The 72089-nt window shown below is 32.9% G+C and overlaps 3 protein-coding genes and 1 long non-coding RNA gene across 4 annotated transcripts; 2 read left to right on the top strand and 2 right to left on the bottom strand.

The window, feature by feature from the left end:
- The first annotated feature begins 1644 nt into the window (after window positions 1-1644).
- LOC120074497 (acidic repeat-containing protein) lies at window positions 1645-5194 on the top strand. Its single transcript, XM_039027645.1, has 3 exons — window positions 1645-1840; window positions 1927-2862; window positions 3879-5194. Exons 1-3 carry the CDS (start codon window positions 1832-1834, stop codon window positions 4770-4772), a joined length of 1839 nt encoding a protein of 612 aa, XP_038883573.1. The 5' UTR covers window positions 1645-1831; the 3' UTR covers window positions 4773-5194.
- Window positions 5195-5323: 129 nt separating this feature from the next.
- LOC120074498 (E3 ubiquitin-protein ligase RNF181-like) lies at window positions 5324-6291 on the bottom strand. Its single transcript, XM_039027646.1, has one exon. The coding sequence runs from the start codon at window positions 6198-6200 to the stop codon at window positions 5517-5519; it is 684 nt and encodes a 227-aa protein (XP_038883574.1). The 5' UTR covers window positions 6201-6291; the 3' UTR covers window positions 5324-5516.
- Window positions 6292-32624: 26333 nt separating this feature from the next.
- On the top strand, window positions 32625-37975 carry LOC120073178. The gene is made up of 8 exons (XM_039025845.1): window positions 32625-33078; window positions 33973-35219; window positions 35311-35602; window positions 35756-35959; window positions 36110-36283; window positions 36860-37057; window positions 37161-37274; window positions 37419-37975. The coding sequence occupies exons 2-8, from the start codon at window positions 34165-34167 to the stop codon at window positions 37749-37751; spliced, it is 2370 nt and encodes a 789-aa protein (XP_038881773.1). The 5' UTR covers window positions 32625-33078; window positions 33973-34164; the 3' UTR covers window positions 37752-37975.
- Window positions 37976-41204: 3229 nt separating this feature from the next.
- Window positions 41205-49667, bottom strand: LOC120074756. Its single transcript, XR_005481058.1, has 3 exons — window positions 49549-49667; window positions 41915-42054; window positions 41205-41498 (listed from the first exon to the last, which is right to left on the bottom strand). It is a non-coding gene; the product is annotated as an uncharacterized LOC120074756 (long non-coding RNA).
- Between the last annotated feature and the right edge of the window lie 22422 nt (window positions 49668-72089).

Here is a 72089-nt window from a genome sequence, read left to right as displayed (position 1 = left end):
AACTCTTTTACACAAGGACACCCCTACTCCTCATGTCCAATATGAACGAATTAGAATCACTCCGTTTGTAACACTTTACAACTCCTTGTAACAATTACAGAGCAGACCGCATCCAATAGTGTTACTAGAATAAGGTACCCAACCTTATCCATATACTTTAGATCATTTTGACTATTAACTCGAACCTGATCCACCTTTATGTCTCCACATAAAGTTCAAGTACTCATCCGATAGTCATGGGACTTTTAAGTTTATTGGATTTCTATTCAAGCAATAGATCTATTCAATAACACCTTTATTGAATTTTCAGAATAAGTTCCATCATTTACATACCACGAGTTTTAGGACATAAAACCCAACAAACTCACACTTCGACTAAAACTCCAGTGGTAACTTATATATCCGATATATAAGACCAAGTTTCTGAGTTTTATAGAGAAATATAATAAATTAAGGCATCTCATACCCATCTTTTACCATTGTTTTGTGATCCAATCAACAAAACCGAGTCCCTCTCATGCCAAATGAGAGAGCGGGATCCCTTGTTCAAGCCCCAGAATCAGAACTTAAGGGAACAACCTCTCTACTATCTCTAAAAGCGGGTAGGAATGAATTCCCTCTTGCACCCTATGTCCCCAGCTATCTATCTAGTCTTACCCCTGAAATGGGAGTCTTATTGAGACGGCGTTGTTGAGCCAACCCTTACCTATGCAAATCTAAGGGTAATCCCGAATAAATAGGAGTTCATAGTTACCTCAGGATTAAGGTCAATTTACCTAAGTCATCGCTTTGAAATTGTCAGTCTTAAACAATAAACAACGTTATAAAGTAAGAATGACTCATTTCGTGGTCGGTCTTGTACAAACTCTTTTGCACAAGGACACCTCACTCCTCATGTCCAACATGAACGAATTAGGATCACTTCGTTTGTAGCACTTTATAACTTCTTGTAACAATTATAGAGCAGGCCGCATCCAATAGTGTTACCAGAATAAGAAACCCAACCTTATCCATATACTATAGATCATTTTGACTATTTACTCGAACCTGATTCATCTTTATGTCTCCACATAAAATCAAGTACTCATCCGATAGTCAAGAGACTTTTGGGTTTATTGGATTTCTATTCAAGCAATAGATATATTCAATAACATCTTTATTAAATTTTCAAAATAAGTTTCATCGTTTACGTACCACGAGTTTTAGAACATAAAATCCAACAATAATATTTTATTTAATTGAAAGTTGTATTGGGTATGTTTAAGAAATTATTAAAAATATATATTTAATTGAAATAAAAAATTGTTAGAAAAAAGATGATGGCGGAGAAATTTTTTTCTCGCGGGAATCTGATCCTCACAAAATCCCCACGGGAATCCCACCCCGTTCCAGAAAATTTGTGGGATGGGGAATGGAATAGGGGTGGGGAGGGCTTTCCCCTCTCTGTCTTGTCCCGTAGACATCTCTCGTTGGAATGAAATATTTGTTGAAAATAATATTACAAAACAAATAATACTTGAAAAAAAAAAAGGATAAATTGGGAGTTTGTTTTTTTTTTTTTTTTTTTTTTTAAATAATTTTTTTTTTTTATATAACGACTTTGAAAACCTTTAAAAAAGGCCACGTTTAATTGACCCATTCTAATCCGCCATTAAAATCTGAATTTCAAGCTTTTTTTCCCTCTCCCTCTCTCTCTCTCCATACAGATTCACAATTTTCCAACCAATCTCCGGTTTCAATCCTTCCTCTCAATCGTGCAAGAATTTCTCTGAAGAAGAAGAAGAAGAAGAAGAAGAAGAAGAAGAAGAAGGTTTCCTTTGGCTCGAGGAAAATGGACGTGGTATTCATCTGTAAATGCATCTTTAATTTTCAATTGCTTCCTCGAATTTCATGTTTTATCGATGAAGAATTATCTTTGTGTTGCAGGGGTCTGCGAATGTGGATCTTCCTACGACGGACAAAGAAATCATACCGGAGAAGATTGAGGATGAAGAGATCAAAGAGCCTTTGATTCATTGCGAGCTTTGCGATGCGGAAATTATTCATAAACTTGCTCAGGTTCTCCTTCCTGGATTATCCACCGCATGTGTCGATAATACGAGTGGCGATATTTTTCGAACCCCTGGTTCAGTGGCTGCCGATATGAGGAAAGAAATGGTGGATTATCTTACCATGAGGAGCGAAACTTGTGTGGCTGAATCTGTAATTTTAGAGAATGCGCCGGATGCTGAGGTATCTGATCATCCTTATGATATCATCTCTGATTTCGTTGATGATTTTGCTGCTACGAAGAGAAATTTGTTTAGTAGAGTTTCAGGATGGGTTCTAAGTGAGAAAAGAGAGGATAAGATAGATGATTTTGTTCAAGAAATGGACATTAATGGCTTTTGGCCACTTGATAGGAGAGAAGCAATTGCTCAGGTTTTGCTTAAGAATGTAGATTTTAAGAGTGAATTTCATTGTGATAAGAAATTTCACTCTGCAGAAGAACTAGCTGAGCATGTCGAAAACTGTGGGTTTAGGTCCTTAACTTGCACAAATGAAGGCTGCACTGCAAGATTTTGTGCAAGCCACGCAGAACAGCATGATTCCATCTGCCCCTTCAAGATAATTTCATGTGAACAGAAGTGTTCTGCCTTTATTATGAGACGTGAAATGGACCGCCATTGCATAACTGTTTGTCCAATGAAGCTTGTGAACTGCCCCTTCCATAATTTGGGTTGTCAATCCCCTGTTCCTTACTGTATGATAGCGCAGCATTGTTCAGAGAGTTTTGATTCTCATTTACTGCACATTCTTCACTCTATACACAAGGAAGCCAATGAAGAGACTCTTATACATAGACGGCAACAGCTTGAAGAGGTTAGGTGTTGCATAGTTACTTGAATTCATTTATAATTTTCAAATGGGAATTTACTTTGTTGAATCAATGATAGAGTTATCAGACATTAAAATCCTTTTGCTGTGTCTGACCAAACTGAGAAAAACATTCATATATCAAAGTGTGATCTGATATGAAATGTGTTCATTTTGATTTATGCTTCGACTGTGATAAAGCATATTGATTTTCCATAGGCATTAGTCTTATAACGATTTTGTATGCTTTGATGGTATGAGTTTTCGATTCCCATTGAACATGAATATCAGAACTACACTTCATCTTGAACATAGACGGGATCTGGAGTTAAATTTGCTCTTTGGGTAGATGTGAATTTTAACGTTAATGACCTTGATTGACTCTCACGATATTTGGATGATAATAAACTGTATGTTAGTTATTGTTGTTTTTGGTTGCTACTTTTGTAATTAATAGTTTCAACTTGCGTGTGTGTATATATATGTCTTTGAGTTATTGATTTATTCTTGTAACCATAAGATGCTGCCCTCATTGGAAAACCTTGGGTGGAGATGTTATATGCTATAATTTCTCTCTTAATCTATAAATGATTGGAGGTTCATTCACTTTATTTTATGTTGCTTTCAATCTTTTTAATACCTGTTTTTTTAAATACTCATACAGTCGAAGCATAAATCATATGCTTATCACACACATCCTGACACAATAAAATCCAAGGGCCTGGATGAATAGGAAGGAGGTATAAAGGGCGTTCTCTTTCTTTTGTGGAAAATCATACTAGTTGAGAACTTGGATTCAACCTTTGGTAGATACTTCGAATCAATTGAACTTTGCTAATTGAGTCATCGCTAATCAATTGAACATCAGATTATAATGTATTGATGCTACCAGTACATTATAATCTCGAGTCTCTCTTCCACTGTGTTTCATATAAAACAATAATCGTACTCCGAACCTGCATTTTCATCAATTACTTGTGTCTTTGTACTCATTCTAATTACAATTCTAATGGTTCTTCCAGGCATCATCACTTGACCACCTTAGAGGGCTTCAAAACTTGAGATTGTTAACCTCAAAAATCAAAGAAATGGAATCGAGGCTAGGACCGTTAGTAGTCATCTGCAAGGTTGAGGACACGGAAGAAGCAAAGGATAGCTCTGACGGAAGTGACGAAGAGAAGGAGGCGTCTAATGCAACTGAAGATGCCAAGGATGGCTCTAATGCAACCAAAGAAAAGGACATGTCTAATGGAAATGAAGAAACAAAGGATGCCTCTATTGCAACTGAAGAAAGGAAGGATGCGTCTACTGCAATTGAAGAAAGGGAAGTCATGTCTAGTGCAATTGAAGAAATGAAGGACGCTTCTAACGAAAAAGAAGAAGATAGTGATGTTTCTAATGAAAAAGAAGAGATGAAGGACACTTCTAACAAGAAAGAAGAAGACCGCGATGATTCTAATGAAAAAGAAGAAGCGAAAGATGCTTCTTCTAATGAAAAAGAAACAAAAGAAGAAAAAGAAGAAACGAAAGATGCTTCTAATGAAAAAGAAGAAACGAAAAATGCTTCTAATGAAAAAGAAGAAACGAGAGATGCGTCGAATTCAACTGAAGAAACGAAGGATGCTTCTAATGCAAAGGAAGAAATGAAGAATGGTTCTGATTCAGAGGAAGAAATGAAGAATGGTTCTGATTCAGAGGAAGAAATGAAGAATGATTCTGATATAAAGGAAGAAAAGAAGGATGATTCTGATGTAAAGGAAGAAAAGAAGGATGATTCTGATTCAGAGGAAGAAAAAAAGGATGGTTCTGATGCAGCAGAGGAAGAAGTGAAGAAAGAAATTGAAGAAAGGAAGGAGGAAGAAAGGAAGGATGCTTCAAATGTAGTAAGAAATGATCCAGATGAAGCTGAAAGATAAAAAATAAAAAGAAAAAAAAGTTGACACACCATTTGAGAAATCTCTTACATTTACAGAAACCCTTAGCTTTGGTGAAGAAAATCCAACTACAGAATGCTTCCTTTCCATCATATCATGGTTAGTTTCCCTTTCTTCAACCAAAGCAAAGGGGTCCCTCATTTTTTTCTACTTTTTATTCATTCTTATACATTATGATTCATTTCCCAAATGCAAAATTGTAAACTACTTTCATTCTACATCATATAAACCATATGATGTTCTTCTGAATCTGCTTTCAATTTTGACTCTTTTGAGTGGGATACAAATTCACCGACATGAATATAGCTCAAATGATTAAGACGTTGAAGACATTCGAGAAAAGGTCAGCATTTGTTATTAATTACAAAACAACTATCAATGAAACTGATTGTTCTTTTTTTTTCCTTTGTAACTTTCCAACAGTAGCACATAACTCATGTTCGTGTTGGCTAACTTTTTCGTTTTAATTGCATATTTCGGTTCCTGAATTTTATGTTTGCTTAGTTTAAGTAGAGAGCAAATACATAATTATTTAGCAAAAAAGGACATGAAAATTAAGTAAAAATGTAGTCATGAATGTTGCAAGATTTGCAATTGTGCAAAGTATTAGTATTACTATTATCATGACTACCCGTAGTAGTAGAATCACAACGAAAATTTCTTGCAAATAAACCCCCAGAAGAATGTGTAATTACAATCCTAGAACCCCACAAAAATTCAAGAATTTCACCTTGAGTCGTCATTGAGTGGCAATGGCTTTCTACAGAGAGGGCAAGAATTATTCTTCCTAAGCCACTTGAAGACGCATGATTCATGATACACATGCCCACACGGAATCCTTATCACCTCCCTCTTTTCACAACTCAATTCTTCCAAACAGATGCAACAATCTCCCAATTCCTCTTGCGATTTCAACTCCCTCACTCTCTCCACCGCCACCTTCTCCACTCCTCTCCTCGGCGGCGGAGCTTCATCGAACACCACCGTCTCCTCCGCCATTGCATCACCGCCATAGATTGAGTGTTCTTCCATCCAGATAACTCGACTGAAATCGACCTCGGCGATGATACGGAAATTACTCTCTCTGTTTTCGTTAATCATCCGATCGATATAGGAAGCGATTTGGCGAGCCATGATTTCGCAAGCGGCGGGACAGATGTTGAGTGAAGAGAGAAATTGCGAGATGTAGAACAATGGATTTTGGAGTTGGTGTAAAGAGAGATAGAACAGTGCATTGTGGAATGGAATCCGTGGAGTTTCATGGAGGATTCGCGGCGGACGTCCGGTGACCGGAGAAACAGAGATCATACGTTCGAAATAGCTTGTTTGAACTTCTAATACTCCATTGCCTGTGCCGGAGCCGGTGCCGTAGAGACGGTATTGAATTGGAGTAGAAGCAGCAGAAGACATGGTTAATTGGATTGTAGTTGGTGATTCAACAGAAATTTTGATTTATAAGTCGGAACAGAGTTCGATTTTGAAAAGATCTTCAGAATCAGACCGTTAGGTAATTACCGATATAGAAAATTTTTCATCTCCTAATTTGATCTATCTTCGAACTGGAGTTCTAATTTCTTCTGATTATGGAAAAATATTTGATATAATTTAGTTTAAAGACTAATTAATAACGGCTATTCTTTGTTTTTTCCTTTTTTATTTCGCTAGAAACATTCTCAACTCCGTCGTGGATCCGCTACATTTCTCCTCTCTCCAGGTATTTATTTATGGTTTATTATTTTCTTTTTTTTTTCTCCTTTGTATTATTATTATTTTCTTTATCTTGAAATTAAAATAATATTAATAATAATTCACTTCCCCCTCTCGTTTGTTTATCAACATGGAATACAATTTAATTTAAGCACTTTTTGTCGAGAAGGAGATTTAGTTAAATTGTCTTTTGTGTGTTCCACTTTCACTTCTAGAAAATTTTTAGTACTACAATAGTATGAAAAAATTTCTATATTAACTCTATTTATTACTTACTACAATTCTAATATTTAAGAATGATGTGAAGATCACGAAATAATTAATAATAAATTAGTAAATCATTTAATGACGTGTCAAATTATGAATGGAAGAAGTTGGTATTACGGTAGTATTAGATTTTTTTTCCTTCTACTTCCCCTCCAAATTCGAATAACTATTGACCAACTAATCGAACCTCTTGATTGTTTGTTCTTGCTCCTCGTTCAATTCTCAAGGATTTTTCGTCGTCGTCTCTTTCTCTCTCATATGTAGACACAATAAACTCACTAGTAATGAGTAAAGGCTGTGAAATTGGAGAACAAAAAAATGGAGGGAACGAGAGGAAGAAGACAATGGATGAATCACTTCTAGAATCAAGGAGTGGGAGTGAGAGTGAGATTCGAGGAGCAAAGCCCATAACACGTACATCTTAAGTTGGTTTGGTAAATTCACTTAGCGATAATGTGATTAGGAGGTAAAAAAACTTGAGTTTTCAGAACTTGGGTCAAATCTCATTTGGGCCTCCAAAAAAGGTCATACTCCTTTAGATATTGACTATAAGTCTCCTAAACTTTTAATTCTATCAAACAAGTTTGTGAACATAAGAAATATGTAAAAAGTCACTCTTGATTTTGAAGTTTAGAAGCCGTTGAACTTTTAATTCTATATGTTCTTTGTTCTCTATTCAAAAGCTTTTTAAAGCTTACGAAATTAGGGTCATGAAATTGAAAGTTTAACCATCTATTAGACAATTCAATTTGATGTATGATAGATTTATTATCTTTAAAATATTGAAATGTCAAATACCTATTAGACACAATTGAAAATTTAGAGTCCCATTAAATTCTTTTTAATGTTAAAGAACCAAACTTGTAATTTAACCATAATATTTTCCACAAGAATATTTTGCATCTTACATTTTTTTTCTCAAAAAAAATCTTCAAATGGAAAATTATTTTAATGATTATACTAACTTTTCTTTGTTTACTCAATATTTTGAAGACTTTTTAATTAATGGTTGAAAAGTGATTTTTTTATAACTTGTCTCTACAAAGTTTATGCAAAAATGTCTTTAAATTAATTCAAGTTTATTATTAAACTATTACTAGCCCACTTTAAATTACTAATTACTTTTTAAATAGTTACTTAGTGAAAATTTAATTTTGATTAAGAAAGGGTTATTCCAAACACAAATATATATATATATATATATATAGGGTAAATTATTTGAAATTTTATTTTGATTAAAAAAAGGTTATTCCAAACACACTATAATATATATGGTAAATTATTTGAGATTTGTGTCAAATTAGTCCATGTCTTTCCATGTTGTATACAATCACTTAATGGTTTTACTGCTTCAAAAAAAATTATTATTATTATTATTTTGAGTACTTGGGCACTTATACTACCATAACCATAACAATGTTTTCCTTTTTTTTCATAATTTAAATAGTGAACCAGTAAAAATTAATTTCATAATTCAAAAAAAAAAAAAAAAAAAAAAAAAAAAAATCAAAAATATATATTTGGAAAAAAAGTTTGTCACATCACAAACCGATGAACTAAACCTATGTTCTTGTTTCACAATATAAATTTTACTGGTNCATAACCATAACAATGTTTTCCTTTTTTTTCATAATTTAAATAGTGAACCAGTAAAAATTAATTTCATAATTCAAAAAAAAAAAAAAAAAAAAAACAACAACAACAACAATAGTGAACCAGTAAAAAAATTAAAAAAAAAAAAAAAAAATCCAATACAACTATGTTCTTGTTTCACAATATAAATTTTACTGGTTTATTAACCGTTTTCTCTGTATGTCTCTTATTTTATTTTATTTTTTAAAAAAAAAAACTATAAAAATGATGAGGAATTAGATTAATCTACCAAAAATTGGAGTAAAAAAGCTTGGAACATGATTTTTTTTTTATTTTTTATTTTTGGCACACTTGGGAGTAGAGGGATTTGAACTAAACTTTTTGGTCTTTAACACACTTGTATACCAATTGAGTTATATGCTCGATTTGGTAACTTATCACATGTTTTTTTTTCCTATATGCCCAATTTTCTAATAGTAGCATGAATTAAGGATCTACCAAGATTTTGATTTAAGATCTGTTTAAATCAATTAGAGAAAAAAATATGTTTTTAAAAGTAATCATTTTTATTTAAATTCTTTTAATAAAATCTAGTTAAAATGCACTTTAAAATAATTTTTGAGTGTTAATACTCTAATTTCTTTTAAAATAACTTATTTCTAAAATTAATCACTTAAAAAAGTTAATCCCACTCTTACAAAGGAAGGGAAAAGTGTTTTCTCGACTATTGTTTATTGGTTTTCCTCAATATTTTATATTCTTTGTTGAATTAGAGATTTTATAAGATTGGTCACAAAATCATATCCAATACAAATAAATAAAATAATTGAATGAAATAAAATTAGGGAAATTGCAAATATGTGACAATTTAAAAATGGAATTTTGCAAGCATGTCTTTCATATTTGAAATTATGGAAAAATCTTGAATTTTGAAAATTTGTTGCTTCTTTATTCTAAAATTGCCCCGATAACAAATCAACGTTTTATTCTCACACCGAAGCTGCTGCAACACAAAATCATACTTTCTTGTTCCAATTTAGACATTTGTAATTTTGGGGATATCAACATTTTCTGTACTTGATTATGATCCATTGGGGAAAAAAATTAATTATAAGATTTAATTAAAAATGCTTACCCACTATAATGCCCCCAACTTTCTATTATGCTTCTAGGACGCTACTATATGCATGTATAGGCTTGACATGACAATATATTTCGCAAAGAAAAATTAAATAAAAGAAATAAAAATTTTATTTCAATAAATAAAGCTCTAAAATGATTAATTCACACGCCCAAGTACCCCTGGGCTCTAACTTAGAATAAATTAAGAAAATTAAAAAAAAAACATTAATCAGTTGAATAAATGAATTAACCAATAGCTTTAAATGTTAGGCTCCTAAACCAAATCATGTTTATTTGAAAAAAAGGATTGAGTGTGGAAGCAATGACAAGTCCCAACGATAGGGTCACAGATTCTTTCTATCATTCCCCATCTAGTCTTTTCCCTTACCTAAAAACATGAAAAGAAAAGAATGAGTATTAATATATTCAATAAAGAATGAGTATTAATATACTCAATAAGTGACCCAGTCCTGAAAGTGTGGCTTGGTGCATGACCAAATTCTTAAAAAAAAAAATTTACCACAATTGACTCCAACCACGCTGGACAGCAATATAAATTCCTCCAAGAACTCCCGAACATCCTTTCCATGCCAAGAACGATGAGACATTAAACTAAAAACTTGTTGAGAAAACAAGAACCGAACCAAAGTGAACCTAAAAAGAGCAACAACTTACCAGAAACTGAGATTCCAACGAAGAAAGGGCTGTCAGACGATGCTATTGACCAGCTCGATAGCTGATTTGGTGGAGCACGTGTACGGCGCGGCTGGATGGCAAGAATCAACAATGACCGAGCAATTGGCGGCGGCTTGATGGAGGAGAGAACGAGCGGAAGCGACTGGCTAGGCAAAGCCCACGAGTGGCGGCTTCCTGTCCACGGCCGGTGAGTGTAGCAAACGGAAGCAATGGTTGGGCTTCTAACAGTGGTGCGACGAGCGTGGTCGACAGCTGGCACACCTATCATGTGAACGGAAAGGGGGCACTCGATCCAGTGAACGGATGAGGGGGGTCTGCCAAGAAGAGGAGAACAAGGAAAATATTTTTCTTTTAATTTTGTTTTTTTCTTTTTGCATGCATACCGAGCTACTTTAACCCTAATTTATAACCAATTTCCTTTTCCAAAACCCTAAATCCCATAATATATATATATATATATATATAATATAATATATATAATATAATTTATATATATCACAATATATATGTATATTTATTTTTCACCCTTCCTTTCAATCACTTCAAACCCAAACAAATACTATTCCAAAAAGAAATTAAATCTCAACCCTTAATCCAATTAAAACCATCTTAACCCAACTACTCAATTCTAAATAAGAATCCACCAATTGACTTAAATCTAATTAAAATCCACCCCTTCCAAAACCAATATTAAATTCACTTCCCATGGATTGAATTAAATCCATATCTTTTACCAAGTTTAATTTAAATTGATTTATCTTCTCACAATAAACAAATTTTAAATCTCAAAAAATCTGAAATACAATTCCTAATAATTCAAGACAATTGAATACAATTTCCTGAAATTTTGGGTTGTCATATTCTACCTTCCTTAAGGAACTTTCGTCTTTGAAAGTTCTAATCTTGAGAGAGCCCTGGATACTGAGCTCTCATCACATCCTCTCATTCCCATGTTTCCTAATCGAGCTGATGATTCTGTCATAAAATCTTCACCAGCGTTATCTCCCTGTTGCGCCAAACTTTCACTTCCCTTGCAAGAATTTGTATAGGCTTCTATTCATAACTTAAGTTCTTGTCCAATTGCTAGGGCTTGAAGTCCACCACATGAGACGGATCTGTTATGTACTTCCTCAACATTGAGACACATCTAACTTAAGTTCTTAAATCATAGATAAATTCAAGATACACATCTAATATGTTAATTACAACCCAAAATAAAAAGAAAAACTAACCTAAAAATACTAAATTCTGAAGGAAAAGGAAGAAGAATTAAGGTTAATTTCGACCTCCATCAATTCAGTCCCCAAAATTAAGTTAACAATAATAGCTCTTTTTAAGAGCTATCAACCATTATTTATTTTATTTTAGCAATAGAATAGGAAAAAACTCATCGCATACTTAACAAAACAACTCGCGTAAAGATCGAAACAATAATTGATAACGCATCGATAGAACACAATCCTTGAGTTCGACCATGGACTCACCTGGATTCTAGTTTGATTTATACTTAGGTCTAACTAGGTAAAACTATGTGTATAAGGTATTACATAGTAATTAATTCATCGCATAACGAAAACACATCAAGTACCAACTTTCTTGATGGTTGAATCGAAAGCAAAAATCCCCCTTAAGGATTCATCACTATGTTGCTTCATAAGCTCTTAAAGATGATTGCTCAAGGGTGACTGCAAAAATAAATAAATCGATCAATTATCCACTAAAGAGAAGAATAAAAAATATATACATAGAGAAGGTATACAAACAAGGGGTATAGCAATGCTAGGACCTACCAAAGCACTTGGAACTCCTTAAAAAAAAAGTCATCATTAGATATCTTTTCCTTCTTTGAGGATCTTTTCTAATGATGATCACTTGTCATACTATGATTCTCTTCTCTGTGAGCTAGTGGGAGCTGAGGCTTCAATTAAGTGGATCTATTTACCACCTAAATTACTCCCTTTGTTCTTGGCTAGCTTAGGTTGCAATGGAGTAGGAATAACACTACTTACTAAATGATGTCTATTGTCCTCAAATTAAGTCACATGCTTCGTTAGCCACCAATTTTTGTATCGTGATGTAACATGGTTGCATGGCTTCAATGTACGAGCTGGCAGGAATACTTGAGATAATGTCTTGCGTCTCGTGCATAGTCTCCGATGATATAACACATTTTTTGGTGTGATGGCAGTTGGTATTCCCCTTATATCATTAGGAATGTCTTGGTAAAAGACGAATTGTCAGCCAAAATGATAAGAACTATGTGATTCTATAGTCTAAATATTCTCACATTAGGATGATACGTAGTATGATTGGAAGAAATAGCAAGACTTTAGAAATGACAAATCTCGGCCATCAATCATGCGCTCATGCCTACTCTTGTTCTGAATATTCACGTGTCATTGAATATTTGCACCTTTATGGATCAATTCTCGCGTCTCATACTCTCCAAAGTAGATTGATCCATAGAGTATGAGTTCCCAACTCACTCAAGATTAAGGTCATGTTACCTATGGTCATCCTCATGAAGTGAAGTATCTGTCATGAACGACATTTATATAACGAGACTAAAAACTTCGTGGTCTGATCTTATACAAACTCCTTTGTATAGGACACCCCCGCTCGCATATCTCCACATGAATGATCAGGATCAGACCATCTATAGTACGTCACAACACTTATAACTATCTACAAAGCGGGTCTCATCCATAGTGTCATCAGGATAAGGTTTCCCTCCTACATCCATATACTACAGACCATTTTGGTTATCACTTAAGGCATGATCCATTTGTATGTCTCCACATACATGTTTAAGTTACAACAACAACCAGGGATCTTAGTTTATTGGGTTGTGGTAAATGCAAATAAAACATCTCATGTTTCATAGACAACAGTGAAGACAATATCTCATATTATTACATCACAAGCGTTTGTTCAAAGTCACAAGCGTTTCATAAACAACAGTGAAATGGCACTCAAGGTTAGAACGGGATACACCATTTCAACTCGTTCAGTGGGAGCTATTAAGCTGTTTTTCGAAAGTAAATTTTTGTTTCTAGAAAATTTATACATTGTTCCAAAAATGAGGAGGAACCTTGTTTCTATTTCCTGTTTAATTGAGCAATCGTATTGTGTTTCTTTTTCTTTTATTGAAGCGTTCATTATGAAAAATGGTATGACTATTTATACACTAAACTAGAAGACAACTTATATGTGTTAAGACCAACTAAATCAAAAGCACTTTTAAATCATGAGATGTTTAAAACTACAAAAACTCAAATAAAAAGGCGAATAATTTTCCAAGTGACAATGATACGTATCTTTGGCATTTGAGATTAGGTTAAATAAATCTCGATAGGATTGGGAGATTGCTAAATAATATACTTCTAAGCAAGTTAGAAGATGAATCATTACCTCCATATGAATCCTGTCTCGAAGAAAAAATGACTAAAAGACCTTTTAATGGAAAACGTTATAGAGCCAAAGAGCTCTTAAAGCTTATACATTCGGATCTTTGTGGTCCAATGAATGTAAAGGCTAGAGGAAGGTACAAATACTTCATTTCTTCGAGGTATGGTTACTTATACCTAATGGAATATAAGTCTGAAGCCTTTGAAAATTTCAAAGAGTATAAGGCTGAAGTTGAAAACCTATTAGGTAAAACAATTAAAACACCTCAATTCGATCGAGGTAGAGAATTCCAAGACTATTTGATAGAACATGGAATTCAATCCCAACTTTTAGTACCTGATACACCTCAGCAGAACAATGTATCAGAGAGGAGAAATAGATACTTATTAGATATGGTTCGTTTTGTGATGAGCTATGCTCAATTTTCTAACTCGTTTTGAGGGTATTCAGTAGAGACTGCAGTTCACATCTTGAACAATGTTCCCTTGAAGAGTGTTTCTGAAACACCTTTCGAGTTATGAAGGGGGCGTAAACCGAGTTTACATTACTTCAGAATCTAAGGTTGTCCTGCACATGTGTTAGTGACAAATCCTAAAAAGTTGGAACCTCGTTCAAAATTATGCCAATTTGTTGGTTATCTTAAGGAAACGAGAGGTGGTTTGTTTTATGACCCTCAAGAAAATAAGGTGTTTGTATCGACAAATACTAAATTTTTAGAGGAAGATCACATGAGAGATCATAAACTACGAAGCAAAACAGTATTAAGTGAAGCTACTGAAGAATTAACAAGGGTTGTTGATGTAGCTGGTCCTTCATCAATAGTTAATGAAGAAGCTAGTACTTCAGGTCAGTCTCGTCCTTCTTAATCGTTTAGAGTACCTCGACGCAATGGGAGGGTTGTGATACAACCTGACCGTTACTTGGGTTTAACTGAAACTCAGATTATCATACCAGATGATAGTGTTGAGGATCCATTGTCCTATAAACAGGCAATGAATGACATAGACAAGAACCAATGGGTCAAAGCCATGGACCTTGAAATAGAGTATATGTACTCCAATTCAGTATGGGAACTTGTAGATCCATCTAAAGGGGTCAAACCCGTAAGGTGTAAATGAATCTATAAAAGAAAGAGACGTGTAGTTGGAAATGTATAGACTTTCAAAGTAGACTTGTAGCAAAGGGTTATACCAAGAGGGAAGTGGTTGATTATGAGGAAACTTTTTCCTCTATTGCTATGCTTAAGTCTATAAGAATTCTCTTGTCCATAACCACATGTTTGACTAGGATATGGAAAATGGATGTCAAGATTGCTTTTCTAAATGGCAATCTTGAAGAGAATTATCTTTATGTCTCAACCTGAGGGGTTCATAGCCCGAGGTTAGAAGCAAAAAATTTGCAAGTTGAATCGATCCATTTATGGGTCAAAACAGGCATACAGAGATCTTGGAACATTAGATTTGATATAGCAGTCAAATCCTCTGGTTTTGATCAAAATATTGATGAACCTTGTATATACAAGAAAATCATTAACAAAGTAGCTTTCTTAGTACTTTATGTGGACAACATCCTTCCTACTTGTTACGAAATCGACAATTAAAGAACACAAAAAGAGAACGTGGAGATAGAGAAGATTGACACACAGATATACATGGTTCACTAACGGTGTGTTAGACAGTATTATTAGGGAGAATGTTTTCGGAAAAATACATCGAATGGTGCCTCTAGGATTAGAGAGTTTATATAGCGCACTACTCTAAACCCTAGGGTCATAATCGTAAATAACTACAAATAAATAAATAAATACGAATTCTGAATAGGTTTTGGGGGCGTTGCCCCGAAACCCCCACCAGGGCGCACCGCCATAAACCCCTGACCAGTCATCGAGACCCCCGTACTTGGTTATTCAAAGCGCCTACAAACAAATTCAAGACATTCCAACACTACTCATTGGGAATGATGTAGGGTACCTTACTAGCATTAAGGAATGGCTAGCAGCCCAATTCTAAATGAAAGATTTGGGAGAGACACGGTATATATTTGGGATCCAAATTATTATGGATCACAAGAACAGAACGTTGGCTCTGTCTCAAGCAACCTATATCGACAAAATGCTGACTCAGTATTCGATGTAGAACTCTAAGAAGGGTTTATTACCTTTCAAGCACGCACTTATCTAAAGGAACAGTGTCCTACCTTAAGAAGTTGAGGATATGCGACGTATTCCCTATGCCTCAGCTGTGGGCAACTTAGTGTATGTTATGCTTTGCACTAGACCAGAAATTTGTTATGTCATAGAAATAGTCAGTAGGTACCAGTCCAATTCAGGGTTAAACAACTGGACTGCGGTTAAGAACATCCTCAAGTATCGTAAGAGAAGGAGGGACTACACGCTTGTATATGAAGCTAAGGATTTGATCCTTATAGGATACACAGACTCTAATTTTCAAACTGATAAGGATTCTAAGAAATCCACGTCAGGATTAGTGTTTACCCTGAACGAGAGAGTTATAGTATGGCGTAATATTAAGCAAGGATGCATTGCAGATTCCACTATGGAAGCTGAGTATATAGCTGCTTGTGAAGCAACAAAGGAAGCAGTTTGGCTAAGGAAGTTCCTAAGTGATTTGAAAGTGGTTGCAAATATGGACTTACACATCACTTTATACTGTGACAACAGTAGGCAGTAACCAACTCTAAAGAACCTCGCAGTCACAAACGAGGAAAGCATATTGAGAGGAAGTATTACCTGATACGGTAGATTGTGCAACAACCATGTGATCGTCACAAAGATTTCCTCAAAGCACAACATTGTTGATCCATTTACGAAGGCTCTCTCGGCTAAAGTGTTCAAAGGTAATTTTGAGAATATAGATCTATGAGACATGTACATTGTATAGTCTAGAGCAAGTGAGAGATGTGTAATGGGTATATGGATGCCCTAGTTTATTGTATTTGTTTACCATAACCCTGCCTTTTGGATTCTGATATCATGTACAACCCACTGATTAAAGTTTTAGTTTCAGTGGGAGTTTGATGGGTTTAATGTCCTAAAACTCGTAAATAGTAAATGCTATTAATTGAATGTCATCAATAAAGAGTTATATATGTTAATTCAATAAATGTTATTGTGTTGTTTTCTATAACCCTAAATCTAATAAACTAACATCTAAGGCTACCTTATGAGTCTTGAACTGTATGTGGAGATATACACAGATCAATGTTCAAGATACAGCCGAAAGGGTCTATAGTTTAGGGATAAGGCTGGGCACCTAATCCTAGTGATACTATGGATACGACTCACTTTGTATTTGATACAAACGTAATGATTCATCGTTTTGTGACATGCGAGTGAGGGTATCATATGAATGAGTTTGCATAAGACCGAACCGCAAAATAGTAACCACTAGATGTATCACCGTTAACTAGTTAGGTTCCTATTTCAATAGGATGACCTAGGTAACTTAGTCTTAATCCTAAATATATTATGAACTCTCGTTCACGAGGGATTGTTCTTTTATTTGTATTGGTAAGGGTGGTCAGTTTTGCAACTCACCATGCCTACCATTTTGGAGACAAGATCGAGTGGGGAGCTAGGAACTTAATAATACAAAATGAAATTCACTCCTTCCCGTCTTTAGGTAAGAAGATGAATGTTCCCTTAAGTGGTGTTTCCGGGACTTGGACAAAGGGCCCTACCCTCTCATTGACCCGAGAAGAGTTTCTATTTATTGGTTGAACCATAAACATGTTGTTCATTAGAGGATCACTGGTACTTAAGGAGTCAGAGGTAACCCAAGGGTAAAATGATAATTTGACCCAGTTGGAGTTACGAACACTCGTGAAGGACTAACTTGTTGTTATTGATCTATATCTATGGACACAGAAGTATATCTGTAGTGAAAAGATTTCAGCTGTGGGTCTTTTGTGGAGCATACCCATAATTAACGAATATTTATTAACTTAGTTAATGAGTTTAGCCCATTAATCTCATATCGTTGGAGCTTCTGATCTACAGATTCACCAAGTTCCCTTGTTAGCTCACTAAAGGATATTAAAGGGGGATGATTTGAATTGTTCAATCAATTTGAGGAAATTCTATATTAATATGATTAATATGTAAGTGATTATGGATGTGATCTATAATTCAAGTTAAGTTGGAAAGAAACATTTGAATAAGATTCAAATAATTAATTCAAGTAAGAGAATTAATTAATTAATAGAGAGGTGTTGCATATATACATATGATGTTTATGATAATTATATATATATATATATATATATATATATATATACATACATACATTAAATATTAGATTTAATATATAAATAGTTATTTAATTAATGTGCTAATTAATTAAATAAACGTTATTTAATTAATTGTGCTAATTAATCAAATAAATTTTATTTAATTAATTGTGTACAAGAAAAAATTGGAAAAAGACAAGGAGTAAGGGTTTACCCTTCTCTATATAAAGTCTTCCTTATGACACTTTTGGGGACACATAAGATACACATAACACAAATAGAATTCCAAGCATTCATTGTGCAATTTTTCTCTAAGCAAGAAATCCTCTCTACTCTCCCAAAAAGTTTTCTTCCTTGCCTTCTTCCAATAGTTGAATATCATCTATCCTTCTATTGGAATCCTTGAGAATAACAAGGTTACTCTTGTGGTCGTGTTCGAGTTTGTTCAAGGAAATGTTCGTGTTCAAGATCGTTGGAGGAGTCATTCGTTGGAATATCGAGAGTATCGTTCTAGGAGCTTGGGAATCTACAAAGGTAAGAATGGTTCCATCCCTTCCCTACAACATGTTATTTACATGTTTGTTCTACGTATATTATGTTTTAGTTTACTGTTTTTCTTTATGTAAAAATCGATTTGTGGGATGCAAGGCATTCAAAACGCTTCCACTGCAGGATTCAATCCCATCACTAATTTCAAAAGCTTTAAATAATCTTATGATCTTTAGTATTTAGATCTTCAATAAAGCAAAAGATGATCTTTGGAGCTTGAAAACTTCAGAGCTTCAGTCTTTAGAGTTCGAGAGTTTGAGAGCTTAAGTCTTCAAAACTTGAGAGCTTCAGAGCTTTGGTCTTCAGAACTTGAGAGCTTCAAAGCATCGGTGTTCAAATCTTCAAAGCTCCAGAGCTTCGGCCTTAATTCTTTCAACCCTGTCAAATGAAGGGTAAGACCTCTATTTATCAAGCTTCCATGGGATTGGGCTCAATTCCTCTTGAGCCCAAAAATTGGGCTTGGGTGGTACCAGATAATTTCTTTAGCCCAAATTTCCACCATGGGTTTGAATTGGGTTAGATTTTGAACTTGAGTGACTTTAAAGACTTGATCTCATCTAATTTATAATTTCAAGCTCAATCGGGTTACTAGCAAAATTAATTGATCGTTGTCTAAGCTTGATCATCATTGAATTTGATAAGTCTATTGTTGTAATCAAATGGCTAGGGAAGGAGACATGTGACATTTTTTAGTTTTTCATTTGTTTACCTCAAAATTTTAGTTTAGAGATAATAATTCTAAATTTGTCCTAAATTCAATCAAATAGGTTTTTGTTGTGATGACATGACAACTTGTGGTTAGCTGAAAACTTATCATTCAAGAGGTACTAATGCAACTTTTAAAGTTCAACAATATTTTTAAAATGAGGTACTAACAATTTTCATTCATATATTAACAGTAAGGGTATCTATAATTTTTTTTTTTTTTTTTTTTTTTTTTTGTGAGTATTTATGAAACTTGTTTGAAAATTGAGGAGTATTATTGACACAAAGAATTCATATAATTTAAAGAACTAATTTAAAACTTAGGAATTAAATTGAAATCAAACATATAATTTAAAGATTAAAAATGTAACATTTTGAAATATATAAATTAAATTAAAACTAAATTTAAAATCTATGTATGAAGAATGTATTAGGTTTATGTATTTGAGCATTAATTAATAAAATTTAAAAATAATTTGACTGGCTTAATCATCACCTATCACGATCAGACAAAGTTTAAACCATTACCGACAAGTTTGAAAATTTTGAATTAGAAAATGTAAACAAAACAAAACGATCTCATTATGATTCTCCACGGATTCCACCAGACCACCGCCACTTTTTTAATCTATTTTCTTAGGGTTTTTTTAATGTATATTTATATTTTAAATAAACCAACTTTCTATCTAACATTTATGGAAACAAAACACATATACTTTTTTTCTAATTTGAAAATTGGACGCATGTCCTTAGGCTTTACTTCTTTGCAAACATATCAATTTTTGCTTGAAAATTTGATTATTATCTGATTGTGATTGTTATATGATTGCTATCTGATTTTTATGTAATTGTTATGTGATTGTTACACCTGCAATTACAAAAATGTTGAAGTTATGACTTTGGTTTCTTAAAATATATTTGTCATACAATGTAATTTTTCTATTATAATTTTATCTTTTAAAATATGAATTTTGTTTCAATTTGGTTTTCAGGTTTCAAGTTTTAAATTTTTAACCTCAAATTTTCATTAAATATTCGTTTTCACACACTAATTTAAAAGGATTAAGAAAATTGTTTTTTTTTTTTTATAAGCTAAATAAGAAACGTTCAATCTCTCCTAATCCACATCTTTGTTGAAAGAATTTCTAATAATTAATTAAGTTGTACTACTTTTCTCATTGTTAAAATTAATTTTAAAATTTTACTTCATGATTATTTAAATTAATTAATATACATTAACGACAAAGATTGGAGTGAGTACACTACTGAAAAATCGAAGTTTGAAGGATAAATCTTGAAATTTAGGAATCAAATTGAAACATAAATTAAAATTTTAAGACTAAAAATGTAATATTTTGAAACATATGAGCTAAATTGAAATCATACTAGAAAATTTAAGAATAAAATGAAATTAAACAAAAAATCTAGGAAACTTTATATTAATCGATTAATTTTATTATTAATTACTCAATTTTTAAATATTTATAATTAAAATTATTATTGATTCTTAATTAATTAATTTTTTTAATGATATTTATTATTTAATTAATTAATCTATTAAAATTATATAAGATTTTCATACATAATTTCATAAATTAAATACAAACATAATTTTTATTCATAAAATTCTGATAACATTTCTCATGTACAATTAAACACAATCATATTTGATTCACAAACATCCTATTTTCAGATATCTTATTCTCAAATATCTTATTTTCAAACATCTTTTATTTCTAAACATTTATATAATCTTAAACCAAATAGTCCCTGACCCCCACCAAAAAAAAAAAAAAACAACTATGGTTCTTTTTATTTAAAATATACTAGTTTTCTATTATAATTCTTAAGTAAAACTATACCGTAATTATTTTTAGGATAATTATTTTAAATGATAAAACTACTAAAAATATTTTTAAATATAGTAAAATATCATTAATAATAGACCGCGATATATATCTGTTAATAGGAGATAGACCACGATATATATTTTTGGTCTCTAGATTTTGGGTTTAATTTCTATTTGGATCCTAGGTTTCAAAATGTTAAGCTATTAGTTCTTAAATTTTGAGTTTGATTTCAATTTAGTTCTTAAGTTTCAAAATATTTCAATTTTACCCTTTGACCTTTGAGTTTTATTTCAAATTAGCCCTTAAATTTCTAAATTCTTACTTCCAACTTTTAATTTTTCACTAGATACACATTTTTTACATTAATATTTATTAATTAATTTAAAATAATCCTAAACAAAAATTTTAGATTTAGTTTCAACATTGATGACAAATATTGAAACTTAATTAATTATATTTCTTATAATTCTTTTCACTTAATTAATAGACACTAACACTAAAGACATAAATTGAGTATTTATCGAACATTTCATGTTAAAAGTGTAATTCTTGTAATTTAAGAACCAAATTGAAGCAAAATTTAAATTTCAAAAGTAAAATTATAGAGATTTTTACATTAACAAATAATCTTTGGATCATATATTTCATAAATGTTTTTGAATTTGAATTTTTTCAAATAAGGCTTTTAGTGTTAATTTTGGACAATTTTACCCTTTTTCCATTTCTTTATATTTGTTTTTCATATCTTTTTTCCATATTTATGAAGCTCTTTTGATGTTGGAAAGAAAATATGCATTTAATATGATTTTTCTATTTTCAATTGGAGAGAGAAAATGCATTTAATATGATGTTTTCCAATTTCAATTGGAGAGAGAAAATAACATTTAATATGATTTTATTTTTCATTTCGTTTATCATGTTTATTTTTTATATCATGTGATATATTTCATTGTTTTTTTTTAGTATTATGTGATATATCACTTGTGTCTATAATATATTCCATTATTTATTTGGAAATGTTATAACAAATATATGAAATACACTAGTAAATATATTTGATATATACTTAAATACAATTGGTTTCACGACAATTTGTTGGTTTTTCTTGTGGATTCATGGTTATTTTTAAATATACTTTATGACATTGTATTAGATGCTTGTAAATATTCTAATCAATATATGAAATATAAATGCACTCAAATAGATTATTGTAGTTTTGATATATTCGTATCCATATGACAGTACAATATAAATCACACTATATATCATAAATTTCATTTATATCAAAGTATACATCATAATTCAAAGTAGTTGGAAAATAAACAAAAATATCTATCACAATATATAAATCACATATGAACTTAATGTTCTACCTAGAACATATATGTATAAGCGTGTATATCATAAAATAAGAAATCTAAATAATAAAACATTCTCATTTATATAAACGGTTATATATGTACATTTATTCCTTGGTTTGTGTGCACAAGGACCTTCCACATCTTCATCTTCTCTTCTTCTCATCTTCATCTTCATCTCGTCCAGAACTCGTGCCATCAACCGAATCTGCTCGCCCCGTGCTATTGATTCACCCCAAGTCGTCTGTCTCTCGTCACCAACCGCCTACAACTCATACCACTAGGAAGGAGAAAAAGAGAAGGAGAAGGAAGAAAGGGTTCAATTAGAAGGAGAAAGAATAAGGATTCCAACGGTTTTTTTTTTCATTTTTAAAAAAGAACGTCCATAGGCGCAAAACCTTAAGACTGTGGGGAGAGAATCAAAACCTAGTTTTTTTTTTTTATATATATATATAAAACATGGATGAGGATTTAATGGTAAATAGACACTAATATTAATGAAAATTTGTATTCTATTGATCTATTTCTGAAATAAATTAAGTGTAGAAAACAATAGTGTAATATGTATCTATAATTAAAGCTATATATATAGAAAAGTTCAAAATTATATTATTCTAAAATATAGATACTAAATTGAAATGGAGTTGAAAATCAAAGAAGTATAAATATAATTTTTAAAATTTTATAAATCAAATAGAAATTAGATTTAAAATTTATTATTAAATAAGATATTAAAAAGAAGAAAAAAAAAAGTAAAAGAAAGTGAGGTGGTGCGTCGGGATCGTAGGCCTACATTTTAGCCACAAGAATAAGAATTAGAAAATGGTCCCCACCATAACTTGCTTCTCTGTCAACTTCATCATTGAGTCCCCTCCTTTTCAGTTTTCACTCGACATTTTCTCCGCTATTAAATATTTTTATTTTTCTAAAAAAATAAATTTTAAATTTTTCTGTATATCCTCACAACAAATACAAATACATAAGGAATTAGGTTAAAAATCATTTCAGTCCCAAAATTTTTATTAAATCCACGCATTTTCAAAATTTATTGACCATGTAATTGAATATACGTATGCTCGATATATATATATATATATATTTTACTCAATTTATGATTTAATCTTATTCATTTTAATGTTGTATATTTATCCCAATGTCCTTGAAAATTGGTGCAATTGATATATATTATTTCAACTACCATAAATCAATGTCATGTATATGATGCACCCTAATAACATAAATGAGAAGGTGAGTATAGTAGTTGATAATGATTTGGGACCCATTCCAAAATGTTTTTTCTTTTTAATTTTATTAATATTTTTCATTCATTGGTAAATTAATTTTTAAAATGTTTTGGAAATTTTAGAATTTTAAGAAATAAAAATATCATAACATAAATTTAAATTAATTATCTCGCATTATTAAATTTTATTTATTTTTTAATTTTGACTTTTGAAGTCAAAATTGAGATAATTTTATAAAATAATTGATTTATTTAGATTTGATTTAGTTAAATATTTGGTATGTATGGAATTTGAAGAGGAAACCTACGGTTAAGATTATTAAATACTACATTTACAGTAGAAAGTGCATTTATAAGTATTAATTATTTTTTCTTCAAAAACAAGTATTAACGAATTTAATTTCCTCCAAAAAAAAAATAATTATTATAAATATTATGATAATAAATACCCATTAGAGGCTTATGCTTAATATCCATTGACTATGTGTATGCTCTCATTTCCCAGACTGTTGTCTATGTATCTCAACATTACGCATTATTAGTGTTCATGTAATCCACTTCTACTTGCCAATTTGCCTATAAATAGTTTTTGTGGATTTTGGAACAAACACATGGGGCAAAATCCATGAAAATTAGAAAAAATGAAGATTTTAGAGAAATCCCTTATTACATGTTTTGTTGATTTATTTTATTTTATTTTATTATTATATTATATTATGTTTTATTTAGTATTATAATTTATTGGTATCCGTGTTCTCGTTATGCTCCGTTGTGCTCCTCAAATTTACAATAAGTTATCAGCACAAGCTCTTATCGTTTTTCTCACTAAAGGTAGGTCCTAAAAGTATGTCGGTTTTTCTCCCTTCATTATAATTAATAAATTAAATGTAGTTTTACATATTTGATAGGTATTAAATTTCTAATATAAATATAATATTTTGTAATAATCTTACTATGAAAATATTATAAAATTAGACTTTGTAGCATTTGATATTAATGGTAATAATTATTTGTCATCAGTGCTTGATGCCAAAATACACATGGATGCCATAAGAATGTGATCATCAGAAAACAATTTTTCTTCCTAAAGCTCGTTGTAAATGGATGCACTTGAGACTCCAGAATTTTAAATCAGTATGTTAAAGAAGACATTTTTCTACATTTCAGATATGCTCCTGCAATAGCAATATCGAGAGAAAAATTTTAAACAGTATTCTAAACTAATTTCATGTCTTCTCGTGGCCAAACAAAATAACGAGTTATTGATAAAAAATCATGAATCTCGACCAACTGGAACAACACCATTCCTTGAAGTAAATGTTGTGAATGTTAATAATCATGGTCGAGGTCGTGGTTGCGGTTGAGGTCATGAATGTGGCAGAGGAATAAGTTATTTCCGTGATGGTCATTCTAATCATTCAAATTTCAAAAGAACCATACAAAATGATCACAAAGGAAAAGTTCCACAAGATAAGAGTTCAAAAAGTGTTGAAAATAAATGTTTTCGATGCGGAATGATTGAGCATTGATCATGTACTTATCGTATGTCAAAACACTTAGTTGATCTCTATCAAGCCTCCCTAAAGGAGAAAAGGGGGAAAATGTACGATACAAATTTTGCATACCAGGATAATGAGATGTAAATTTTAATGTGTAGTATATGTTCTAATTGCTCCACCACAATGTACTAAGATGAGTCCTCAAAGGAGGTTAGGAATATATATTGGATATGATTTCCCATCAATTATTAAATATCTCGAACCCCTGACGGGTGATGTATTTACTGCACGATTTCTTGATTGTCATCTTAATGAGACAAATTTTCCAACATTAAGGGGAGGAATTAAGAAGTTGGAAAAAGAAATTACATGAAATGCATCGTTATTGTATCATTTAGATCTCTGTACAGATCAATGTGAACTTGAAGTTTAGAAGATAACTAAATTGTAAATATAGCAAATCAATTATCAGATGCATTTATAAATGCTAAGAAAGTGACCAAGTCATATATACAAGTTACAAATGTTCCAATAAATACAGTAAGTTGTCATTAATGAATCTGGGACACGCCAGAAGCGTGATAAATCATTTGATTCCAAAGATAAAAATCCTCGAAAAAGAAATAGTCAATATATACCAAATATTTCTTCTAAAACATCCATACTCGATGTGAAAAGAATATATCATCTGATCTCAAAAAGATGATGAAGAATGTTAGGTCCAAAAAAACTACAAATTTTGAGAAATAAGTGAACTTGTATAACTTGACTAGTTTATACACTGTACTTTGTAGTATTTTTCAGTAATTTTGTTACATATATATGATATTCCTCCAAAAGGAGGATATTGGAGTAGAGTTAAATATATGGTACGTTTTATTTGATAATTAGTTTATATAGATTTATTTTATTCTAATAAATCTAAGTATGATCTAGTTGGTTGTGAAGATGCAGGTTAGTTATCTAACCCATACATGCTAGATCTTAAGCAAATTACTTAATACATGGAGAAGAATTTTTATATCATGACGATTAATGAAACAGGCCATAACAGCTCCTTCCTCAAATCATGTTAAAATTCTTGTAATTCACGAGGTTAGTTGAGAATGTGTATGGCTAAGATCAATGACTCAACACATTCGTAGAACATGTGGTTTGTCTTCTAATAAAATTCTTCCAACAATATTATACGAAGATAACATAACATGTATATCCCAAGTCTACCAGGTCCGGGACTTAGAAGGGTTTCTGTTTATTGGTTGGACCATAAACAAGTTGTTCATTAGAGGAGCACTGATACTTAAGGAGTCAGAGTTAACCAAGGGTAAAATGGTAATTTGACTTAATTGGAGTTACGAACGCTCATGAAAGACTAACTTATTGGTATTGGTCTATATTTGTGGACACAGAAATATATCTGTAGTGAGAAGAGTGCAACTGTGGGTCTTTAATGGAATGTAACCACAGTTAACAAATATTGATTAATTTTGTTAATGAGTTTAACCAATTAATCTCATATTATTGGAGCTTTTAATCTATAGGTCTACCAGGTCCCCTCATTAGCTCATTAGAGGATACTTAAGAGGGATAATTTGAATTGTTCAAATTAAGTTGAAGAAACTATATATTAATGTGATTAATATATAATTAATAATGGATATGATCTATAATTAAATTGGAAAGTAATATTTGAATAAAATTCAAATTAATTTATTCAAGTGAATTAGATTCTCAAAGAATTAATTAATAGAGAGGTTTCCCACATATATATGAGATGTATATGATAATTAAATATATACATTAAATTAGGTTTAGTGTATAATTGCTATTTAACTATTGTGCAAATTAAAATTAAATAAATGTTATTTAATTTGTCTATTTAATTAAATAAGTATTATTTAATTAAATGAGATAATTAATAAAATAAGTGGTATTTAATTAATTATAGAAAAGAAAAATATTAGGAAAAAGACTTGACCCTTCTCTACATAAAGGTCTCCTTATGGCCATTTGAGAATAGACTGAAACACATAGAATACAATACATAACACTACAGTGTTATTATGCAGAATTTTCTCTAGCCATAAAGAAAATTCTTTCTACTCTCCAAAACCTTTTTTCTCATCTCTCTCTCCCAATAATTGGATACCACTATCCCTCTATTGGAACCTTAGAGAATAACGAGATTATTCTCGTGGTAGTTTTCGAGATTGTTCAAGAAATTATTCGTAATCAAGATCGTTGGAACTAGGAAATGATTGTTCTGGCACTTGAGAGTCTACAAATGCAAGAATCATTCTAATTTTTTTCTAAAAGCATGCTATTTTATATGTATATATTTTGTTTTGTATAATGATTTTGTTTAATGTAAAATCGATTTGCGGGATTTAAGACATTTTAACAAAACGCTTCCGCTGTGGGATTCAGTCCCTTCAATATGTATTCATCCCCATAGGCTTTTAATCTTGGAAAAATACATTGTAACTGATTCTTGTTATTGTTTCAGAATAGATATTCCATGCTTCAACTGAAAAGTACGCGGTCCATTCCTTTTCTGAAATTTATCTTATAGGTCCAGCTAGATTTCATGAGCCGAATTGGTGAAGAGAATGCTTAATGAAATTCCTTTAGATACCAAATTTAAAATCCAAGTAATTAAAACATTGTTATTACGAATCCATAAAGGAAGTAAGTCACCTGTAGGCTGAGTGATTGATTCGTCAATGAATCCTAGCTTGTTATGAATCAACAGTGCAAGAATCATTGAGCGGCTCTAGGCTACATAGTTATCATCCGTAAGACGTTCGGTCATAAGAACAAGATTTGAAGTGTCACTATGGTGAACAATGTAGGGATTACTGTGAGAAGTTGCATATGGTTTTTGGTGAGAATTTGAAGAATCAGTAGATTGAGTAGAAGAAGTTGGAATTACGGGAGGAAAATTAGTCGAAAAATTAGTCCGAGGTGGAGGTGGCAGTGATGGAGGAGGATTGTTAAAGGGAAGGTTGGGATTCATTGTTTTGGGCACGCGAGGGAAGAAGGTTTAAAAATCAATCTGATACTATATTAGAATTGAAGAATTGACATGGGAGAAGATAAACTTCAGTATCTCTTTATTTTTAATACTATATACAACTTTTAATAATGTAAAATACCAATAAAGGACATAATCGAAAAGTTAATTAACAGAAAATGTAACTAACATCTTTTTATCTAATAATCACTACTTGCAGGCAATTGAAGTATGTTTCGACGACAACGAAAGGCGTCCTCTGTCAACAAGTACGAATGGAGCATATTTGAAACATAATCTAGAAAGTAGCCCACAAATAGAACTCCAATAGAGGTGACGCGAATAAAGCTCCACAGATATGATGGCATGACGACAAGCTTTCCAAGACAGATTTGATTGGCCAACTCTCACTTCAAATCTACTCGAGGTTTATTTTGGAGTTTGCATACTATATATTATGTAATACATATACTATGGGAATGTAGTACGTAGTATATATACGGAGTTACTTCTACCTTTTGTTTTCAATTTCCAATTTGTATGACTTCATTTTAAATAATCTAAGGATGTCATCTATGTTAATTTATGCCCCAATTTATCATATGTTAGCATTATTATTATTATATAATATGAGGTATATATTTATCAAAAAAAAAGAAGAAAGAAACTAAATATACATATAAATACATACATACATATATATATATATATATTACAAAGTATGTAGAATATTATATATCTTAATATGGGGTATGTATGACGCAACTAACCTAAAATCTGTACTTGTTTTAAATATATTTGATATAAACATCGTATATGTTTGAAATAATCTTGTATATTTTAAAATAAGTCTCGTATATATAAAAGCAAAATAAAGATAAAAATGAAAAAAGAAAAATTGAAATGAAAATTTGGATGGTCTATGTTGAACAAAATTCAAAATAGTGATTGAGAAAAGGGAACCAAAGAAACTAATTAAGAAAAAAAAACTCCTAAAATGGGAAAAAAATTAAAAAGAATAATTATGCATTAAAGGAAAAAATTTAAAAGAAGATTATGCATTAAACGAATATAGAACACAAATAAAATCTCCTAAACTCAAGAGAATGTAATTACGAAAAACTTGAATTAAATGAATGTAAATAGAAGTTTATAAATATTGTTTTATAAACTAAAAAATAATGAAATATGTAAATAAAGAAGCAAATCAACATTACAAATTTTCTCAAATTAAAATGAAAAAGTTAATTTGGTTCAAAACTATAGCTAAAAGCTCTTATTTGAAACAATTAAATTTTAGAACATTTATAAAATTTATGGGGTAGAAATTTTTTTTTCCTATAAAAATCTCTTTTAAGCTAAATTATAAATTTCGTCCATACCTCCGGCCTCCTATAATTAGACTTTGTTTGAATTTAGCCTTATAAAATTTCAGCGTGGCCCACATTATTCAATCAAACATGACAAATTGTCGTTTCCATTACAATATTGAATATGTGATACTTTTTTTATACAACGATAAACAAATATTTTATCGACTATGTCGATGATTATGTTAAAATATTTAATAGAGATAAAAAACCTAAAAAGAAGTGGTGCTTGAATGAAATTTTAAAATGACTTGTAAGTTTTATTTTAACCACAAAGATCAGATTGAAAATTTTAATCTATGTCGACCATCTTTAATTTCAAGTAAAAAGACTATCATAGATTAATTTGTTAAAATATATATTTCATTCAATTAGGATTGATAAAATTCTGATCCCGTCCCGATCGGGACGAAAAATCCTTAGTTTGATCGAGGATGGGGTCAAATTGGGAAAAATTTTCGGGACTCCATCCCTGACCCCGACTCCGATTAATCCTTGACTCCGATTTGATATATTTATATTTTTTAAATATATATTTATAATATATAAAATAATTTATTTATATATATGTTTATAATGTATAGTGTTGGATTAGAGCCCAATATTAAATATCCAAATTCTAATTCTAAGCCCAAGAAGCCAAGTCCAAACTTAAAAAACTTAAATAAAATCAAATTTTAATTAAAAAAAGAGGTAATCCCTGTGGGGAACTAGTAAGGGAATCTCTGCGGGGAAACAGGGAATTAGGCCTCGCGGGAATGAGTTTGTTCAATATATTTACAAACTATAGGACCCTATGAGATTCAGGGCATTAATTCCAACATTATCCCTGTTGATAAAATAGTTTCTCTTGATCTCTTGTGATCATTGTTTGGCAAGTAAGCATCATAGAATTTTCTTTTTTAGTAAGTCTACTAAAAGGCAAGAGAAATTAGAGTTAATACATTCTGATATTTGTGGTCCTATTGAAGTGGAGTCTCTTGGTGTCAATAAATATTTTGTCATTTTTATTGATGATGCTACTCAAAGAACTTGGGCTTATATGTTGAAGAAAAAAACCAAGTATTCGAGATTTTCAAAAGGTTTCATAACATAGTAAAAAGGGAGACTAAAAGAAAATTGAAGTGTCTTTGATTTGAAAATGATGGTAAGTTATACTTCGAATGAATTCAAGTATTATTGTTCATAACATGGCATCAAACATGAGAAATACATAGCCTGGTACACCACAACACAATAGAGTTGTTGAGAGGATGAACAGTACCACTGTAGAGAAGGTGAGATGTATGCTTAGAATGTCTGACCTTCCTAAGATATTTTGGGGTGAAATAGTGCAATGTATCGTGTATTAGATAATCGATCTCCACCAATGCCTCTTAGTCTAGACATTTCATAGAGAGCATGAAAGGGATATGATCCCACTTATTCGCATTTCAGAGTCTTTGGTATTTTTCTTCGGTATTAGAGTTGACTACATTTTTTTTAAAATTTTGAAAATATTAGTAAAAGTAGATAACAAAATAAGAAATTTAGAGGTTGAATGAGTGTTTATAGATTTAATTTTCAAAAACTAAAAATTCAAAACTAAATGGTTATCAAATGGTGTCTTAATTTTCTATTTTGACGAGGGTTCTTTGAAAAGCTTAATTTGATAGTTTGTTCTAATGAATAATCATTGAAATTCTAAACCAATTGAAACTATATTGTGAAAATGTGCGGCTTTATGAAGCTGGAACGAAGATATGGACCAAAAAGGGAGAGGAGCAAGGGGGAGGGAAGAAGAAGGTGATAGAAATATTGAAGCAACTAGAAGAAGTTCTTGGGAAGAATGCTTATTTTGGAGGTGAATATTTGAGAGTTTTAGACATTGCTTTGATTGGATTCTCCTCTTGGTTTTATGCGTATGAGACCATTGGCAATTTCAGCATTGACTCTGAGTATCCAAAGATAATGAGTTGGGTGAAGAGATGCTTACAAAATAATTGTTTCAAAGTCCCTCCCTGACCCCATCAACATCTATCATCACTTTTGTGCTTTAAGTAAACAAAGCCCTTATATTTAGGAATTTTAAATTGTTAAAATCACTATCATATATATAAATTTATTTTATTTAAAAATAGTCCAAATAATTTTTATATATAAGTCTACCTTACTTTCAGTGTTGTCCCTTTAGAGATCGTTTGATTTAAGGTTTTATAGATATTTGGAAATATGAATAAAGCAAGTTTGAGAAATGAATGTTTAGAAAAAAAAATGTATGAGAATAAAAAATGATTGTATTTTGTTGTGCATGGAAAATGCTATCAGAATTTTATGAACAAAAATTATGTTTTGTATACAATTTATGAAATTAAGCATGACAATCTTATATAATTTTAATAGATTAATTAATTAAACAATAAATATTTTCCAATATATTGATAAATATTAATTAATTAAGAATTAATTNAAAATAATTTATTTATATATATGTTTATAATGTATAGTGTTGGATTAGAGTCCAATATTAAATATCCAATTTCTAACCCTAAGCCCAAGAAACCAAACCCAAATTTAATAAACTAAAAAAAAGGGCCATAAATTGAATATGACAGGAGATTCGTGTAGGGAACTAATAGGGGAATCTCTGTGGGAAACGGGGAATGGGGCCCCGCGAGGCGTGAGGACCCCGTTCCCTGACAGGGAATCCCTGCCTTGGGGTGAATTTCCCCCACAGGGCCAGGGACGGGGGGACGTCCCCCATCCTGACCCGGTCCCGTTGCCAACCCTACATTGAATCTCTATAAGAGAAGTCCCAGTCCACTTAGAATAATCATTTTATTTTTTTTAAAAAAACCTAAAACAAAAAAAAACTAAAAGGTTAATGGACCTGAAAAGCTCAAATTGAATAGACCCATTAATCATTTGGGGCATTATGCTTGTGTTAAATATGATAAATAACGGCACACCAAACAACATTCCACACCTTACGTCAAATCCAAATAAGTTCTATATTCCGATGCAAAATCACGTGGAAAAAACATATGTCAATAGAGCTATTCTCACCCCTTTATAAAAAAATCTATTACGTTAGATTTTTTTTTTATTAAAAAGTTCTTTTAGTTATATATATATATATATTGGTTATGAAAATGACAATTTCGTAAATACGACAAGAAGCTATGGCGAATGCTTGTGATATACCCATAAATTCCTCCCAACTACGCGTAGAACAACCGGCAACTTCCGGTGACTTCCGATCACCGACAAATCCAAAAAAAAAAAAAAAACTCACTCATTAGAACGACAACAATGGCAGTGGTAACCATTTTAAAACCTTCCATTGCTTCTCTCATCATCATCACTCACTCCCACATGCGTCGAAGAAACGCTTCAATCTTCAGATTTCGAGCTTGCTGCACCTCCATGAACAATCCCGAGATGAATGTTTCCTTCTCTCTTCTTCCTTCTTTCATTCTCGGAATCCCCGCTTCTTCCTGCTCCTGATTCTTTGGTCACTTCACTCTCACTTCCTTCCTTGTTGATGCCATTCCTCCTGATTCTCTGTTTCATTTTTCTCGCTTTTCTGTGTTTCCCTTTTTGACTCAGGCCATTGCAAGGGAACTCAGATGCTGTGCTGCTTCGTCTCTCAACTACAGTTGCGATTCGGCTTTTGTTTTGGTGCTTAGATCTCATTACCTTCTTTTGCTTTTCTTCTTTCTTTTGTAGCTTTATTCCTCTTTTCTCTTTTTCTTTGTGTTTATCTTTTACTTCTCTAGATTTGGTTTTTCAACTTCTAGTTTGTTTCTAATGAGCTTCCAGTTCGCTTTGGGAGTGTGGGTGCTTTCTTTCTTTTAACTTTTTTATTAGTTCCGTTTGATGAATCGAGCGTTTCTGTAATGCAATGTGAGATGGTTTTTTTTTCTTTGTTGAAATATTTGGAAATCTCTTTTTCTTTTCAAGTCTGTTTTGTTGTTTAGTTCTTGTCGGTGTGGCGAGAGACCAGGTTTGGGAGTCGTTAGATCGTTGTAATTATGTTTTCTAATGAGCTTAAGGATATAGAATATGAGATTCCTTCCATAATTGCTGTAATATTCTGAATTTCTTGTTCTTTTTGAATTAAATTGAAGTTGATTTCGCTGGAACAGGATGGGGATTGAATGTTTGATTGCTTTAACCCTGGATTGATGTCGGTTGCTACTATTTCTGACTTTGAGATTACGATGGATTTAGTACATTACGATGAGTAATGATTTTGGTTAAGTAATAAACTTTGCCGAGTCAGAGATTAGCCATTGTGTTTTGATTCGATCTTTTCCAGTTCTATATTTTTCCTTTACGCATTTCAAGATTCATAAATCTAAAGGTGACCTTGTAGTTTGGCGTTTCTTTCTGCAGTTTCAAAAGAGGGATTTTTTTTTTGGGGGTAAATTTTAAATTATACTGTTTGATATGTATGCGGAACCATAGTTCAATCTTGATGATTCCATCGTGTTGCTCATGGCTTCACTTTGCATTTCTTTATCCCTGTGGCTGCTTCAGTGTTGTTGCTCATTATTATTTTTGTTATTGCAGGGTTTAAGATGGTTTGATACCGAGAATCACAGTGGTGAAGTTTACACCCTGTTAAATCTGATTTATCTCCTGAAGGGTTGTTGGAACCACATATTGAAGCATCTACAATACGTTTGATCTTTGATAACTTTTCAGCGATCCCTGTTGATAGTCTTCCTTTTTGTCATTGTTGGAAGTTTGAATCCATTAAAAATGAAAGAGATCGACAAGAGGAGAACTCCTGTTAAGAACCAGAGTAAACGAACTCCTAGAGCAGAGAGGAAAGAACGCAGACCACATCAAGAGAATAATAGCAAAACTGGGGATGCTAAAGAAACTGTACCTAAGGCATTGGATATGAAGCCGGACAATTTAGTAAGCGAGTCAAACACAAACACGAAACCCTCTGAGGTTAATCATGTTGCTGATGCCAACAAGTTTGAGGAGACACATCAGGATTCTAAAGCCAATGTGATTGCTGACGGAGGGAATGAGAATGGTATTGTAGATGATAAATGTACTGCATTGGAGAAATATGTAAGTCACAGGAAGGAAGAAATTTCAGATTCAGAAACCATGACAGATTCAGTTTCGTCAAAAAGTGATTCGTTGACAACGAAGGAAGAGAAAGTAGAAAGAGCATCAAATTTTCCTGAAGATATTTTAGAAGATAACAGTTCAGATTGCTCTCTTCAGAATTCTAGTGAACAATTTGATAATGGTATAAATAAATCACCGTCCAAGAAATCATCTTGTACTCCAAAAATAACAACAAATTCAGATAGAGACCCACCCAGAGTAAAAAACAAGAAGTCTTCCAAAAGCAATTCTAGGAGTGCAAAAATTGTGCCTAAACCTTCATCAGAATCTTCTGAAGGAACTGATTACCAGATTGTTGATGAGGTAAAGGATATTGAAGTCTTGGATGAGGCATTAAATGGTATTCACAGCATTAGAAATGGTTCGGATATGAATGGTGACCATGACGATCAAGCTACTTGTGCGCAAAAAATTGAAGAAATGGAACAAAGAATTGATAAACTTGAAGAGGAGTTGAGAGTTGTTGCAGCTCTTGAAATGTCTCTTTATTCAGTAGTACCAGAGCATGGGAGTTCGGCACATAAAGTGCATACACCTGCTCGACGCCTGTCTAGAATTTACATTTATGCTTGCAAACATTGGTCTCAAGACAAGCGAGCCACAGTTGCGAAGAACATTGTATCAGGGCTAGTTTTAATTGCTAAATCATGTGGGAGCGATGTTTCGAGGTATATTTACTATTATATCATCACAGTTAATTGTTATTAAGTGCTGTTGAGTGGTGGAAATTAACAAATAATTTTTCCTTGGCTCTCTTAGGTTAACCTTCTGGCTATCAAATACTATTGTGATGAGGGAGATAACATCTCAAACATTTAGCAGCATCCGTAGCTCAAATCCAATGAAAAATTTTGTTGATTCCAACAACAGTAGTCAGAGAAATGGAGGGAAGCCAACAACTGTTCAATGGAGGAATAGTTATGGCAATAAACTAGTAAATAAACACATGCAGTGTGTAGAGGATTGGCAAGAGACAGGAACTTTTATGGCCGCATTAGAAAAAGTTGAATTCTGGATCTTTTCTCGGATAGTCGAGTCTGTTTGGTGGCAGGTATTGTTACTCCTTTCTAGTTTATTTAGTATAAACATGGTAATATTAGACTTGATAGTTAATATCTTAATTTCTTTTCCCTTAGCGTGATCGAATGTCTATTTTACAAATATCTTTATGCTTATCTCTTTGATCCTCATACTATATTTTCAGTCGTTAACTCCAAATATGCAACCTCGAGTCGCATCCAATAACAAAATCAGGGAACAGTTTATGGGACCTCCCCTGGGTGATCAGCAGCAAGGGAACTTTTCAGTTAGCCTTTGGAGAAGTACTTTCCAGGATGCTTTTCAACGTCTCTGTCCTGTCCGAGCAGGCGGTCATGAGTGTGGTTGTCTTCCTGTTCTTGCAAGAATGGTAAGGTTTATTCAATAAAGAAAAGTAGAACAATATTACTTAGCAGCTGTCCTTTCATGGGGGACTTCAGAATATGATTCCACTTTAAAATTGTATTTCAATTCCAACCACTAAAGTTAGAAGATTAATTCATGTCCAATCTTGGATCAGGTTATGGAACAGTGTGTTTCCAGGCTAGATGTGGCAATGTTTAATGCTATTCTTCGTGAGTCAGCCCATGAGATTCCAACTGATCCTGTCTCAGATCCTATTGTTGATGCCAAGGTTCTTCCTATACCTGCTGGAGATTTGAGCTTCGGATCTGGTGCACAACTAAAAAATTCTGTATGTACCATTCTCCCCACGACATCTTATAATTTAGATATTTAGGATTATATTATGTGATGGATCTGCAAACAATCAAGTTCAGTCTTCAAGCATCAAGTATCCAAATGCTGGGCATTTCAGTATTAAATTTATGATCGAAACGTTTAGGGGGTGTCTGGGCCCTCAACTTGCCTTGGTTGAGTGAGCTATTATACCTTTGGGCCTCCCATTATAGTAGTTGAAATTCTCAATTATTATCACCCACTTATAACTATAGTAAAGCTGTTTGGAAACACTCGTTGTCTCTAGTGTTTATGATTTTGTAACTATCCTTTCTTCTCATTTGTAACCTAGACTAAAATAGTCTGCATCCCAAACATAGATTATTGTAATCCACATATTATAATAACTAACTCAGCTCCCCAAACAACCCCTTAATTACTTATTTCCAACAAAACTAATGAGATACTTTGACAGTTTGGATTTCTGCTCAAGAAGCCTAAGGGATTAATTTTTTGAGAATGGCTAAACAATAATCTTGAAATAAGTGGTGACTAGCAGATGCTAAATTGAGGTTGGCTGCACTTGATGCAGGTTGGAAATTGGTCTAGATGGTTAACCGACATGGTCGGCATTGATGCCGAAGACTCCTCTGTAGATCAACCTGGCAGCGACGATGACATTAAACCTGATGGGGATGGAAGGCCTCAATCATTTCCTCTACTTAATTCATTGAGTGATCTCTTGATGCTTCCAAAAGACATGCTTACAGATCGTTCAATCAGAGAAGAGGTCTTTTTCAACCTCAAACGCCTACCCTTTTTTCAACTGAATGCACTCTATTAGTTTGTATGACATTATTAATTTACTTAACCATTTATTTTGTGATCTGTAGGTCTGCCCTTTGATTAGTCTTCCGCTGATTACAAGAATACTTTGTAATTTCACTCCTGACGAGTTCTGTCCTGATCCCGTTCCGGGAACTGTCTTGGAGTCCCTTAATGCTGAGGTAAGATGAACTTCTCTTGTTCCAAAACTTAACGCCAGGATGTCTCAATTCAACCAAAGAACTCCTAGATAGCTTTGAGCTGTTGGGTTTTGATGTCTTCTTATCATTATTATGAACTCATCTTCATGCTTTTTGGCCGAACAGAGTATTGTCGAACAGAGAGTTTCGGGTTACTCAGGGAGGAACTTTCCGTACATGGCTGCTCCAGTTTTCTATATTTCTCCTTCAACATCTGATGTGGCAGAAAAAGTTGCAGAGGCTGGGGGAAAATCACACTTGGAAAGGAACGTCTCTACTATTCAGAGGAAGGGATATACGAGCGATGAAGAACTCGAGGAACTGGATTCTCCTCTCTTGTCAATTGTCGATAAATCGACTTCGTCTCCGACATACAATGCTCATGGTAATGGCCGACATGAAGATGGTATGACATTCAACATGAGGTACAAACTCCTACAAGAAGTATGGTCCATATGACAATATTCAAACGAGTCGTGTATGTATTTTATTTACAGCATATATACGTTGTTTCTTTATGAAGGACTGTTGAATTTGAACGTGAAAAATAGAAATAAAATAGGGGAAAGTGTAAGTCAATTTAGATTTATAGATGGTTTCGGGTTATCTCAGCCGAATTTTCTTGTATATGGAATTTGAGTTTTTGTTCTTATATATAAATCATGAACACATTTATAAAAATAGTTTAATTAAAATGTTTGTATATTTGGGTACATTTTCTTAAGTGTGATTTTGGTCACAAATTAATTGTACTATATGTAAAAGTATTTCTATGTATTAAATTGCCATAAGGTTATTCTAAAGTGGTTTTTGGTCAATCAATTTTTGGATAGTTAACTTTATAGTGATTCTTTAGAAAAATGGTTCAAATCAGTTTGATTATTCAAAAATGATTTTTGTTTGATATCAAACAGTTTAAATTTTAAGACAAGTACTTTTGGCCATAAAAAATCACTTAGAAAATTACCAAACTTATTTTTTGTTCTGAGAGTGACAATTTCTAGTCGAGATTAAGTCAATTTCTTTCCCTATTACGTTCATTAATAAAATTCAGTGGTAGCATTTGAGATTGAATTGTTTAAAATTTTGTCCTTTATTAAAAAATTTAAAAGGTTACCATTTTATTCCTTTCAACATTTAATTTCTATTCTTATCGTCGTACATTTTTGCTCTTCCATCTATTTTAAAATTATACATTTTACTATAAAAAGTATATTTTGTAGCGTTCATCGAAATTAACTTAGTTTAGTGATAATTGACATGTATGTCCTTTTGAGATTAAATTTTTAATATTTTATTTCTTTAATTGTTATAAATTATTGTTGCAAAAATTTTTTGAGGTATTTTTTTTTATTTAAACTAAGAAAAAAAAGCTAAAGTTTTATTCATCAACTTTTAAAGTATTTTTATTCAAATGCTTGATTCCTGCAAACAAATATAAAAATACGTCAAAGATCACAATTAACGTAAGAAAACCTACAAAATCCTAAATCAAAGAAATCACTTTTTGTGTGCTTTTCACCATCCAAAATTTAGAATCTTTCTAGTATCGAACAAAAATAAAATAAAACAGAAAAAATTCTAAACATGCATGTTATTGACTCAAACATTAATGCCTAAAATAAACATGTTTGCTCCATAAGCCAAAATTGTTCAAGCACATCTATTGTAAAGAAATTTCAGGGCTAAATCTTTTCATCCCTCATGTTTGTGTGGTGCAACCCTTTTCATTTACTCCTTACTAGTTTAGCATACTATCAATAAAATTTCATGTAGTTTTCCCTCGTTAAGGGAAACTAGTAAGCATCTATCTAGACCATTCACACAACAAAAAGACACTATGTTACTTTTCTTTTTCACTTTTTTCAATAAAAGAACTCTCTCAAGATAAATGGACTTCGTGGGTTAAATGAAAGACATCCAACTACGTGCAGAGTGTCTATTAAGGTACCTAAGCTTACTCACTTCCATAGGCACATTTTTTTATTTTTTCGTTTTTTTTTTTTAGTGGAAAGAGGAGCAATCTTCTTCAAAAATTTGTTTTGTTTTCTTTTCATATATTTCTTTTATCAACTACACAATAACTAGAAGTAAACTCAACTAGGATTGAGACCTTTCGAGGTGACAAATGATTCCATTTTGTGATACATACTAATCTAACAAGGTTTTAAATGAAATGACTGTGTTCAAATATGTAAGAGACTCCAAGAGAAACTTAAATATACCTTAGCCTAGGACTATGCTATCATATTTTCATAGCAGACTATTTAGCATACAAATACAGAACAAATCACAAACAATAACATCCATAAGATACTCATAGAAGTTTTCATCATTAAAGCATACATCATATAATATATTCTTTTAAAAAAAATTGTCCAAAATTTGGGCATTAAAATTTTCTAACTATATTAACGTGAATAAATCATTTTTTTCCTTTAACTTACATGCATAGCAAGATAAACAAACAAACAAACAAACAAAAAGTACACTATACTTCCTCCACCTCAAACTTAAAATCATGTATCCCAAATGTTGGGGTCTATGCTTTAAATCTCATAGTTTGTAATACATATACAAATTATTTATTTAATAAATTAAAGAGTTATTTTATTTGAAATTTAGACTTGCTTAACTCAATCCAATAACTAAGATCTAAGATTATTTCATGTAACTTGAATAGTATATGTTTGATATACTGGTGGATTATGTTCAAGTGATAAACTAACACCACAAGAAATATCACTTGTGATAATATTAAAAAAAACTTTGTTGTAGACTTCCCATAACGTTTTCGGAACACGGTCCTAGCCCATGTTATTGAAAATCCTTGACTTTTCATAGCATTTTTCACCACTATGAAAAATGCTATAAGAAAGTTCATTTTCGATAGCATAAAATTAATGCTATAAGAACTTTTCATAGCATGAAAAAAACACTATAGAAAGTCTTTTATAGCGTTTCTTATAACTGCATAAAAACGCTATAAATGACTTTCTATAGCGTTTTTAATAACATTGTAAGAAAGCTATAAACGCGTTTCCATAGCATTTTAATGACCCTGTCATAGGCGATGTTATTGAAAGTTCTCGACTTTCCATAACTTTTGTTTACGGTTATAAATAACACTATAGAAAGTTGATATTCAATAGCTTTAATTTAACGTTATGAAAACGTTTCAAAGTGTTAGAGAAATGCAATCAAAATTTTTTATATTAATAAACAATGATCTAAAAAGCTTTCTATAGCACTTTTAGATATGTTATTGAAAGTTCTTAACTTTTGATTAGTATTTTTTTTTTACATTTTTTTTACTGTAATAGAAAAAAGTTATAGATACCCTATTTTCTATTGCAACATTTTAATGTTACTGAATTTTCTATAGCATTTTTGTAGTGATAAAAAAATGTTATAATTCATCTTTAATAGCACTTTTTAATGACATTATTTTTTTTTTTTTAGATTTTACAATTTGTTTCAAATATTTTTGTAAAATCAAATTATAAACGTATATATATTTATAGATGTCGCTTGACCATAATTGTCTAGATGAAAAAGATGTAATTACTTCACATTTCATCCACAACTACAATCATAATTACAAACAAAATATTCAAATTTCTAGCATAGAAAAAAAAAATAAAGCACTATATTCATCCAAAAGGTTTGATAAAGTCATCAAAAGTATATTTTAACAAAGTTCTTACCTAATAGAATAAGTTGTAAATTCTTAATCCAAATAAAGTGAATACATATATAATCCCAAAAAGTTGATACAATCGAAAGAGATGTTTAAATTATGACGATATCAAAATTCTCCCACAACTATATATGTAGCTCCAATATTTGTCGTCATTTCAATCACTTGATAAAAAATAAAAACAAAATTACTTTTATAAATCATCATGATCTAACTTTAACAAAATAGATTAGCTAATGAACTAAATAAATACTGAATTCACAAAGTAATAAATAAATCTTCTTACATAGTTTGACTTTATCAATTGACCATACGATAGTAGTGCCCACAATATCATCAATAACACGAATGTCTAATGTAGGCCTCCATAAGAAGAAATTAAGTACTTTTACCTTATTAACCCACACACAAGTTGCGTTCGGGTCAAAGGGTATGTGATAGATAAGGATTGATAGATCATTGGAGGACCTCTTCCTCAACAACTATTTCTCCCGAGCCGGACCAATCTATCAACAAACACTTACTCTAAGGATGTTTTCTTGAAAACATACATCAATACTTAAAGAAAAGTCAAAGTCTTTAGCACTAGACATTTGGTCAAGTCAACAATTACAAACCTAATTGCTGTAACAAAGTTGCTCAACAGGCATGTAAGGATGAACTAACACAGTGACACTAATATAGATGCAACCAAGATGGTTGTCTCTTATCACTCAAACACACTATACAAAAACCAACCAACAAATCTTACGTTTCCTTTTCCATAGAACCTACCACAACCACACTTCATGTCCAATGAATTCAAATTTAACAAACAACTTAAAGTAAACCATAAACAAACTGTATGAACCTAAACCAGTAAGGTTATAAAATCTAAGAGAAAAGACACTAGTACAAAATTGGGCTATAGTAGAAAGCAAACCTGTAAGTCTCCCAAACAACACTTCCATTGTCTCCAACATTATGTGCAAAATTGAAAAGATCAAAGATCAAGCTTTCACCTGAGATGGATCCACAAATACTTCCTTTGAACTCATTTCTATGAATTTTTTTTGCACCTACCTGCAAGAGATATTGAGTGTCATGGAAAATTGAAGCCATAAGAAATATCAACTAGAAGTTCATGTAATTTGAAGCCTAATCACAAATGCACACAACACAACCATTATCTTCAATCACACATAATAATTAAAGACTAATGCATAAAGTCATAAACAAACTTTATAAACCCAAGCATGTAAGCTTCTCACAATTAAGATAAAAGACTAATACAAAAGCATATTAAGTTTAAGCCTAAGTTATCAGAAAAAACTTATAAACAACTAAACTTATAAAAAGAAATATCACACAAATCAATTGCAAAAGTACTTGTAAATGACAAGTTACTAGCACTTTAAAAATTAAAGAAATTAAAGTGGAAGGATCAAGCAAGAGAATTGCCTACAAGTAAAATTGGTTTTAGATTACTCAACAACAAGCTAGGAAACCTAAAAGATAACAAACAATACCATCCAAATTTGAAACCAACCTTTAAATTCTCATTATTAAAAGATAACAAACAACGAAACTTGAACTCACAAAGAACAATCCAAAAAAAATAGGAAAATGGAAACTACAACCAACAACCAAAAGATGTTCCAATGAATTTGTCGACCCCCTTGATAGCCATTTTATTTTTAGTTATTGGATAACAAAGAACTAAACTAGAACTCACATAAAAATGAATCCATCTTAGAATAAGAAAATAAGATTTTTAACACTATAACAAAAGGAATCATGGGTCATTGAGTAAACAACTTTGTGTAACAAGGAAAAAATTTAATGAAATACGATTATACAAAATCAAATATTCTTTAACACAACATTGGCATTTATAAATCTGTTGTTCTAACTAATGAGAGAGAAATGAGAAAGATGAGAAATGTGTTTATTTCATTCTAGAAAACTTCATATAAATACATATTTTAAGTCTAAAAATAGACTCCATAATGTTAGCAATTAATCCCACTAGCTCCACAAGAATAGGAACTTAGACTTGACTACAACTAAAAATAACTTCAACTATTTCCTAGAACCTAGGAATTGACTAGACCAACTCAAAAACTAATTTGCAGTTTTGAGTTGCTAACATTCTCCTCCTAACTCAAATATTGCAAACACCTTGCTCCCAAGAGCTTGAAAACGACTCACACAAAAAGACTTAGTGAAGATATCAGCTATTTGCTCTTCTGAGCTGCAATGTACCAGTTGCACTTCTCCTTCCTTCTGTATCTCTCTCAGAACATAATACTTGATCTTAAAATGTTTGGTCCTTCTGTGAAAGACTGGATTCAATGAAATGGCTAGATTGGCTTGATTATCCACAAACATCTTCACACACTTTTCCTGCTTCAGATGCAAGTCATGCATCAATTTCTTCAACCAAACAGCTTGGTTGACTGCTGGCGTCGTTGCAATGAACTCAACTTCTGCAGTTGACTGAGCCACTATATCTTGCTTTTTTGAACACCATGAGAAACACCCTGAGCCAAAAGTGAAACAATAGCCAAAGGCGCTCTTCATAACATCTAATGACCTAGTCCAATCACTATCTGAGTAGCCTTGCAAAATTTTCAACTTTATTAAATTTGATCCTAAAAGACAGTGTGCCTTTCAGATATTTCATAACCCTTTTTCCAGCAACCATATGATTCTTGCTTGGACAGTGAATAAATCTAGATAAGACACTTACAGTGTACATAATGTCAGGCCTAGTGGATGTGAGATACATAAGGCATCCAACTAGACTTCTGTACACATTCTCATCGGCAGGTTCCTCTCCATCATCCTTTTGCAACTTCTCCTTCTGAATCATTAGAGTGTTCATACTCTTACACTCCTCCATATTGAACCTCTTCAATATCTCTTTTACATACTTCTTCTGATAGAGGAGCATTTCATTCTACCTTTGCTGAATCGCCATACCTAGGAAGTAATGCATCAGGCCTCGATTAGTCGTCTCAAACACCTTCATCATTTCTTGTTTGAATATCTCTATCTGAATATCATCACTTCCTGTCACTAGAAAGTCATCTACATAGAGAGATACAATCACAATAGCAGTACTTGATTTCTTCACATAGAGTGTGGATTCACTTAGACTCTTCACAAAACCCAGGTTCAGCAAGTGATCATCCATCTTGCTGTACCATGCCCTAGGAGCTTCTTTCAACTCATAGAAAGCCTTTTTCAACAAATAAACCTTATGCTCTTGTCTTGGTATGATGAATTCGTCTGGTTTCTCAATACAAATCTCTTCTTCTAACACTCCATTTAGGAATGCCGACTTCACATCTAGCTGATACACCTTCCATCCATGCTGAGCTGACACAGCCAGTAGCAACCTGATTGTGTCCATTCTTGCAACTGGTGCAAAAGTCTCAGAAAAATCAATTTCCCAGACTTGTGCATACCTTTTTACCACTAACCTGGCCTTGAGCTTGTTCACAGAGTCATTTGGGTTCAATTTGGTTTTGAAAACCCATTTGACTCCAATCACTTTCCTGTCTGCAGGCTTCTCCACCAGCTCCCATGTATTGTTTTTCTCTATCATACTCAACTCTTCCTTCATTGCCTCCATCCACTTCGTATCTCTTTTAGCTTCTTCATATCCTTCAGGCTCTAATGCAACTACACTACTTCTTTCATACACCTCCCTCAATAGTCTAGTCCCTCTAACTAGTGCATCATCAACTAATTCATCAGGATCCAGAGAGACTTCTTGTTGCTTCACCTCTGCTTCTTCTGTCCAGTCCCACTCATTATCCTCCAAAAACTGAACATCTCTGCTAATCACCAGCTTTTTTGTGTGAGGTTGATAGATCTTATAGGCTTTGGACACCATGCTATAGCCTATAAAGATTCCTGGTTCGACCTTCTTACTCAACTTGTCTCTCTTCACATGGGAACGTAAGAAAAACACAAATAGCCAAACACCTTCAAATTTGTCTATTTTGGTTTAGTACCAAACCAAGCTTCATAAGGTTCTTCTTTTCCAATACCCTCGCAGATAGTCTATTCAATAGAAAGACTGTTGTGTTTGCTGCTTCAGCCCAAAATTCTTTTGGTAAGTTTTTCTCATGCAATAAACATCTTGTCATTTCCATAATACTCTTGTTCTTCCTCTCACTGACTCCATTTTGCTGTGGAAAATATGGAGCAGTGAGCTGATCCTTTATCCCAGCTTCTTCACAAAAGGAATTGAACCCTTGCGATGTATATTCAGTCCCATTATCAGTTTTCACCACCTGAATCTTATAGCCATTTTGATTCTCAGCCCATCTCTTAAACTTTAGAAACACTTCAGCTACTTCAGACTTCTGCTTCATGAAATATATCCAATACATTTTGGTATAATCATCAATAAAGATAATGAAATACATGCTACCATTTAGTGAGAGAGTTGGTTGTGGTCCACATAAGTCAGAGTGGATGAGCTGCAACTTCTCAGTTACTTTCCATTGTGACTTCTTGAAAGGCAGCCTTGTTTGCTTCCCTGTTAAACAAGCTCTGCAATTTGTTTTCAGCTCCTCCAGAATTGGTAATCCTACTGCCATCTCATTCTTCTACAGATACTGCAACCCTTTCTGATGAAAATGCCCCAACCTCTTGTGCCATAACTCAATATCATTCACTTAACACTTGAAAGCTATCTGCTCCTTCTCGAGTGGATCCAACGAGAAGCTCTTGTGCTGCATCTTTATTTTGAACAACTTCCTATTGGAATCAGAAATGAGGCACTTTCCTTCTTCAAACAACACTTTGAATCCCTTCTATACTAATTGACCAACACTTAACAAGTTTTGATCAATTTCAGGGACAAACAACACTTAGTTAATCAACTTGGTTCCAACACAGCTCTTTATTGACATTATGCCCTTCTCCTTTACTTCTAAATACTCACCATTTTCTATCTTCACCCTTGACTTGAATGACTTGTCAAGGTCCTTAAACAACTCTTTATCACTTGTCATGTGATTGGTACACCCACTATCAACCAACCAACCATCACATTGAGTGACTGATGAGAAACAAGTAGCCACAAAGAGTTGATCTTCTTCTTGCTGTACTACAACATGTGCTCTTCCTTGCTGTTGAGTTTTTGCTTCCTTATAGAATCGTTCAATGTGCCCCAATAAATGACATCTTCTACACTTCACATCTGGCCTTCTCCAGCATCTGAAATGTGGATGATTCTACTTCCCATAGTGCTTGCATGTACTACCAGCATCCTTTGCAACAGACTCTGAGTTACTGCTGCCACTTCCCTTTTTCTCTCTTCCACCTTCTCCCTGCTGCACTCTAGCTTTCAATGCCTCCTCAATGCTTTTTTTTTTGTCTCATCAACCTCATTTGCTATTGTGCTTGCAAAGCACTAACCACTTCTATCACCTTGAGTGTTGAGAGGTCTTTAATGGGCTCATAATCCTTCATTTACATTCTCTCGAATTCTCGTACCAAGTTTAGTACTTTCATGCCTTTAATCTTCTCATCACCTTCATACTCACTTTTGAGGAACTCCCAGATCTCCTTTGCTGACTTCAAGGCCATAATTTTGTTGAATATGGCAGGAGACACAACTGCATATAGGCAAGCTCGAGCTTTTGCCTTTCTGGTGACCCTCTCCTTGTGAGTCTTGATCTGATGTATTGTTGGGTTATTAGGAAGTGGAGCAATCTCATAGTCTTGCTCAATTGCTTCCCAATAATCACAACCCTCCATGTAGGCTTGCATTCTGATAGCCCATGCCTGGTAGTTTTCACCATCAAACACAGGTGGAGCCAATGAAGAAAGACTGTTTGATCCTAATTCCACCTCTAACAACTCTTACAGGTGTATCACTTAGTTTTTCTCAGAGATCGCATATCCCTTAAGAATTGAGGGCTCTGATACCACTGTTGTTCTAATTAATGAGAGAGAAATAAAAAAAATGGGAAGTGTATTCATTTCATTCTAGAAAACTCTATATAAATACATATCTTAAGTCTAAAAATAGATTCCACAATGTTAGCAACTAATCCCACTAACTCCACAAGAATAGGAACTTAGACTACAACTAAAAATAGCTTCAACTATTTTCTAGAACCTAAGAATTGACTAGACCAACTTAAAAACTAATTTGCAGTTTTGAGTTACTAACAAAATCAAAGACTTGGGCAGGAAAATATCATATCCAGAATGGCAACCCTTTTCTCTTGGCTTCCTTTATGCGGCTTGCTCGAGAATGAACCTCAATCTTGGTTGGCTTCCTGATGATGAAACCATCATTCATTAACATCCTTATATTTTGGCATGTCCTTAACAATCCAGACATTAATTAATGATAGCCTCAATGGGAATAGTCAATGTTGAGATGACAGTATCTTTCCTCAATTTAGAAACACCAAAACCTAATTAGTTATTCAAACAAAAAAAAAAAAAAAATGCACCTTACTTTAAAAAAAATAAAAGACAAAACCAATGCAATCAATAAATATGATAAACAGAAGATAACTTCGAAAGGGCACGTTGGATGGAAGAAAAAGTAAAAGTTTTTAGGATTTGAATTTGCATACTACATGCTAGATGCTCTTACACCAACATTTCCTATAGTTAAGATGTGTTCATGTCCACCTATACATCAAAAAATAACCAGACTATGCTTTAAACTTAAATACAATTCGAAAACCAAGCATTATTGAAGGTGGGGGAGGGGTTAACTTAATAACTATACCAAACAAAGAAAGAAGCTAAATAAAGGGAGAGTTATAACTCAAGAACATGCCAAGAAACCAATGAATTATGCTTATAACTCAAACACTAATGGCCAGACATGGCTAGCTTTAGGAGGTAATCTCTTTTTTTGGATACAAAAGAGAAACTCAATGTTTTCAAGTGAAAAGAAAAGAAAAAACCCAAACACAACATTTTCAAATAAAAAGGCATCAAGAGAGTTTTACATATGAAGGAGAAGATGCTATACTTGATGTACAAGATGAGGTTCCAACTTTAGTCAATATGATTCAAATATTGAGTGTCTAATTAGGAGTTTAAAGACAAATCCTATTAATTTAGAATTAGAGTATCATACAATGAACTATATTATCTTGTTTCATACAATATAAGCTTGACTGAAGTTAGAGTTGAAGCATAAATAATACAAACATACTCATAAAAAATTCTGATCAAGAAGATCAAAAGCCATATTCAACTAGATACAACAAACAAGGTGAAAAAAAAAAACATCGGGAACTTGAGAACTTTGTCATCAATCATAGAAAATTGTGTCTTCTCAAACCTAACTCTCAAATCAAATTACAAATATACAAGCAAGATATGACCCTAACAACAGTAATGACATTTCTAATAAGAGGAATCATATAATGTAATTACATCCATGATTCATTGAAGATATTTCCGACCATCCTATAATTCAATTAATGAAACTAAAATTACAGAATTTTCACAAGGGAAGTCACCAAAATTTTGTCAAAAAAATGTGCAAGATCAAGGACACAAGAATTGCTATTGTTGCACCGCTCCCTTTTTTAAGAAATAGCTCAACAAGAAGGACCAAATCATGCTTGCACTCACAACTTAAACTGCCTAATAGTAATGCATAGCAAAATAACATTCTGGGCAATTCTTCAACTTTAACATCATATAATTCATATAATAAATCTTGAATCATTTATTTTAAAGCTCAATAATCTTAATTAGAGGAACATATATGTAGTAAGAAGGTTAACATCACAGAACAATGATAATCTAAAAAAGCCAATTTTAGAGTCATAGCTGAACCAAATCTTTAACAACCAACATCATTCATAATATATTAGTAACAATAAAATAACTCAAAATGTTACTATTAATTTCAAGTGAGCGGTGGTCCGACAGTGGTGACACCAGTGGTGGCATTTGGGCTAATTCCTTGCAGATCAGTGCCATCAAATTGGCTTGGTGGCAGTGAATATTGACAAGCTTAGTCTGTGTCTTGGCTAGCTCTACATGCAATTCATTTATTTGTTTGTGGAGCGGGAAATGACACATGCACACTGCTTCATACACTAAACTACTCACTGCATCAACTCTTTGTGAATCAATAAAGGGATTGATATTAGGAGAAAGTGATTAATATGATTGGTTGTTTTGTGAGGAGAAAAATCAAACAGATGGGCTGCTTTTGTTTGATTTTTCTAATTTTTATTATGTTTGATTATAATTGCTCCGAATGGTCATTGAGCGAAGCAAACAAACAGATTAGGATTGCGTATTTTTTTTGCAGATTTTCAGGCAAAGTATGGACACTATAAGATTTCATTTGATCAATTTCATAACTAAGTTTCATTTCAGCTAGAGATGACTTCAATTGCTCAGCTATTCATGTAAACAATATTTTTCACCCTAATTTGATGGCCTTTTGTTATAGTTTTAAGATTAATTTTCTATTTCCACAACAAAATTCATAATTTCAAAAGCTAAAAATAAGAAGACAACACACAAAACTGAAAGAAATGAAAATTAGGGATTAAGGGGTACCTAAACCAATTTGATGATGTTGCTAGCTCGAAAGACACGGTGAGCAACCCACTGAACAAAATAATGAACTACATGCCCCTGATAACTTGAAAAATAAACCATTCCTAATGAGCTGTAATTTATAATTTTGATCTACAAATTTGGGTAGATTTTTCTTTCCTTATTTTGATCTTTCTATTGTTTATAAACTCTATTGTGATTATCTTTGTAAAATAGACAAATAATTTCATTGATAATACAAAAGCAACAAGGTATCATAACCCTATTACGTTTAGGGTTCTTTTTATTGGGAATGTCCGAAAAATTCGCTGTTTATAATCATGGAAACATATTCTATTGATCAATGAAGGTATTATTGAAGTCTTTTTCAATAAAAGTGTTATTGAAATTGCATTAAGTAATAAAAATCCAATAAACGAATCCATGGATATTGCATGAATACTGTAACCTTTATGTAGAGACATAAAAGAGGATCAAGTTATAGTATATAGCAAAAAAGATCTATAAGTATATGGATGAGATTGGGTACCTCATCCTGGGGACACTATGGATGCAGCCTACTTTGTATAATGATACAAACGACGTGATCCGAAAATCGCTCATGTGGAGATATCGAGTAGGGACATCCTTTGCAAAAGAGTTCTGCATAAGATCGGACCTCAAAATAGTCACCTTTTTTTTTTTTTTTTTTTTTTTTTTTTTTTTATAATGATCGTTTACTGTTAAAATTGACTATTTCAATTAAATGACCTAGGGTAACTTGATCTTAATCCAGAGCTAACTATGAACTCTTGTTTATTTAGGATTATCCTTTGATCTACATAAGTGAGAGTAATTCAACAACACTGCTCAACAAGCCTCCCATTTCGGGGTTAAGACCGGATAGATAGTTGGGGACATAGTTCTGCAAGATGGAGTTTCACTCCTATCCGTTTTAGGGTTAGCAGATAAGTTGTGCTCTTAAGTGCTGATTACTGGTCTTGAATAAAGGGACCCCACCCTCTCATGGCCCAGAGGGATATGGTTTGTTAGTTGGAAAATAAACCAATTTTTCAATAGAGGATCAATGGAAGTTTAAGAAGTAAGATGTATTTATAGGGATCAAACGGTATTTTTTACTCAGCTGTAAATACAAATGACCTGTGAAGGATCGACTTATTGATAATGGTTAAATCAAATGGACAGAAATATATCTACAGTGAGGAGAGTGCAACCATCGAGTTATAATGGTATGTCTTGGTGGTTAACGAATATTGATTGACTCGGGTTAAAGAGTTTAACGAATTAATCTCAAATCGTTGGAGCTCATGATCTGTAGGTCCATAAGGTCTCTCTACTTGCTTGTAAAACATTAACACCTTAGATTAGAAAAATTAAGCAAAATTTGAAATGTTTAAAATTCGAAATTAGGGTTTTTATTTTTGAATTTGAAATGTTCCAATTCAATTTTAGGATTTTGATAATTATATTCGATATAATTAAACGTTTTAATTTTTTGAAATTAAATGTAAATTGGAGAGTTTAAAATATTTAAATATTGATTACATGAATAGGATTCATGTTTAAATTAGCTGGTTTTTATTAATTTAATATTTGATATTAAATTATTGTTAATTAATTAATTAATTAAATTTGTTTAATTAATTATTTAAATAAAATATTTTTCAAATTTAATTCAACTTTAGCAATTGAATTTATTATCTAAAATTAATTTTGATTAATTTAAATAAAAATTTGAATTTTAAATTAGATAGTGGAAAAGTCCCACATTTGAGTTTTAGTGGGAATTTCCATTTCTTGACACTTAAGCCACCCACTTAGTGAATTTTGAGGAGTCACTTTACTAAATGAGTGAGTGCTTGCATGATTAAGCTTAATAAAAACTTGATTATCTAATTATTTTCAGAGCATGCAACAAAATTTTAGTGGAAATTTCTGAAATTTCTTTTCACTCTCAACTCTCCATCAAATCCTCTGAATCCTAACTTGATTGAGAGCTTCCACCAATCAATCCAAGGCTGAGAATAGTAGAGAAGACTCTCTTGTAGTCTACTACTGATTTGAAGATCAAATTCGTGGGATTCAACAAGGATTTGAAGAGTTTCAACAAAGGTATACTTCTTGTAAAACCCTTTTTTTGAGAATCTGTCTTTGTATGCTTTTAAACTCAAATTAAATGTAATTAGAGTGGTTATTGATTCTGTTAGCTTCCGTTTTTTACATATTTATTCCATCAATTGGTAGCATGATTTAAGAACTCAATTAACTTTAATTTGAGTTTGGTAGGTGAATTGCTAGCATTGCATGTTTGATGGCTGATATGGTTTTTCAATCAACTTTGGCATTAGATTTCCCTTTGCTTCAAGTTTTAAATTTGTAATTGGCTTTTGGTTGATGAGCCTTAATGTTTGATTAAGGGTCTGTAATTTTATAAGAGTTAATAGAGTCGAAACTAGGTTGTATTAAGATTGAAGCAAGCAGGCTCGACTGGAAAAGCTAGAGAAGACGCTTCTGCTAGACGCTGCCTAGATAGCATTGCAATGCTGTTCTTCATAGAAAACGTGGCGTTGCAACATTGTTCATCCTAGTCCAGAAACACGTGCATCCATGAAGTGGTTCGCGGGAGCGGTCCAGTTTGACTGGTTCAGTGGCTTGGGGATCGGTTCAACCTTGTTTGGACTGATTCAGCCTCTTTTGGAGCTTTGGATGGTCGGTTTGGGTGGTTTAGGTCCAGTTCGGGGCAGTTCGATCGGTCTAGAGGCTTCTTCAATTTTATTTTATTTTTTAGGATACCAAAGTTGAACCATATCAAGTGTTGTTTAAATATCTTATGCATGTGATGTATGCTATATTTAAATTAAACATGTATGTGCATATTGTATACCATGTAGATTTAAATCCCACCATACGAAAGCATGGTTCATGCATTGATATATGTTATAAATTAGTTATAATGTATATAGTATGCATGATTAGGGTTTCTAAAGTTTAATATAAGTGTTATATTAAAATTTGAATACCTTGGATGAATGTTATGGATGGAAGCATGTCTATTGTTTTATAAGTTGTTATAAAAAAAATTGGATTAGACATTAAAATCCATAACAAAGATAAGCTGCATGCTCATTTAGATTAACAACTTATTTTAATAGTTAAAATAGGTCGTTATCTTATAAAAACAGTTACAAACTCAACTAGTATATAATCTTATCTAAGGTTGGAGGTATTTAAGTTGATGGTCTACTAAACACCTCCTACTTGGGGATTATGGCCGGATTATTGAGCGTTGTCAACCGGTTTTATGAGCTTGTGTGAGCGGCGTGGGGTAATAAAATGGTTTTATCACCTAAACATCGTAGGTTAAATCTAAATCTAATAGTTATATTTGGAAAATCACATAGACTTAGGATGTTTATTAGCCTAAATATACCTAAGAACAAAAGATACCCAATATGTTAGGACACTTCAGTAGGAGATTAATGATATATACGATATAATTCTTAAGAGTTCACACTGTGAGATCCATGCTCGGCTTCGTGTCGATTTTACCTTGACTGCTCCATTCGGAAAGTGTTTGCATGGGTCAATATCAAGGTGAATAGGGGAAGTAGTTCATAGTAAGTGGGTGAAAGAAATGTGTGAACATATCCTATGGTCTCTTCCATTAGTTTGAACCGTGAGATTCCTATGTTGCGCCTGCTGTCGTTTTCAGGTGGCACTAGCTAGGCGTTGTTGCAGCGATCCCCTCGGAGGGTTGTAACATAGGATTCAGAACAACTCAAACTTTAGAAATGAATAGGGTTTCTTAGTTTCGATTTAAACATTATCTTTCTATTCGGGCGCATATTTATACTGTTCTATGAAATTTGAAAAATGGAGGGTCACACTTACAAGAATTACTAAGTGTTAGTAAGTTTTTGACAAAAAATGATAACTAAATGACAATAGGAATAAGAGTTATTCTGGATATAGTATTTGGTCAAGAATGTCTTGCTTTAGTGGTGGAGTATTTGATTGCCCCTCGGTAGCATCTATTCTAACTCACTAAAGTATCATTGCAAATAGCTAAAGAAATATAGATACTTTATTACTTTTGCTAAAATTGTATTTAAATGCAATTTACTTATAGAATTTATTTATATTGTAGCATGCCAAACTCGATTATACAACTCTTAACTTCCGACAAATCCAATGGAGAGGGTTATTCGAATTGGAAATCGAACATAAACACAATACTAGTAGTTGACAATTTGAGATTTGTTTTAATGGAGGAACGTCCTCCTCTTCCCAATCCTAACCCAGCCCGAAATGTTCAAGATAGGTATGACAGATGGGTTCGAGAAAATGAAAAATCTTGGGCCTATATTTTGGCAAGCATATGTGATGTGCTTACCAAAATGCATGAAACCATGGTCACTGCAAGAGAGATCATGGAGTCATTGCAAGGGATGTTTGGACAACCGTCCTCATTAGCATGACATGATGCTATCAAATATGTTTATAATTTACGTATGAGGGAAGGGACCTCTGTTAGAGAACATGTCCTGGACATAATGGTCCACTTTAATATCTTAGAGGCAAACAGGGCTGTCATAGATGAGAAGAGCCAAATGAGTATGATAGTGGAATCTCTTCTGATGAGTTTTCTAACTTTTCGTACGAACGCTATAATGAATAAGATTGATTACAACTTAATGACTCTTCTCAATGAACTCCAAACTTTTCAATCTTTAATGAAAAATAAGGAAGGGGAAATAAATATTGTTTCCTAAAGGAAATTTTAGAAGGGTGCTTCATCTAGTTCAAGGCCCTCTGAAAAGAAGTCTGGATCTTTGAAGGATAAAAGTATCCAAATGAAGAAAAAGGGAAAAGGGAAGAAACAATCTTCTGTTAATAAAAGCAAGACGAAAGTTGCAAAAGGAAAATATTTCCATTGCAACGTTGACGGCCATTGGAAACTCAATTGCCCTAAGTATCTTGCAGAAAAGAAAGCTGAGAAGAAAAAACAAGGTAAATTCGATTTACTTGTAATAGAAACATGTTTAGTGGAAAGTTCTCACTTAACCTGGATACTCAATTTAGGGCACCGGTAATCATATTTGCACTTTCTTACAAAAAAACTAGTTCCTGGAAACAGCTAGTAGAAATGAAATGACTTTCAAGGTGGAAACAGGTGAAGTCATTTCAGCAGAAGCAGTGAGAGATATCAAGTTAGTTTTTGGAGATTCATTTTACTTGAAAATGTATATTATGTACCTAAAATGAAAAGGAACCTAATCTCTGTTTCTTATTTGCTGGAACATATGTATAAAGTCACTTTTGATATAAATGAAGTGTTCATTAGTTCAAAAGGTGTTCAAAATGTGTACAACTAAACTTGAAAATGACTTGTATATGTTAAAACTGATGGAGGCAAAAGCCATTTTAAATATAAAGATGTTTAAAATGGCAGAAACTCAAAATAAAAAAGGAAAAATTTCTCCTAACGCCTACCTTTGGCACTTAAGACTTGATCACATAAATCTCAATAGGATTGAGAGATTGATAAAGAATGTGTTGGGTTTTATGTCCTAAAACTCGCAGTTTGTAAAATGATAAACATTTTCTATAATCAATAAACTTATTATTGATTTCATGAATTGTATGAAAGTCTAAATCCAATAAACTAAGATCCATGACTATTGTATGAGTACTTGAACTTTATGTGGAGACATAAGAGTGGATTAGGTTCGAGTAAATAGTCAAAATGATCTATGGTACATGAATAAGGTTGGGTACCTTATTTTGGTAACACCATTGGATGCGGCCTACTCTGTAGTTGTTACAAAGAGTTGTAAAGTGCTACATACGATGTGATCCTAATTCGTACATATTATGACATGAGGAGTGGGGGCGTCCTATGCAATGAGTTTGCATAAGATCAGACCAAGAAATAAGTCACTCTTACTTTATAACGCCTGTCTCTTATACACATCTAGATGTGTATAAGAGACAGGGTTTGAGTTAATAGTCAAAATGATCTATGGTACATGAATAAGGTTGGGTACCTTATTTTGGTAACACCATTGGATGCGGCCTACTCTGTAGTTGTTACAAAGAGTTGTAAAGTGCTACATACGATGTGATCCTAATTCGTACATATTATGACATGAGGAGTGGGGGCGTCCTATGCAATGAGTTTGCATAAGATCAGACCAAGAAATAAGTCACTCTTACTTTATAACGCTGTTTACTGTATAAGACTGACTATTTCACCTAGATGACTTAGGTAACTCGATCTTAATCTTGAGCTATCTATGAACTCTTGTTTATTCGGGATTACCCTTAGATTTGTATAGGTGAGGGTTGGCTCAACAGCGCCGACTCAATAAGACTCCCATATCAGGGATAAGACCTAATAGATAACTGGGGACATAGGGTACAAGATGAAGTTCACGCCGACTCGATTTAGGGATAGGAGAAAGGTTGTTCTCTCAAGTACTGAATCTAGGTCTTGAACAAGGGGCCCCACCTTCTCACTGGGCTGAGAGAGTTTGGTTTATTGATTAGATCACAAACCAGTTGTTCATTAGAGGATCAGTAGGAACTTGAGGAATAAGACGTAATCTCGAGGGTAAAACAGATATTTGACCTAGCTGTTATTATGAACAACCTGTGAAGGGTTGACTTGCTGATTACGGTTAAATCATGTGGACATAATATATCTACAGTGAGGGCAGTGCAACTATGGGATTTAGTGGAATGACCCATTAGTTAACGAATGAGGATTAATCTGGTTTAATGAGTTTAGCCAATTAATCTCAGATCGTTGGAGCCTATGATCTGTAGGTCCACGAGGTCCCCCTATTAACTCGTAACGGACTAGCTCTAGAATAACGTGATAAGTCAATTTGAAATGTTCAAATTAGAATTAAGGGAATTAATAATTATATGAGATATAATTATATGTTTAATTTGAGAATTAAACATAATAGGAGAATTTATATATTTAAATATGATTTAAATATATAAAGATGGATATGTGTAAAATTTAATTTAATATTTGATATTAAATTAATTAAGATTTATTTAAAATTAATTTATGAAATTAATTTTATTTTTCAGTTTTAAAATCAAAAGGAATTTTAAAATCAAGTTTTGATTTTTGAGATAAAATTGAAAAATAGAAAAACAAAACACTAAAATGGAAAAATGATGTTTTCCATTATCCATCTTTTTACTTGCTCAAACAATAGCCATCATCTTTGCCTTATCTTTCTCCAAGCATGAGCTGTAACTCATGCAAATATCTCCCTTACATGTTGATCTGCAATATAATGAAGAGTTTGGAGTAAAATTCGGGAATGCAATCTTGAGAATTTTAGAGAACATTTGGGTTGAAGAAAGGGTTATTCAACAAGATTGTTGTAGTGAGATTTCTCCTTCATCACTTGATTCAAGCTTGTTTTGAGTCCCACAACTCAATCTAGAGTACCAAGAGAATAGTGGGGAGGATCTTGAGGTGGTCTGCAACAAGATTTAGTGAAGATTGCAGCTGGAGAACAAGCTTTGAAGAAGTTCTACAAGAGGTATGTTTTGAAACTCACTTGTTTTCTGTAAGAGCATGCTTTATATTTTGCCAAAATTAATGAATTAGAGTGCTTAAATGATCATTGTGCTTTCACTGTTGCTAATACATTCCTACATAATGGTCATCTAAATTAGTTAGAAGACAGATCTTTACCTCCTTGTGAATCATGTTTTGAGGGAAAAATGGCTAAAAGATCTTTTTTAGCAAAAGGTCTTAGAGCCAAAGAACCTCTAGAACTTATACATTCAGACCTTTGTGGTCTGGTGAATGTCAAAGCTTGGAAGATCTAAATATTATGTCAGTTTTATAGATGATTACTCCAGATGTGGCTATGTTTACCTTATGCATAAAAAATCTGAAACTCTTGAAAAGTTTAAAGAATATAAGACTGAGGTTGTGAGCCTTTCAGGTAAGAGAATAAAAATACTTCAATTAGATTGAGGTGGTGAGTATATGAATTTACAATTCCAGAACTATTTAGTATAAAATGGAATTCAGTCCCAACTCACAGTACCTGGTACACCACTGCAAATGGTGTAGCAGAAAAGGAGAAATCAAACCCTGTTAGACATGGTTTGTTCAATGATGAGTTATGTCCAGTTACCTCAATATTTTTGGGGGTATGCAGTATAAATTGCTGTACATATTCTAAACATGGTTCCCTAAAAAAGTGTTTAAAAAATACTTTATGAGTTATGGAGAGGACGTAAAGGCAGTTACGTCACTTCATAATTTGAAGATGCCAGACACATGTGTTGGTGCAAAACTCTAAAAAATTGGAACGACGTTAAAAAATATGCCTATTTGTAGGATACCTTAAAGAAACAAAAGGTAGGTTATTTTATGGTCTTCAAGAAGATAAGGTATTTGTATCGACAAATGCTACATTCTTAGAAGAGGATCATATAAGAAATCATCAACCTCGCAATAAACTAGTATTGGATGAAATGACCAAAGAAACTATAGATAAATCAACAAAAGTTGTTGATCATGCTGGTCCTTCAACAAGAGTTGTTGCTCCATCACATCCTTCTCATGAGATGAGAATTCCTCGACGTAGTGGGAGGTTTTTTCAATAGCTTGATCACTATATGGGTTTAGCAGAAACTCATGTCATCATACCTGATGATTGCGTAGAGGATCCATTAACCTTCAAACAAGCAATGGAAGATGTAGATAACGATCGATGGACTGAAGCCATGAACCTAGAAATAGAGTCAATGTACTTTAATTTTGTCTGGGAACTTGTAGATCAACCAGATAGGGTCAAACCTATTGGTTTCAAATAGATCTACAAGAGAAAACGAGACCAACCTCATAAGGTGCAATCCTACAAAGCCAGACTCATGGAAAAAGGTTTTACCCAAAGAGAGAGGGTAGACTATGAAGAAACTTTCTCTCCTATTGCCATGATTAGAATGATCATAATACTTTAGTCCATTGCTGCCTTTTATGATTATGAAATTTGGAAAATAGATGTAAGATCGCCTTTTTGAATGGTCAATGAAAGTATATACGTGTCTCAATCAGAAAGGTTTATAGAACTGGGTCAAGAGAAAAAGGTTTGCAAGATTAATAGATCCATTTATGGATTGAAACAGGTGTCTCGATCCTGGAATATAAGGTTTGATATTGCGTTCAAATTTTATGTTGATAAACCTTGTGTTTACAAAAAGATAGTCAACAAGACTATAGCTTTCTTGGTCCTTTATGTCGATGATATCCTGCTCATTGGGAATGAGGCAAGATTCCTTGTTGACGTAAAGAGATGGCTAGCATTGCAATTTCAAATGAAAGATTTGGGAGATGCACAATATTTTCTTGGAATCCAAATTGTTCGAAATCGCAAGAACATAACGCTAGCACTATCTTAAGCATCTTATATTCACAAGATGTTGTCAAGATATAAATGCAAAATTTCAAAAAGGGTACGTTACCTTTTAGATATGGAATTCATTTATCTAAAAAACAGTGTTCTAAGATACCTCAAGAAGTTGAGGAAATGAAAAGAATTCCTTATGCATTAGCAATAGGGAGCATGATATATGCTATGTTTTGTACACGTCCCGACATATGCTTTGCAACTGGAATTGTCAGCAGGTTTCAGTCCAACCCTGGACATAACCATCTGACTGCTATTAAGAACATCCTCAAGTATCTTCGGAGAACGAGAGACTATATGCTTATGTATGGTCCTAAGGATTTAATCCTTACGTGATACACTGATTCAGATTTTCAGATTTATGTAGATTCTAGGAAATCTACTTTGGGATCAATATTTACTCTTAATGAAGAAGCAATAGTGTAGGGAAGCATCAAACAAAGTTGTATTGTTGATTCCACAATGGAGCCTGAATATGTAGCTACATATGAAGTAACTAAAGAAGCATTAAGGCTCACAAAGTTCCTAATAGATTTGAAAATGATTCCAAATATGCATTTGTCGGTCACTCTATATTGTGGTAACAGTGGATCAGTTGCTAATTCAAAAGAACCAAGGAACTACAAACGCGGGAAACACATCGAGAGAAAGTACCATCTCATCTAAGAGAAAGTATATAGAGGAGATGTGATAGTCACGCAGATAGCCTCTGAAGATAATCTTGTTGATCCATTTATGAAGGCCTTCATGGCTAAAGTATTCGAGGGACACCTTGTTGGACTGGGACTACGAGCTTCATAAATTAGGACAAGTGGGAGAGTTTCATGTCAAGGGTATATAGATGCCCTAGTTTATTATATTTTCTTTTTTCTCAACATTATATATTTATATATATATCTGTAATCCACTGAAGTTTTAGTCCAAGTGGGAGATTGTTGGGAACATCATAAAAACTTGCAGTTCGTAATCATTGAAACATATTCTATTGATCAATGAAAATATTATTGAAGTCTTTTTCAATAAAAGTGTTCTTGAAATTGCATTAAGTAATAAAAATCCAATAAATGAATCCATGGCTATTGCATGAATAATGTAACTTTATGTAGAGACATAAAAGAGGATCAAGTTATAGTATATAGCCAAAAAAAATCTGTAAGTATATGGATTAGATTGGGTACCTCGTCCTTAGGACACTATGGATGCGACCTACTTTGTATAATGATACAAACGACGTGATTCAAAAATCGTTCATGTGGAGAGATGCGAGTAGGGGCATCCTATGAAAAAGAGTTTTGTATAAGACCGGACCTCGAAATAGTCACTTTTCTTTATAACGACCGTTTACTGTTAAAACTGACTATTTCAATTAGATGACCTAGGGTAACTCGATCTTAATCTAGAGCTAACTATGAACTCCCGTTTATTCAAGATTATCCTTTGATTTTCATAGTTAAGAGTAGTTCAACAACACTGTTTAGTAAGCCTTCCATTTTGAGGATAAGACTGGATAGATAGTTGGGGACATAGTCCTGCAAGATGGAGTTTCACTCCTACTCGTTTTAGGGTTAGTAGATAGGTTGTTCTCTTAAGTGCTGATTCTTAGTCTTGAACAAAAGGGCCCCGCCCTCTCATGGCCGAGAGGGATATGGTTTGTTAGTTGGACTATAAACCATTTGTTCAATAGAGAGTCAGTGGGAGCTTAAAGAGCAGGATGTATTTACAGAGATAAAACAATATTTTTGTCCTAGCTGTAAATATGAACGACCTGTGAAGGATCTACTTATTGATTATGGTGAAATCAAGTAGACAGAAATATATCTACAGTGAGGAGAGTGCAAGCATCGAGCTATAGTGGTATATCTTGTGGTTAATGAATATTGATTGATTCGGGTTAAAGAGTTTAACTGATTAATCTCAAATCGTTGAAGCTCATGATATGTAGGTCCATAAGATCCCTCTACTAGCTCGTAAAACATTAACACCTTGGATTAGAAAAATTAAGCAAATTTTGAAGGGTTCAAAATTCGAAATTAGGTTTTTTTTTTTTTTTTTTTTGAATTTGAAATGTTCAAATTCAATTTTAGAATTTGGATAATTATATTTAATATAATTAAATATTTTAATTTGTTGAAACTAAACGTAAATNTTTTAGAATTTGGATAATTATATTTAATATAATTAAATATTTTAATTTGTTGAAACTAAACGTAAATTGGAGAGTTTAAAATATTTTAATATTGATTACATGAATAGGATTCATGTTTAAATTAGGTATTTTTTTATTAATTTAATATTTGATATTAAATTATTATTAATTAATTAATTAATTAAATCTATTTAATCAATTAATTAAATAAAATATTTTTCAAATTTAATTAATTTTAGAAATTGAATTTATTATCTAAAATTAATTTTGATTAATTTAAATAAAAATTTGAATTTTAAATTATATAGTGGAAAAGTCCCACATTTGAGTTTTAGTGGGATTTTCTAATTTTTGACACCTAGGCCACTCACTTAGTGCATTTTAAGGTGTCACTTTGCTGAATGAGTGAGTGCTTGTATGATTAAGCTTAACAAAAGCTTGATTATCTAATTATTTTCAGGGCATGCAACTGAATTTTAGTGGAAATTTTTGAAATTTCTTTTCACTCTCAGCTCTCCATCAAACTCTTTAAATCCTAACTTGATTGAGAGTTTCCATCATTCAATCCAAGGCTAAGAATAGTAGAGAAGACTCTCTTGGTAGTCTACTACTGATTTGAAGATCAAATTCACGGGATTCAACAAGGATTTGAGGAGTTTCAACAAAGGTATTCTTCTTGTAAACCCTCTTTTTGAGAATCTGTCTTCGCATGCTTTTAAACTCAAATTAAATGTAATTAGAGTGCTTATTAATTAAGTTAGTTTTCATTTTTTTGCATATTTATTCTATCACTTTTTACCTTCGACTTTCATTGTAGTTTCCACTACCTCCCTGCATGGCCACACCTATGTTCTATCCTCTCACAAAATTTCCTGTTGCTCACTTATCTACTAGTGTAATCCTTGAATCTCTTACTCACTCACCGTTCAAGCTCAAATCTGCTCGAAATCTTAGCTCTGGTTTTCACAGTTGGAGTTGTATCCTACACGACTCAAATGCGCTATGTTCTTCATGTTCGGTGCTATATGATGATGAAGGAGGAGGCCAAGGAGGAGAGGAAGAGGACGAGCAGGACGGAAAGGAAGATGAGGAGAAGAAGAAGAAGAGGAGGTGAAGAAGAAGAGGAGAAGGAGAAGGAGGAGGAGAAGAAGGACAAGCAGGAGGAGAACGGAACCAAAATTTGTTGGGATGAAAAAAATAGAACTCCAAAATTAATTTGTGAGAGGGCATAAAATTTTGGAGGAAGATGTGAGATTGATTTTATGAGGGAACTGAAATTTTTGGAGGAAAATGGGCACAAATCCCTTTCCATAACGTGAGGTTCTATTTTTCAATTTAGCGTGGTTTTTTCTTTTAATTTTTAACTGAATCACATTTTTTTAATAGCTTGAATAACCTTAATTCTATAACTCAATGTTATGGAAAGTAAGATTTGTTGTGGTGTAAATGGTCTATAGTATGGATAAGTTTGGGTACCTTATTCTGGTAATACTATGGATACGACCGACTTTGTAATCGTTACAAATGATTTGATCCAAATCGTTCAAGTAGAGACATGCGAGTGAGAGTATTCTATACAAAGAGTTTGTATAAGATTGGAGTAAGAAATAGTTAATCTCTCAATGTAACATCGTTGACTGAAGAGATTAACATTTTATAGAATGACCATATGTAACTCGATCTCAATACTAAGTGAGTTATGGACTCCTGCCTATGAGAGCTTGTCCTTTGTTTTGTATGAGTGAGAGTGGTCTGAGTCGTCGACTTAATAAGCCTGCCATTTTGGGGACAAAACAGAGTAGGGAGTTGGGAACATAGTTACACAAGATGAAATTCACTCCTCAATATTAGGGTAAAGTAGAGGAGTTGTTCCCATAAATGCTGACTCCAAGATGAAATTCACTCATTCCCTCCTTGAGGGTAAGTAGATGAGTGTTCCCTTAAGTGGTGTCTCCGAAACTTGAATGAAAGGTTGTACTCTCTCACTAGCCTGAGAGGGATTTCTGTTTAATGGTTAGACCATATACAGTTTGTTCATTAGAGGAATATTTGTACTTAATGATACAAAGGTAACCCAGGGGTAAAAGGGTAAGTTGACCCAACGGGTGTTATGAACACTCGTGAAGGACTAACTTGTTGTTATTGGTTTATATACGTGGACACAAAAATGTATCTACTATGAGAAGAGTACAGTTGTGGGTTTTTAGTGGAGTGTACCCACAGTTAATTAATATTGATTAATTTGGATAATGATTTTAACAAATTAATCTCATATCATTAGAGTTTCTGATCTGTAGGTCTGAGGTCCCTTTCCTAGCTGATAAAGGGAATTGAGGTATCTATGTCTTGAATAGAGTTTGAAATGTCCAAATTCACTTAGGGAAAGAATATAATGTATAATGATATATTATAATATAAAGTTTATATTTTAATTAAACTTTATAATATAAATTTAATTTTGGATACGATTGAAAATTATTTTTTGGGAGAATTAAATATTTGAAAGAGTTCAAAGATTAATTTAATATGAATTAGATTCATATTAAAACTATAGGTTAAAAATTAATGTGTATTTGATGCATTAAACCATAGGTTATGAGAGAAATACAATTGAATATGCTTCAAGTGTAGGCTAAATTAAATATTTGATATTTAATTTAGTAATTAATTAATCAGAGAATTTATTAATTATTAATTTAATTTAAGTTAATGTAATTAAATTTTATTTAATTAAATTAATTGAATTAAAACTATAGGTTATGTGACAGATGTTTCATTTAAATATGATTTAAAGGAAATCATTAATTAAACAAGATTTAATTAAAAGTTAACGTGAAGATACTGAGTTAGTCCTGGTTTATTATTACTTACCCAATGGAAGCGGACCTTTTCTCGAAAAACGCCGGATCCTGAGAAGAGTTGAAGATGGTGATTTAAATTAATTGATTTAATTTAAATTAAGAGTTAACTCCCACGTTAGCAATTAATAGAAACATGGGATGACTCCCACATTTCTCTCTCTCTCCTTTGATAAAACACCTGCAAATTGTATGCAGGGCATGTGTTTTTTTGAAAAAGAAAAACACAGAAGAGTTTTGTAATTTTTACTCTCTAAATTTCTCATTCTTCTTCCCAAATGTATTGGTTTCCATAAACCACAAACCTGAAGGATTCTCAGAGGATAGGGAGGATAGTGTTCATGGAATTCCAAAGCATTGGAGAATTGGATTTTCAATTCTACAAAAGTAAGGTTTCTGTCCCTTTTTCCGTAGTTTTAATTTAATGCATGCTTAACCTAGGTTCTAATTTTACAGTAGGTTGAATTTTGTTTTGGTTTTTGTAATTATTCTGGAATTTCTCAATGTACTGGTATTTCAGAATACCTAAAATTAATGACGAGTAATGATCCTTTATGTGTTCTTCCGCTGCATTAGGACTTTCATCTCTACAATTGGTATGAGAGCCATCTCATAGTATTAATTTAGATTTTCTAAATTTGCAGTAGGTTTTGGTGGGATTAACTGCATTATGAATGTAATTTTTTTGTGAATGAATGTTTACGGTAATTTATGGCCATAAATTTTCATGTTTTTTATTCTATCAATTTGTAAAGACCCCTGTATTTTTTATCATTTAATCATGAAATTTGAAGTCTTTTGTAAGTCCGTGTCTAGAATTAGGGCTGAATTTGATGAAGATCGAGACCAATTTTGGCCAAAACAAAGAACAATTGAAGAAACTGCCCAAAAATGTATTATAGTGTCGCAACGTTGCAACGCTACGATAATGCAATGCTAGGACTGCATTGCACGCGATTCAACTGCGGTCTAAGGTGGTTCGGTCTAGTTTGGTCTTGTTCGACTGGTTCAAAGTGGTTTGGTCCGGTTTGCACTAGGTTGGCTCGGTTTGTGGTTTTGGGGTCTAGTTCGAAGTGGTTTGGATCGGTTTGAGTTGGTCTGGTTCGATCTTGGAGCGACAGAAGCTTATTTTAAGATAAAAGTAGCATAATTATTTTAATTTATGGCTTTATTTCATCCAAGGGGCCAAATTACCGGTTCATTTGCTATTTAAATGCTTTATGGGTATTATTTAGATAAATCCCACCATGGATTAAGCATGTTCATGCATTTTTAATATGTTATAGGTGTTATAAAGTATGGTTTTAATGCATGATGTGGATATGATTTCATGAGTTATTTTATATATTTTGATAAGTTAAATATATGGAATTGGAAAAGCATGATGTATGACATTATATAGGTAAATATAAAGAGTTATATTTATTAATGTCTTGTATATGCTTGATGGATTTTCATGCATTGTTTATTATAAGTGTTATATTAATAAAGTTGAAAATCAATTTGCATTGAGCATAACACATCCATAGTTTAATATAATATTGTTATATTAAAGTCATGAAATGCATGTAATTTAGTTTTCTTGTTAATTAGAATTTGATTGTTAATCAAGTAAACCATAGAAAGCATGAATATAGGACCAATAATTAATTTTGTAATAGTTATAGAATTAATATTCAGTAACCGTCAACCTATAATAAAGAGTTGCGTGCGAACTTAGGATCTTAAGGAATTGGAATTAATTTAAAATGTTTAAAATTAATCTAGACCTTAGATCACATTAATTCTAATAAGATTAGAATTATGTCCTATTTTGTTTTAATAGTTTTAAAATATGATTAATAGAGGTTATAAGGGAACTCTACTGGTGAAGTTCTGTCTAGGTTTGGGGTTCTTAAGATGACGGTTTATGGAACACCTTCTACCTGGGAACTGACCCGAAAGTTGAGTTGATTTAACCTTAATTCTGTTAGCATGCAATGTCACTACATTAATTAAATGGTTTAATTCACCTAGAATATTAGAGTAAAAATTTATTATAAAAGTTTTAATAGGCATAGACTTATATAGATTCATTAGCTGTGATTTAACTAAGTATAACAAAAACCTAAATTGATAGAATATTTTAGTGGGAGAAAAATGGTATATGTGATATATCAATTTTTAGCTCTCACATCTCTAAGAGTTCACACTGCGAGATCCATGCTTGGTTTCGTGTTGCCCTGGATGCGGTCTCCCTTCAAAAAGTGTTTGCATGGGTCCATATCAAGGTGAATAGGGAAAGTGTTCATAGTAAGTGGGAGAAGGACGCGTGTCAATGTATCCTATGGTCTTCTCCATTAGGTTGCATTGTGAGATTCCTATGATCCGCCTGCGTGTCGTCTTAGAGCGACCATTCCTTCGGAAGGCTTGATCATAGGATTCAGAACAACGTAAACTCCAATAATGAATAGGGTTTCTTAGGTTAATCTTCAAAAATTGTCTTTCCTCTGGGATCAAAAAATGGTAGGGTCACACTTAAGGATGAATTAAGCTACTTAATAAATCCTTGACCAAAAAACAGTAGCTAAGAACTATAGGAATAAAAGTTATTCTGGTTAGTAATTAGCTGAAATTGTCCTTCAAGCTAAGCACGCTTAACTTTGGAGTTTTTATGATTGAGTCACCGAAAAGGAAGGTGCACCTTGTTGGTATAGGTAGTAACTTTCAATTCTTTTAAGCCTTTCTTAACCATACTTTCATGTCCTCAGGATCCTTCTCATTCGGATGTGATATCGGTTCATTCATGTATCCCTCCTGAACTCGGGTCGTTACATTGACGAGCAAAGTCAGGTATCCTTTATTTTGGAATATCTTCTGAAGAGTTTCCTCCAATTTCGCAACAACGCGGTTATGAATAAAAAAGAGCACAGTATGACTACCCTTTTGAATGAGTTACAGACTTATCAGTCTCTTATGAAATGTAAGGGATTGATAGAAGGATAGGCAAATTTTGCCTATTCCAAGAAGTTCCATAAGGGTTCATCCTCTGGAACTAAGTTTGTTCCCTCATCTTCTTGTTCTAAGAAAATCTAGAAAAAGAAAGAAGAGAAGGGGAAGGCTCCTGCTGCTGGGAAAGGAAAGGGCAAGGGCAAGGTGGCCTACAAGGGCATGTGCTTCCACTGCAATATGGATGGTCACTAAAAACGCAATTGCCTCAAGTACCTTGCCGTGAAGAAGAAAGAGAAGGAAGGTAAATATGATTTATTGGTTCTAGAAACTTATTTAGTTGAAAATGACCATAATACCTAGATACTTGATTCAGGAGCCACTAATCATGTTTTTTCTTCTTTACAGGGAAGTAGTTCCTTTCAGCAGCTCGAGGAGGATGAAATGACGCTCAAGGTTGGAATGGAAGACACCATTTCAGCTCGTGCAATAGGAGCTGCTAAGTTGTTTTTAGAAATAGATACTTAATTTTTGATAATTTGTATATAGTTCCCAAAATTTAGAGGAACTTTGTATCTATTTCTTGTTTAATTGAACAATCTTATTTAATTTATTTTTCATCCAATGAAGCGTTGATTATGAAGAATGGTGTGACTATTTGTTTAGCTAAACTAGAAAACAACTTATATGTGTTAAGACCAACTGAATCAAAAGCTCTTTTAAATCATGAAAAGTTTAAAACTACAAATACTCAAAGAAGAGAGCAAAGAATTTCTCCAAGTAACAATAATACATATATTTGACATTTAAGATTAGGTCACATAAGTCTCAATAGGATCAGGAGACTTGTAAAGAATGGATGTCTAAGTGATTTAGAATATGATTCATGACCTCCATGTGAATCTTATCTTGAAGGAAAAATGATTAAAATACCTTTTAGCGGAAAAGTTTATAGAGCTAAAGAGATCTTAGAGCTCATATATTCAGATCCTTGTGGGCCAATGAATGTAAAAGCTCGAGAGGGCTACAAATAGTTCATCTCTTTCATAAATGATTATTCGAGGTATGGTTACTTATACCTAATGGAACATAAGTCTGAAGCCCTTAAAAAGTTCAAGGAGTATTAAGTTGAAGTTAAAAACTTATTAGGTAAAACGATTAAAACATTTTAATCGGATCGGGGTGGAGAGTACATGGATTTAGCATTCCAAGACTATATGATAGAACATGAAAACCAATCCCAACTTTCAGCACTTGGTACACCTCAGCAAAACGATGTACCAAAACGGAGAAATAGAACCTTTTTAGACATGGTTCATTCTATGATGAGCTATGTTGAATTGCCTAGCTCGTTTTGGGGGTATGTAGTAGAGACTGCAGTTCATATCTTGAATAATGTTCTATCGAAGAATGTTTTTGAAACACCTTTCGAGTTATGGAGGGGGTGTAAACCTAGTTTATATTACTTCAGAATACGAGGTTGTTCTGCATTGTACTAGTGACAAATCCTAAGAAGTTGGAACATCGTTCAAGGTTATACCAATTTATTGGTTATCTTAAGAAAACGAGAGGTGTGTTCTATGACCCTCAAGAAAACAAGGTGTTTGTATCGACAAACACTACATTCTTGGAGGAAGACCACATGTGAGATCATAAACTATTGAGCAAATTAATATTAAATGAAGCTACTAAAGAATCAACAAGGGTTGTTGACGCAGCTGATCCTTCATCAAGAGTTAAGGAAGAAGCTAGTACTTCAGGTTAGTCTCGTCCTTCTCAATCGTTGAGAGTGCGTCAACGCAGTGGGAGTGTTAAATCATAACCTGACCATTACTTGGGTTTAACTAAAACTCAGGTTGTCATACCAAATGATTGCGTTGAGAATCCATTGTTGTATAAGTAAGTAGTGAATGACGTAGACAAGGACCAATGGGTCAAAGCCATGAACCTTGAAATGGAGTCTATGTACTTCAATTAAGTATTGAAACTTGTAGATCTACCTGAAGGGATTAAAACCATAGGGTGTAAATGGATCTATAAAAGAAAGAGATATGTAGCTGGGTAGGTATATACCTTCAAAGCTAGACTTGTAGAAAAGGGTTATATCCAAAGGGAAGAGGTTGACTATGAGGCGACTTTCTTCCTTGTTGCTAGGCTTAAGTCTATTAGAATTCTTTTATCCATAGCCATATATTATAACTATGAGATATGAAGATGGATGTCAAAACTGCCTTTTTGAATGACAATCTTGAAGAGAGCATCTTTATGTCTCAGCCCGAGGGGTTTGTAGCCCAAGGTCAGACACAAAAATTTTGCGAGTTGAATCGATCCATTTATGGGTTAAAGAAGACGTCCAAATCTTGAAACATTAGATTTGATACTGCGATAAAATCTTTTGGTTTTGATCATAACGTTGATGAACTTTGTGTCCACAAGAAAATCATCAACCGTAAAGTAGCTTTGTTGGTACTTTATGTGGATTATATCCTACTCATTGGGAATAATGTAGGATACCTTATTGATATTAAGAAATGGTTGGCAGCCCAATTCCAAGTGAAAGATTTGGGCGAGGCGTAATATGTGCTTGGAATCCAAATTATTAGGGATCGCAAGAACATAATGCTAGCTCTGTCTCAAGCAACTTATATAGACAAAATATTGACTCGATATTCAATGTAGAACTCTAAGAAAAGTTTATTACCTTTTAGGCACGAGGTTTACTTGGCTAAGGAATAATGTCCTAAGACACCTCAAGAAATTGAGGATGTGAGACATATTCCCTCGCCTCAACTGTGGGTAGCTTAATGTAGGCTACGCTTTGCACTAGGTGTAACGCGAAATTTAGCTTCCTTGTTATGCATGCACTGTGATGAAATGATGATGATGCCGCAAGGTTCATGCCCATGTGATACTACTTCTAGATATGCGTTAATTAACAATGTCCTTGTAGTATGCTGTGCGTTGTCACAAGTTTCCTTGCGTTAAAACCAAGTATAATTTTACCGCAAGTTTCTCAGTGTGATTCGAGGTCGAACACAGGGACCATTTGAGGTTATTGCATTATGCTTATGATACATACGACCAGGGGTTTTCAATTAATAAAAGCTGTTGTGTACAAGAATATAAACATGCGATAAAGTAAAGTAAAGCGGTAAAGATGCGATAATAAAATAAATTGCGTTAAAGTAAATCTAAGCTAAGATGATACAAAATATAGGTTTCATGATACAAAATACTGAGGTCAAGGCTGGTTGTGAAGATTATGCAAAGATCGTGTATTGCGGGGACAAGTCTTATGTACGAAGCAGAAGCAGAAAAGATAATTAATACAAACATTGCAAGTTTCTTAATTGCACTAAAGGTATAAGTACGGTTCCGCTTTTCCCTTGACGTACACCTCTCGGTGATCAACCGTGCTCCCACATCTCTGTGGTGAAACAGGGACAAATGTAATGAACGCAAGGTTGCTTCCATCTCTGAAAGTACTGCTTTAGTTAATGCATTCTTCTAACCTTCTCTCGATAGATCAGAATGACATCTTCACTTCTGCTCTCACAGGTGAAGATGCCGTCTAGCATGCTTTAGCTAAACGTTTTTATTTCTTTAGCACAGAGTAAGTTACTTGTTTAATTCATATTAATTACCAAGGGATTAAGAAGACTTTATGAAGAAAGTGATAATCAGAGAAACGGAAATAGACAGAGAAGGGGATATGAAATTGGTCGAGACATTTAATATTTCTATTCAGCATTTGATATATGATTTGTGAATGAAGAGATTAAGAAGATGAAATACAGTGATGAATAGAGTTAGAAAAAAATACAAATAAACGCCAACGTCTTAGCGCCGATCTGGATGGAGATTTGCTTGCCAATGTAGATGGATCGTGCGGACGGATGAACTTCCCTCTCAGGCTTGCTCAACCGGTAGCAGGGATCTAAGTATAGAGCTTCGAGGGGGGGGGGGGAGGGGGGAAGGGATCTGGCAGAATAGTATTGATGACTCTCACTCTTGGCCTTGTTTTTTTTCTCCCGAATTTTCTTTCCGTTCACTAACTCAACTCAGCCTCTCTCCCCAGTAATTTAAGCAGCACTTAGCCCTTAGTAATCAATTATACTATATCAGTATATCTTCTGTGAATTCTATGGGGGTATTTATAGGTGAAAAGTGTTGAATTCTTGGCTGTGGACCCTACTTCTTATTATGGAAATTCTGAAGATGGAGGGAATAAATATTCCTTATGTTATGCAATCAGACGTCAAATCTACACAATGGTTAGTTGAACACGTGTCGCAATCTTTCGCCTTTGCGTTGCTCATTTGCATCTTTCGATCGGTGTGCTCGCATGCGATGTTGTTTTTATTAACCTCATTGCGTTGTTGAATTCCAGCTCAGGATCGACCTGTCGCATTGCGTTATAGCGTCTCTCTTCATTGTTGATTGACGGGCCGCAAAATGTACACAAGAATGCCGTTGTTCAACAGTTTCTCGTTGAGCCTTGATCGCAAGCGGTGACTTGGTTTCCTACAAAACAGAGTAAAAATATCCTCTTCTACCATCTTGACGATGTTAGTGGGTGTAATTGCATTGATTCATAATTATTGTATTTTTGAGCTAATTTTCATACAATCAATGCGTATTCCTTCTCTTTTGACCGCAATATTTAGATAAGGTAGCATAAATAACTTGTATTTCTACAAGTTATCACACCCCTAAATTTAGATATATGCTTTTCCTCAAGCATATCTTCTACTAAGAAAATAATGTTAAATTCCTCTCCTATATTTTTGCGTTGATTGGCTGCTCCGAATGTTACACTCAGGCACATTTCTGAACAACACAATTTCCTTCTATCCTTGCTAATTTTGGACAGAGCCCTACTTTATTCTTCTATATAACAAAATTTTGCTCAAAGATGCTTTTCTAGTTTTGAAAATAGAATGTTTATCTCTTCTTTGTCAAAATAACTTGATATGTTCATATGCAGTGGTCCAACTTTGCGTTATTTAATAGAGACTGTTGATCATGGTTACACTCTTCGTTTTGGTTTGTTCCCATGGGTGTCATGCGAACATCCAACTACGGTTGTGTGCCAATTTCAACTTTAACTCGTGATAATCAGAGGAGTTGTCTCTTAAACTCTTTTATTTTCTCTTT

The sequence above is a fragment of the Benincasa hispida genome, chromosome 3, assembly GCF_009727055.1.
Source record: "Benincasa hispida cultivar B227 chromosome 3, ASM972705v1, whole genome shotgun sequence".
Taxonomy (NCBI): Eukaryota; Viridiplantae; Streptophyta; class Magnoliopsida; order Cucurbitales; family Cucurbitaceae; genus Benincasa; species Benincasa hispida.
This window is presented reverse-complemented; position numbering and strand designations above follow the sequence as displayed.

What these genes read in the sequence shown, in the direction of transcription:
- LOC120074497 (XM_039027645.1), top strand. An exon ending in GACGGCAACAGCTTGAAGAG is followed by an intron (nt 2,863 to 3,878) that starts GTTAGGTGTTGC and finishes TGGTTCTTCCAG; the next exon opens with GCATCATCACTTGACCACCT.
- LOC120074498 (XM_039027646.1), bottom strand. Translation starts at nt 6,200, where the DNA reads ATGTCTTCTGCTGCTTCTACTCCAATTCAATACCGTCTCTACGGCACC.
- LOC120073178 (XM_039025845.1), top strand. Translation starts at nt 34,165, where the DNA reads ATGAAAGAGATCGACAAGAGGAGAACTCCTGTTAAGAACCAGAGTAAA. An exon ending in TGTGGGAGCGATGTTTCGAG is followed by an intron (nt 35,220 to 35,310) that starts GTATATTTACTA and finishes TGGCTCTCTTAG; the next exon opens with GTTAACCTTCTGGCTATCAA. An exon ending in ATCGTTCAATCAGAGAAGAG is followed by an intron (nt 37,058 to 37,160) that starts GTCTTTTTCAAC and finishes TGTGATCTGTAG; the next exon opens with GTCTGCCCTTTGATTAGTCT.